At 43.3% G+C, this 57,500-nt stretch overlaps 1 protein-coding gene across 1 annotated transcript; it reads right to left on the bottom strand.

Annotated features, from left to right (window-relative positions):
* Positions 1–1,700: 1,700 nt before the first annotated feature.
* Positions 1,701–24,448, bottom strand: lrfn5a (leucine rich repeat and fibronectin type III domain containing 5a; the record flags this gene model as incomplete). Its single annotated transcript, XM_079753046.1, has 8 exons — positions 1,701–2,750; positions 4,140–4,413; positions 17,756–18,223; positions 19,148–19,407; positions 20,266–20,421; positions 21,458–21,638; positions 22,049–22,177; positions 24,252–24,448. The coding sequence occupies 8 exons, from the start codon at positions 24,446–24,448 to the stop codon at positions 1,701–1,703; spliced, it is 2,715 nt and encodes a 904-aa protein (XP_079609172.1).
* Positions 24,449–57,500: the final 33,052 nt, after the last annotated feature.

Here is a 57,500-nt window from a genome sequence, read left to right as displayed (position 1 = left end):
TATAGACAGTCGGACACAGAAGTAAACAGGAGGTTTAACACAAGGCCAACACATCTCACACTTTTCATTTTACTCCATGTTTAGTATGTTGAAGGACTATAAGTTCAGCTGACTCAGAGATAACGCGTCAAAAACATTCTGATTGAATAATCCCGGCTGCGTTGTTTTTTTATTTTTATTAAGAAATTTCAGCATTCTTGACAGATCGGGATGTGAATGATCTGCCCGTTGCACACATCATTTTTGTAATGCCACTTGATTACACTAGCAGGACAATGGGCAGTAACCAAACTGACAGAAGAAAATGACCACAAAAGGTCAACAGGAGTCAGGAGTCAGAAAGAAAAACAACTTGTAGATAACACGTGTGCTTTGCTTGCAGGTATGCTAAAGAATGTTTCAAACATGTTGGGTGTTCTAGAAGCAGGGGTACTCTCTCCTGTCTGCGCTCACCTCCACAGTCTATGAAAGATTGTCGTAAAAGACCTAGCGCAGAGTCAACACTTTCAGGAGTTGTTAATGACCAATTTGAGACATTGTACTCAAAGATTTGTGTCGTAGAGTAACATTTGTAAAAAAAATAATACACATTTTCATTTTGGACTTTTTATTTTTACACAACGAAACAACACGGTACATGTTGTCTTTTTTCTGTACACACGTTTTTCCGTGAGCTTGAGACGGACAAAGGTTTGTCACATACCAATGTCAGCAAAAAGCTCACACAGGTTAGTTTTTTTTTCTGTATATCTTCCTTTAAAAAATATTAATTTAATACGAGGTCCAGTAAAGAGTATTTTTTTCTTATGTTTCGTCATCGCTGCTTTTGTCATGGTGTGTGTCCATCTTCACGTCTGTAAAAGTCTATTTGCGTGGTGTCCTCATTAGTTCAGAAGGCGATGTGTGATATATCTCATGGACATCGTGGTGTGGAACGCAGTCGGCTCTCGTTCCATATTGTCTGGCAGACAGAGAAACTGACGGAACAACTGAGCAAAAGAAGGCACCCAACTGCTGTTCTCTTGCCATGGTTACGACCACACGCACGTCAAAACAAACGCACACCTTTGTATCTCTGATTCTGTTTTCCATTTTAAGAATAATGTGCTTTTTTCCGTTTGTAGTTTTGACGTTGTGTAGTCCATTATTTCCCTTTTGGTTGGCGGGGGGGGAAGGTCGGTGGGCGTGGCCCCTGTGTAATCCTGTTGCAGACGGCATTGTCTATTATAGATTGGTTGTTTTTTTCATTTTGTTTGTGTTATAATGTGGAAGCCACAAGACACCAAACAAGGCAAACATCCACCTGTTGGAGCCGAAACTCCCAAAACAAACAAACAAAAACAAGAATACGCTACAAGGTATTCGTTTAGGTGAAAACAATCTTTCGTAAACCTCTCAAAAAAAAAAATGAACGGGAGAGAAGTTATAATATAAATGTTTCTAACAAGATCTGGTCCACCCCCACCGCGCACACTCAGTAAACATCCTCACATCTACTGACAACTGGTCAAACAAGACACATAACGTGCGCTGTATATGCTCATCCCATTCCACACACACACACACACACACACACACACACACACACACACACACCTTGATGGCCAGAGCAGCACCCATACATAAATCCACACAAAAGCACACAGGAAACCACGCGGTCACGCCTACAAAACGTCAACACACAGCGACACCACAGACCGTCACACGGTGCTCTCCAGGATCCAATCAGAATCACAGCGCTCCTTCTCAGACTCCGCCTCCCCTTCCTTGGGGATTAGCATGCCACTCATCGATTGGCTCCTTTTGCTCCGCATCATGCGTCCTAATTTGGGAGCTCCGCCCCCCGGCTGTAGGGGGCGAGTATTGTCTGCTCCTCCTCCTCCTTCCCCGAGGGAGTACCGCCTTCGGGCCTTGCCCCGCCTCCCCACCTCCTCCGTGGGGAGAGTCTGGTACCGGGAGGGGGAGGGGGAGGGGCCCCGGAGGGCACGGCGCAGGACGGGCGTGTCCTTGAAGTGGGGGGCGGGGCTGGCGGCGGGCGGTGGGTGGTGGTGGTGGTGGTGGTGGTGGGGGCAGAAGGGGTCCGCGGGCTGTTCCAGCGAGGTGGAGTTGTTGCGGTTGGTGTTGAGGTGCTCCAGCCGGCCGGAGGAGGGGGACAGGAGAGCCGAGGAGGACGAGGTGGAGGAGGAGTTAGGGCGGGGGGCGCCCGGTGAGATCAGACCCTCTGCCGACCCCGGCCGGTCCCCGGGGGCCCTCTCCCCGGGGGCCCTCTCCCCGGGGGCCCTCTCGCCGGGCTTCCCGGGGGCCGGCTTCCTCCTGGCCTTGGGCAGGGTGCCGCCAGAGGACTGCGTGCTTGGGGGGCGCTCGCCAACGGGCTCGGCCGCCGGGCCCTGGTGGCCCCGGGCCCCCGCGGTCGGGCCCCTCTTAGGTGGGCCCATCTCCCCCGCTGCCCCACGGGAGGACCAGGGTGGGCTGGCCACCGCCGTGCCCGGGGAGGAGTTGCTCAACAAGGTCTCCGACGACTGGGTCATGGTGTCCTGCCTCCTGCCTCCTAAGCCCCCTCCCAGGCTTCCTCCTCTGCCTCCTCCCTCCTTCTCCCTGGCGCCGCTGGAGAGCTCTTCCAGGGCGAGGACGCTGTGTTTGGACGGGCTGGGCGGGACGGTGCAGCCCTGGGCCTGCTGTCCGTTGGTCTGGGAGTGGACATTTGTCATCCGCAGGGACCCGCCTTTACGGCCGTTGCCGGGGTTACAGACCTTGGAACAAACACAACGGTTGTGAGTGCGTTGTGGGTTCAGTGTAATAAAGTAATTGTGTCGTTGTATGCTAATCTTGCTCACGCCAACAGCGTAATACAACTGAGTGTACAGTGAGGGTTGAATAGCGGAGGATATGATTGGCCAATGACTGCACTGTGATTGGCTGATTTATGGCTACACACGGCCTGTCCCATGGATGAGCAAATTATGTGTTTCCTCTACCCGTGAAAATGCCCTGGAACGGGAGCAAACCCACAACTCACTACCCGTGAACACGTACCAGACCGATGTACTCCCAGTTCCAGCTCGTAACTTACGGGCTTAAAAGTGTCCCTGGAACGCAGCATGAGGTTTAGAGGAATGGTCTTTATTTGAAGCACAATTATATATACAAATATGAAAAAAATAAGTGTTTGAAGTGCTTCACTGAGCTGAAATTGAACATTTCAAACTAAAACTTTAAGCAAAAAAAACACATTTCCAAATAAAAGGGTTTGTGCGGGTAATTCACCCCTAAAACAACATTGTGCTCCAAGACTATATTTCATCATATATTTATAGGTGATTTTGCTGAAATTGAATATGCTAACTCCAAATTAAAAAGTAAATCTTTTTACCAATACACTTCCGGTGATTTGACGCATCATGAAATCACCGGAAGAAAAATGTACGACCACAGGTTCTGAAAGGGGGGCGGGTTGCAATGAATTGGGCCGAGATTATTGACAGTACAGATGATAGCGCTCTTTGGTTGACAGCGGGAGAGGGAGAGAGAGGAGAGATGGAAGACGGATACGCACTGTCCTGGACAGCCAAATCTGTCTTCCATACATGTCTTTAAAGGTTTTAAAACATAAAGGGTACAGATTATTAAGGAGTGCATGAGACTTATGTGGTCCTAGGTAGAAAAATATAAACCCGGTGTGCAATGATCATGTTTTAAATAAAGAATGTGCTTATTAGATGGAAGACGGATCCACGCTGTCCTTTAGGACAGATGGGTTGTTTAACACGCAGTGGGTTGTTTAACACGCCTGGTGTTTATTGCGTGTTTAAGTTTGTGCGTGTCGTGGGGTCCAGACTCTCAGTAGTAGGGCTCGTTGGAACAGTAGGCTTAGTTTTCCCTCGTCTTTTGTCACGTTTATTTTCTTTCTCCGTTATTTTTGCTTTCACACCAGTGGGACCTAGAACAATTATTAGTCGCACCCTTAAATATTTTGCTCGCACTCTGGAGCCCTGCATGGATCAGCGGTGTGATAGCAGAAGTCCATGCATCGCAGCTCTTAACAGCTACAGGCCATTATCTGCAGGCCAGCGGGCCTAGAAGAGACAATGTTAACACAACGCAGGAGCAGGATGGCGGGACGGAGCGATGGGCGGGCTCACCTTGTAGCGTATCATCAGGATGATGATGAAGACGAGGACCGACGCGACGATGATGCCCCCGATGATGATGATCATGGTGCCGCCCAGGAACTGGGACTGCATGAAGTGGCAGCGCATGTACTCGGTCTCGGTGGTGAACTGCACGCAGCCGACCACACGTGTGGCCGTCAGCGAGGTGATGACGTCGTCGTAGATGGCGAGAACGCACAGGTCGTACTGGCTGCCCGCCGCCAGGTTGTTCACCAGGAAGTTCTGGCTGGTCGGGGGAATCATCCTGAGGAGGGATATGACGGGGAGGGAGGGAAGAGTTCAAATCAGCTGCGACCAGAAGAAGATGATACAATCCTGGTCTCATGTCTTCTTATACTTTCTACAATGACTCCCTTATACTATCAACAATTGTCCCTTATACTATCCACAATGATCCCTTATCCCGATTTCCTTATACTTTCTACGATGTCTTCCTCCTTGTTGCAAATGTTTTCAACAATGTTCTGTTGGTGCCTTTATCACATTTACAGTCTCAAAGGGCTTTACAGGTCCTGTGTTATGACAACCCCAGCCCTAGCCCCCAAAATAGTAGGGAGGGGCAAAGAGGAAACAATGATGCCTTATTCAATTCACAAAGTATTTTCAGCCTCAACTGACATCTGTGTTAAACAGCACGGTATGGCACACAGAAGTGTACTAAGATATGCTTTATGGCTTCATGGTGTGTGATAGAAAATGGGATGGGAGAGTGAGCCTGCATTCAAAACAAAAGCTTTCCTGGCCTCGCCGCCGTGATGGTTACAGCCCAGTGAATCGACATCTGACATCTGCTTTTTTACATGATGTCATCAAAGCTAAAATGCTCCCCTAGCTTGCTATAAACATCTAAGCAATATTGTTCAGTGCTCTCCAGAGGGTTTTTTCCCCTCTCTGAATTCCACCGGTTCATTTTATTCCAAAGTAACGCTGTCGTAGAAAAAAAATAAAAAAACTTTTGTCCTTCAGTTTTCAAAAGTGTCGCGTCAGCTTTCTGCTACACGTTCTCATTAATATGCTAATTGTATTCCTCATTAAAACTGAGATGCACTTCTGGCTTAGCGCTCAGGGTTTGTATGCTATGGACCCAGCTGGGCCTATTCTGGCAAGATCCCGTATGGTTAGCAAAGATCTGGAACTAGGGAGCCAAGGGGAGGTTAAGGTTTGGAAGATGGGATCCTAAGGAAAGAAAGACCCCAGAGTGTGTGTGTGTGTGTGTGTGTGTGTGTGTGTGTGTGTGTGTGTGTGTGTGTGTGTGTGTGTGTGTGTGTGTGTGTGTGTGTGTGTGATAATTAATGAAGCAAATGTGAAAGTCCACACAGGTATACCACACACACATACACACAAAATTTATATGCCCGGAATTAATTTCAGTCTTAGACTTTTACGGCACTATCTTGCACCCTGCGCAATTTAGTTTCTACACCGACGCATGTATCGTTGCTAGTTTGCCCCCGGCGTAAAGCTGATTTTCCCCCGCAGCATACTTGAGCCACTACACTTGCGCCCTGAGAGGCGTGTCGGCGAAAAGCAGAGGCGTGTTCCGGCGCAAATGAGATACGGTGCTATTTTACTGATATAAAAGGAATTGCGCCACTGACCGGAAAATACCTGGTCTAAATGCACTAGCAGATAGCGCAGTTGGTTTTGCTATTTTGACGTGCCATGCCAGGGAGGAACTGCAACGTAAGTTTACACACATGTAGGCTATACACAGCATGAACATGCAAACGATTAGCCTAATTGAAATGTTATGATGATGATGTGGATTGTGTAAAAAATGTTTTCCCATAGGGGCTGCATGAATGAACACTGTAGTAATATGCCATGCTTTAAAATAATAATAATAATACCAATTATAAATTCGAGCAAAGTATATCCCAGCCTTCCAAAACCAAATTTCCTTTTAGGGTAAATAGTTGGTTAAATTATTTGGGAAAGAACAGCTGACACTGCGGTAAGAAGTTGTACTTTTAAAACAATGCATCTGCAATCACCATACAGCAAACACATATTTTCTTGACACAGACATCGTGTACATGCCCATAACTTTTAGGATTGATGAGTATTTGATCGAGAGAACATAGTTTTACCACGAGTGAGTGTTTAAAAGAATTAATGAATACCGGTGATGTTTGGTGCGCAGTTCAACTATACGTGCACCCATCTGTTTGAACACACGCAAACAAAACACATAACGCATAATACAGTCCATGGCAATGTATTTTAACAGGGGGACACATGCATATTATGAATACAAGTCGATAAAGATAACGTATACAATACTGGTAACAAACAATGTTTGTTAATGTATTGCCGCATATCATTATCACATCATACCCACAGCTGCGGCCACAGGACCACATATCATATATGTGTTAAGTTCTCTTTGCCGAAATTTACATGACGACTCTGCGTTTCTGAAGTTGTAGAATAAGACACTATTCCATGTTTGAATCAAGCCTATTATTTGGCCATAAACTGAGCCATTTGAATATTTAAATTCATGTGGTCATGCATCTGTCTCAATGGAGACTGCATACGAGCTGTGAAAATATCAACTCGTTAAGTTCAAATGCGCTCATGGCTCTTAAAGGGGATGGGAGATAGAACATTGGTTTATTGCATGTTACGCCCAAAACACACCTACAGGTATTCAGACCAACCCATTTTTGATTTAGGGGCGCAAGAGTCATTTATCTGCCGGTATGATAGCAACAGCCCCAGAGAATCGCCCACAAAGCTACTTGCGTTTCGCGTTTCATACTTGCGTTTCAGACCGTTAAAATAGGGCCCGTAATGTCAGATTTTGTTTGTGGGTATGAGGGTGTCACAGACACATACACACACAGACAAACTATTTGTATATTATTAATCTTAGTAATACTGTCTCAGTTCTAATGCTGTTATAAGTATTAATCTAAGGCAAAATATGTAACAATAATAATATTAATAATGAAAATATGTATGGCATTGATTGTATATCAGTTGTAGCGGTGAGGAAAATTAAATACATTTGAACGCATTTTCAAGCTTTGAGTTGAAAATAACTCTAATTTCTTGGCTGTGTGAAGCAGTTCCCTTTGTGAACCTTCTGGAGCCAACTCATTTGTTGTGAATGATTTATTTGTGTATGTGTGTTTGCGTGCTTGCATGTGTGTGTGTTTGTGTGTGTGCACTTGCATGTGTGTGAGTGAAGGATCTTCCGGATAGTGTTTGAAGCCCTACAGTGGGCAGATGATTGCCTTGGCTGAGACTATTACACTAATCTATCTACTCTGCAATGCCAGACCCTGGGCCCAGGGCGCCTGTGTGTGTGTGTGTGTGTGTGTGTGTGTGTGTGTGTGTGTGTGTGTGTGTGTGTGTGTGTGTGTGTGTGTGTGTGTGTGTGTGTGTGTGTGTGTGTGTGTGTCTGTGTCTGTGTGTGTGTCTGTGTGTGTGGTCTCTCCTTAACATTTCCTCAGCAGAAAATATGAGAAATGTTTCTGATATTGGGGTGCGAGGATGCAATAGAGGATGCATATGTGTGTGTACTCGGTTTGTTTTTGGTGTATATGTCTATGTTTGGTGTGTGTCGTCTTGAGTGTATCTGATCGATTATTTTTATCAACAAATAACACTGATGCATAATATATTTTGGGGTTAATTTATATTTGCAAATGTGTTTGTGCGAGTGTGTGTGTGTGTGTGTGTGTGACCCCCCAGTGTTCCTGGCTTTTGGCCAACACTAATCACAAAGACATCAACACACACAATGAATAAATCCACCACTAAGCCATCAATCTGTGGGGTTGTGTCTGTGCCTGTGTGTGTGTGTTTGTGAGTGTTGAGGCCTGTATGGGTGGCAGGACTTAAATGATGGTTGGATGATATATATGCAGTGTCTTCACTTGATCCGCACCGAGCAATGAACTGTGATACCAGGCAGGCCCTTTTCAGGCAATTCAATTTGATTAAATATCAAATAACGCTCGTAGGCCACTGCCATTCAACATGATTTCTAAGGTGCATACCTGCAGCCCACAGTGTTGAATCTTCAATCAATACCAGTCTCATTCATTCATAGGGATAAAAGATGCATTAGGAAAACAATTTAGAGTTGTTGCGTAAGCCCCGAGTCTGTGAGCGGAGAGCTATGATTGGACATTTGGTCACAAGAGGACAAATAAACAAGGTGCGTGAATCGTGAATCAATAACAGTTCATCGATCCTACTCTGTGTCTGTCAACAGAGTTGATCCGTGCTTATCGATTTTTGACACATTCAAGATGTGCGACCTGCGCGAAGATGAAAGAAAAAATGGATGGCCAAATGTTGGCCATTTAACACGCAGAAGAGGAGAAGAGGTTCATCAAAGTTGTGATAGTCACTAAATAGAGATGAAGCCACTTTTTGTTATTTACTGTCAGCATTTACCCACAACAGTCTGTTTCACCCCAATGAAACCGCTAGAGCCTTAATGGAGAAGCATAATGGGGTTGACCAGAGTCGCGGACGCTAAAAAACGGTAACTAACAATGCCTCAGACTACAACAACAATGTCTTGAAAAAAACACAGTGATAGCCCTCTTTAGGTATTCATAAAGTAGCATGTATATTTGTATTTTTTGATTATTATTATTCTGATACGGTAATGCTTAGTTCAGCCCTTCATTGCACAAAAGTTGTACAATTTGTCGAAAACATATGTATTACTGGTTGACAGGTCTCCAAAAAGTGTGCTACTGATTCAGCCACAGGAGCAGCTTCATTGACGGGTGACATATTCTAAAAAATAAAATGACCCACACTATCGTACACATGCTCTCTGTCTGATGAATAATATTTGATACATTTCAAAACAGTCACAATTCAGCACATTTAACAATGCATGAGGACCTGAACTTGACTAAATGCTGAGTTCAGCGTTAGTACTGACTTATCTTATTGCCCCCTGCTGATGTATCACTCCCAATTATCGAAAAAGGCTGGTTGTTAAGGTATCCTAGTTTTCTAACTTTTTCTCTCTATCTTTGTAAATAAAATAAAGCATATAACTTTGGGGAAGAGCTTTGTAAAGTAAAACAATAATGGGATGCATTAATGAAAATAAGTGGATTAACAATAGTTGAAAACCTATCATATCATCTGATATCAAGGCAGACATTATCAGGTCTTCATTTCTAATCGTCACGTAACTCTCCAACAATAGCTTAAAAAATGTGTCACATAATAAATTCAACACAAAGCCCCTGGCACCAGAACGACAGAGTAAAACGCAAAGACAGATATAAATGATTATGATGTGATGTAATCTAGTTGATACATTTACGTTCTCACAGCCTGAGGAAATATACGATTGGCCGCTGACTCAAAAGCAAACAGGCTCACATGCCCTGATGACTAAAGAGTGTGCTCATGCTTTTCCTTGTTTTTGTAATGATAATGGACAACATAATATAATATGAATGGCACTGAAGCCAGTGCAAACAGTAATGTATGCGCAAAGTAATTGGCGGAGGATATTTAAGGGACGCCATTAGCTGTCTTCCAGCCTCGGTTCGCCCAGCTCAGCACAATGCCGGCTGCTTTGCTGAATTATGTATGTTGCGCCATAACACTGTGGCTTCTCTATCCCTTTGCGTCATACTGCACCCCACTCCCTCCTTTTGTTAATATCTTTAGCTAATTCCGACGCATAGCCGAGACCAGAAAATTTGTTTCCGCACTTTTAAATGCCATAAAGAGAACTGATTAATGTTCTCCATATGGAGCTTTCACTTTCAAAGATATTTATAGTTTGGTTTTCATTATTTTTTGTCTTTAAAATTCTCGCTCTGAGACCTATCTTTGTGTTCTCTAATGACGCACCACTATGTGTGATTCCATTATTTATCTGTCTTTCCTTCCTTCCTTCCTTCACTCCTTCCATCTAAATCTCACCTTAACCCTCCTCCCCTCCAACACATGAAGCCCCGCGGACCACTTAGAGCGATCCCCCCATTGCGCTGCCCGAGGTGTGTTTATGGCGCCATAAAGGCTGAACTGGAACATTACGACGGGATACAGGCGGATGTTCACTTATGCTGTGAGCACAGCTGAGCTAGGTGTTATACCCGGGCCCCAGGGGGCCGGCAGCCTGGATGGAGCTCTCTCGCTCTCTCTACGAGCATGAGTGACTGTGAGAGAGTGTAAGCAAGATAGTTTGTGTGTATGTGTGTGTGTGTGTGTGTGTGTGTGTGTGTGTGTGTGTGTGTGTGTGTGTGTGTGTGTGTGTGTGTGTGTGTGTGTGTGTGTGTGTGTGTGTGTGTGTGTGTGTGTGTGTGTTTGTCCGGACACTTCCTTCACTGATGCAGCTCGTAAAAAAAAAACAAAGCGTGCCAGGCAATGTGCTTGATGCATACTTGTTCTGGCAAATGGAAACTGCCCCCCATAGCTTGATAGATCTAGTAGAGTGGAAAACAACCAACAACCAACACATAGATGGGAACTAAACAGAGGGAGAATCAGATGAAGAATGTGAGATAGATGAAGGTAAAGAGAGATATATGGAGATAGAGATATAGATAGAGGGCGATATGAGGCGAGGGAGATAGGTGGAGAAAGAGGGACATAACTGGTAGAAAGTGGTGCTTGTGTGTTTAAATGATAATTGGTAAGCATGTTTGGGGCTATAACCGTGGGGGGTTTACTTTGGAACACAATATATAAACAGTTATACAGATAATACATGAAGAGAGAAAGCCGGGAGTTTCTGCTGATAACTAATGAAACTGTGATGTCCGCAAGTACATATTACATTGAATTTGTGTTCTCGCCAGGTGAAAATGTCATCTCTAGTTTTGCTCTTATTCTTCATGTTCTTTCCTCAAATCCCTTAGTCTGTGGGGCCTATTCATGTCTGCACCTCCTGCTGCTTATACAGACTGGAGGAGTAAGGCACCACTTGGAACTGTTACCATGTTATTGCTTAAATTGCAGTGTGGGGCTTGTTAACATTGCAGTTGGAAATTTATTCCAAGTATTGCTTAGAGCCGCAGGCTATTTATATTTTATAAATAAATATATATGTAGATGGAGGAGAGAGAGAGAGAGAGAGAGAGAGAGAGAGAGAGAGAGAGAGAGAGAGAGAGAGAGAGAGAGAGAGAGAGAGAGAGAGAGAGAGAGGAACAAAGTTATTATTGGGATTCAAAGATTGCTTTGTGTAATTATTCAATATACTAATAGACATTCCAATAAATGGGATTTCTACAAAAGAGCATTTCTTCCATGAGCGCCAAGTACACTTTTGGCTTGAATCAATCACAATCGATAAAGCCTTAGTGTAAGATTTGTCTTAGTCAAGTAATCAGCAATAAAGCACATGAAAAAAAATATATTTTTGAAGAAAAGTGTATTGTTATTTTTGAACATTTTAAATCGGTCATACTTTCATCCATGCATCCATCTATCCATATTTCACTTTCTAGCACAACTTCCCACTTTTCCAGACATTATTTCCATCTATTCATGTGCTTGATTTATTCTTAAATGTATCACTCTCTCACAGTGAATTCTCCACTCAGCCCTTCTACGATCCGCCGTCTTTTACCACACAAACCCTTTCTGCTCTCCATCTCAGTGTTTCGATACATGGAACATGGGACTATTCCTGTAAGTCTGTGCTGGGAATGGCAATCCCAAAAAGAATGAAGACAATTGGTTGCGGGTCAAAGGAAAGGCCCCGCTGGTCGTAGTAGAGCAGCTAACTTCATTGCAGTCAATGTTCCCTGGAGCCAACCCCAAGCAATAGAGGTATAAAGCTAAATTAAACAGATGTGTGTGTGTGTGTGTGTGTGTGTGTGGGGGGGGGTAATATGTATTAGATATTAGCTTGTGTACACACAGAATGTAAAGGTTATATCGTCAGAATAATTAACTTTGAGAGTCAACCATAAAGTCTCTTCCTTTGCCTTCAAGAAAAAAAAAAGTATCTTGGTATTTTCAAATTTCCTCACACAATAAAATGACTAGCAGCAGGATAACGCTTCCCACGAGGGGAAACCTTTATTTCATGACTAGGAACTCTGCAGCCAGTATCAGACACACACACACACGCGCGCACGCAGGTGCACTTGCACACAAGCACACACTGAATTAAGGTTTATGGTCGGGCTTTACACTTCACAAGGTTAATGCAAGAGGACAACAATTACAAAAGCAATTTGCTAGCACTTGTTCAGAAGTCAGTCCTTCAAATGCAGCATAAACTAAAGGTGAGCACTAGCAACACAAGGCATCCGTCACGGTAATGCCCATAGTGCCATGACAGTGTGTTTTTCAAATGTGGGCTGCACACGTGAAGAACACACGTGCGTCTTCTTAACTCTAACAAATGCTGTTTATAGTTTGCCATCAAAACCGTGAGATAAAATTGTAAAGTAATTTCTAGTTTCTATAGTCATTGTTAGTTTAATCAGTAGAGCTATTATCAATATATATTTTATTTCACACTTTTTTACGTGAAACGTGTAGCATGACTTGGGGTCGTAGCCCCGGCAACATAGGCATGTCTGGGGTGAGCTCCTTCCACCATAGAGCCTCTTTTCGTTGACACAACCCCTGATTGTGTTTTATGTGTCCATATGTTGTTGTTTTTTATATATATATGAGAAAAAAAAATCAATTGATTATCACACACTCTGGGCCCTATTTTAACAGTCTGAAACGCAAGTGAGAAGCGCCAAATGCAAGTAGCTTTGTGGGCGGTTCTATGGCGATGTTGCTATTATACCAGCGGATAAATGAGTCTTGCACCCGACACAAATCTAAAAAGGGTTGCCCTGAAGTAACCTAATAACACGTAGGTGTGGTTTGGGCGTAACGTGCAATAAACCAATGAGAGTGCCATCTTCCATCCCCTTTAAGAGCCATGAGCGCATTTGAAATGACTAATTGATATTTTCACAGCACGTTTGCAGTCTCCGATGAGACAGACGCATGACAACATGAATTTTAAACTTCAAATGGCTCAGTTCATGGCCAAATAATATGGCCTAATTCACACATGGAATAGTGTTTTCTTCCACAACTTCAGAAATACTGAGTCCTCAAATAAATTTCGGCAAAGAAAACTTAAAACATATGATATGCGGTAACTGTGGTTCTATTTAATGATGTACGCAATACATTAACAAACGTCGTTTCTTACCAGTATTGTATGCATTATCGCTATCGACTTGTGTTCCTAATATGCATGTGTTCCCCCGTTAATATTCATTGCCATGGACTGTATTATGCGTTACGTGTTTAGTTTGCGTGTGTTTAAACAGATGGATGCACACACGCACGCCTGCATTCATTAATTATTTTACCCATACACACACGCGCGCCCGCATTCATTCATTCTTTTTAACACTCACTCGCGGTAAAACTATGTTTTCTCCAGATCAAATAATCATCAATCCTAAAAGTTATGGGCATGTACACAATGTCTGTTTTAAGAAAATATTTATTTTCTGTACGGTGTTTGCAGATGCATTGATTTAAAAGTACAAATTATTACCGCTGTACCAGCTGTTCTTTCCCAAATAATTTACCAAGAACGTGAAGCTAGGTAGATGAGAGAAAGTGTATGCGCGAGTTGCACAAGCAACATTATGCATGCCCCCTTAAAATAGCATCTGAACAACGCGCCTCTGACTTTAAACCAGGTATTTCCTGGTTTGTGGCGGAATTGTTTTCTGAAACTGCAAAATAGCACGAGGGAACATTTGTGCCAGAACACGCCTCCTCCTTTTGCTGAACCGCCCCTTTCGGTGCAAGATCATTCCCTAATTTAGAGATGCGTGCCTGTGGAGGGAAAAGAACGCTCCGCGCCAGTTGCAAACTAGCAACGACACATGCGTCGGTGGAGAAAGTCAATTGCGCTGGACGCAAGATAGTGTCTTTTCTTGTCTTGTTCTGATGTTTTGTGTTGATGAACACAATGGGAATAAGTCCTGGACCTTATTTTGTTCTTATCCCCAATTGAATTTGATGTATTTTCGTGCGTGTAAGGCATTTGTTTGATACAATTTAATAAATCTAATACTTTTGTTTTTAAATAGAAATAAAAAAATAAAATGTATTTTTTGTTGTTTTGTTTCTTTTAACAATGCTGTACCGAAAAAACATAACGAACCGTGACTTAATAACCGAGGTAGATACGGAATCGTGACTTTCATGTATCGTTACACCCCTAGTAACTAGTTACTGTGGAAAGTAATTATTGCATTACTTTGAAGTACATTTTTTAAATCCCTCCACCACTCTTTAATGGAACTTAAAATACATGTGCATGTTCAATTATTCTCTTTTGGATTATTTTGGCTCGCCATTCCTGTTTCTCGTTGACTCACTTGTGTCATTGTGTGTCCAACTATGCACGCTTTCGAATATGTATAAACAACACCCGCCCAACTCTAACTCTGACTGGCTTACCACAACATTTTACTCTACCTCAGCCAATCGTTATAATTAATGCAATTGTCTTGTGCCCACTAATCAAGGAAAAAGAGAGAGAGAGAGAGAGATCTAGATGGTCTAATGAAAAAACAGCTTCAATTATAGTACGTAGCAATTTTTTTGGAATTAACGGTATCGGCGTTATAATGATGGGAAGAGTAATCAATTAGATTACTCGTTACTGTAAAAAGTAACGCCGTTAGTAACGTCATTATTTACAACACCGTTATTTATTTTGCCGTTATTCCCATCACTGCTAATACGTTTATCCAAGATCATTTTCCCCTTTCAAAACAAAGTCAAGTTTTGCACATATGAGTAGGTCTTATATCTAATAATCAATCCATCACAGAAGAACAAGGAAACACCTCGATCCTTTCCTGAGGCCTCGTGTCAAAACAGACTGAGGCTTAAACCAGAAAGGCCAGTAAAATCAATGGGCCCTGATTAAAACTCTTAGAGCCCCTGCCGGTCACGTAAGAATTGACCCTCCCTTTCCCCCTCTTTTTTTTCTTCTTTTTTCATTTTCTCTTTCCCTCTCCCCTCCCCCCATCTGTCTCTTGGTTTTCAATGCCTCTCTCTTTTGTCTCATGCTCCCTCGTTCTCTCTCCCTCTCTCTCTGTCTCTCTCCCTTTAATTCTCCTTTTCTAAACTTGGATTCTCTCCTTTTCTCTGTTCCTCTCTTTCTAGCACTCGTTCCCGCCCGGCCGACTCTGCCTCTGTGATGGGGAAAATGACAAGCTGGGGGGATCAATGGTGTGTTGCTTTGTGGCGCCAAATCTAATCAGGGTGGAAAATTCCAGGGAATCAGCTTGGGAAGAAAATACAACAAACAGCTGTGGCTTATGTCAGAAGCAGCTAGGTGAAGTGGAGAAAGGAATGAATAAAACTGACTCTGAAACAGAGATGTGAGAGAGCGAGAGAGTGACAGAGAGAGAGAGAGAGAGAGAGAGAGAGAGAGAGAGAGAGAGAGAGAGAGAGAGAGAGAGAGAGAGAGAGAGAGAGAGAGGTATTTAGTTGTAGTTTGTGTATTTAAAAGTGTGGGTGCAGAATGTTTTCCTTATCTGGAATTCTGATAGGACAACCGGATATCAGGGATTTACTGGTGGCTGCTTCCATCAAAGGTGTGCAAAGTTGAACACTTCACTGTAATCTTTTCCAAAACCAAATTCAGAGTTCATGACAAAGTGCAACCTGAAATACACATGCACATGTGAAGTGCACTTGTCAAATGTTTTGGACAATAGAGCTCACTGCATTGCCAATATTTGCTTCTGGCGATATTAAGACACAGCGGCAACGATTGAAAAAGGTTCCGGAATGATTCTGGCGTTTTTGAAGGACAAGCGAGAGCAGTAAGTGTGAGAGGACGGGAGATGAATCATTCTTATCCGGAACAGTAAGACCCTACTTCCCCGAACATTGGGATAAACATTGGCTTCTTTTCATCACATAAAAGATACAAGGAGGCGATCCGTCTCAGAGACAGAGAGACAGAGAGAGAGAGAGAGAGAGAGAGAGAGAGAGAGAGAGAGAGAGAGAGAGAGAGAGAGAGAGAGAGAGAGGGGAGCAGAACTCTCCACATTTCATAACAATGTAACAGCCTGGCCGTATCTGGTCATGATTGACTACTGCTGCTTCTGATCAGAACGGCATCCATTGAAGATGCGGCGTTGACGAGGCGAAGTGTGGATGAATAATACAGAGATTAGTTATGATGCTATGATCAGGGGTGCACATAACTGGTATGCAGGTATGCATATGTGCCCATAATCAGGGATACGTAACATCACTTGTGTCACTACAACGCTTTTCCGTAAATAACTGGAGATTGAAAAAAAATGAAATAAACAAATACGTTGAGCAACTACTTTGGCGTTGGCCACCTGCAAAGAAAAGGCAAATGGAGCTGGACCAGAAGTCTACGCTAATGAGATCAGATGTTACGTGTGGGGTGTGTACCAAACACCATCTCCTGGTACTCACCTGAGTAACTCACTTAAAAAGTTAGAGAAAGTAAGAGAGAGAGAGAGAGAGAGAGGGAGAGGGAGAGAGAGAGAGACAGAGAGAGAGAGAGAGAGAGAGAGAGAGCGCCAAGGTTTGCCAAGGTCCCAACCAAAGCCATTAGTCATCGGTTGGATTTCTGAGGTAGATAATACCTGAAGTTGTCCCATGAATGATTTAGGTGTTTGTTCAATTCCAGTAGCCCTCTTTCATCTGGGTAAATATTTAGCTCAAATAACAATCAGGCTCAGCGAAAAAATATCTAATCTATTTAATCCTCAACAAATGTCAAAAAGTCAAGGAAGACAAGCAGAGAGCCGACATGGCGACTCAGCGAACCGAGACCAGACATGCTCTCTGTGGAACCCCTCTCCGTCTCCCTCTTTGCTCCTCTGCTATGGTTTGGCTCTCCGCTGTACACTGGGCATAAGGATAGGCGCCAGGTCTCATCCCTGAGAATACCAAAGCGTGGGAAAGGAGCAAAGCTGGCTACAGCTAGCTACACTCTTGTTGAACTCCTGAATAATACTCTTGAATAATAACCACTCTCGCCTATAGCGTTACCATGGAGAGGAGTCTCAGGCCTAGCCCCCCCCCCCCCCCTCCCCCCCACACACACACACAGCTCATGAGTTACCCTCACATATCATAAATGTGCCCTAAAAGGAGATATGCAAAACATGAAAGTAAAGTATTCTTGTAAGCTTTTTATAACGTCATTTCTTTCGATGGGATTACCGTCAGACCTTCCAAAATCAAACCTTGGATTGTTCCCCCATGCATTGATCACTCTCTAAAGGGCTGATTATGGTCCTACATTCACACAACACAAGGGGGTCCTTGTGGACCCTCCTTGTGTTCACCGCATGTGCCTGACGTGCGCCTCCCAAAAATGTTAACCGTCCGTCGAGGCGACACAGCAGCAACGGCTGTGATTGGTCCGCTCACTAAAACCTGACACAGAACCAAAACAAGTTCACGACTGCGTTGAAGTGTCTGCGTGGTCATTGCATTGAGTGACGTGGGACCATAATCAACCCTTAACAGAGTGATAAGGTCCATGGTGCAACCCTTGTAATATGGGACTCTTTCTACACCAGAGCCGCTTTGGATCTGCTTACCTGTAGACCAGTGAGTCGTCCTGGCTCCCGTTGTACTGGATCTGGAACATGCGTATTCCCGGGATGTTCCTCTGGAAGTTGAAATTGATGAGCGCAGTGGACGAAGTGGCCTCAGCGATCACCACCCGCTTGTCCCCGCCGGTCTTCCCGTCGGCCGTGGCGTTGTTACCGTTGGTGCCGGCGCGGGCGGAGGTGGAGATGTCGGAGGAGCCGGGGTCGGGCTCCTGGATGCTGTTGGTGTTGTTGGAGATGTGGGGCAGTTTGATGATCAGCAGCTCTACCGTCTGGTGCGCCTCGCCCGCCGGGTTGGACGAGATGCAGGTGAAGGAGCCCGTGTCCTTTACCGTGCTGATGAGGATGTCCAGCGTGCCGTTGGTGTACACCAGGGTCCGCGAGGTGTTGGACACCAGCTTCCCGTCCGGGGAGATCCAGTGGATGGCGGGTTCCGGGTCCCCGCGCGCCTTACACCTGTTAAACGGACGGGCGGAGATGGCAAGGTTAGAACGTTGACCTTAGCGATTGTGACCATAAGCACTGATTAGGATGAAATATAACGGGTCAGTAGTTCAAACCTTAACCTTGGTAAACAATACCATGCACTGCATTGGTATCTTTAGAATATAACCTGTATCATATGGAAGTGTAATTTTACCCTGAAGGACAATTGATTGTGTATTTTTCTACAGTATTTGCATCGGCAGTATATCCCACCAACTACATACGTTCCTCTGTGTGTTTAATGCAGTGTGTTGCCAATTTCCACAAGATCCAATAAAGATGAAGGTTACTACCTATTTGCATCATTTTACCAAAGCAGGAACCATCTTGTATTATGACTACGAAGTGTGACCAATATATATGTAAATGAATAACTGTTGTCTGCTCATCTTGTGGTCATTCTACAGTTTTTCTCTGCAAAATTAATTTTAATTCCCCTGTCTGGCATCATTAAACACGGCACACATTTGATGTATAAGCCTGCTCTTAGCAGCTTACTGAATATAATACAGAACTAGCATCATTAAAACTAATTGCACACGGTGCCCTTGCTGTTGTCGTTGATTGTTGTTGGTTGAATGGGCATGTGTGTGTGTGTGTGTGTGTGTGTGTGTGTGTGTGTGTGTGTGTGTGTGTGTGTGTGCGCGCGTGTGTTTGTGAGTGTGCATGTGTATGTGTGAATGTGTGGAAGAGGCGGGCAGGGAAAAAATAAAGAGCAGAAAGATTGATGTATACATAAAAATCAACATGTTATGTATAGTAGGTACTTCTAAAAGGCCAAAGGACTCATATTGAAGCGCAACCAAACATAAAAAAATATCATTTTTTGTGTTCTTCAGCCCAGATTGTGAGGAATCAGCGAGGGGACGCTTCTCATGGGATCGTCACGGTCACCTGAGCGACACATGCTGGCCCTCCAGCACCCGCATGTCGTGAGAGTATCTGGTGATGAGCGGCGGCTCGCACAGGAACTCCTCCTCGGGGACGGACCAGAAGTAGCGCCCGGACAGCAGCTGGGGCGAGGCGCAGGTCTCCAGGTCGTCCTCGCGGCTCAGCCTCCGAAGCCACAGCAGCTCACAGTTGCAGTGCAGCGGGTTGCCGCCAAAGGACAGGGCGAAGGACGTGGACGACAGGATGCCTGACGTCGCCAGCACCTTCGGGTGGTGGGAAGAGCAACAAAAAGTTGTTAAATAAACCATATCAGGGAAGGGAAGGTAATAAAGGGATTTATAGGAAACGTATGCGCATGCATGGTTTGGGACTGCTGACACCATTCTCCCATGAGGTCTAAAGTTATGTTTTTAATGTGAAAGGAATTCCCCATTGAGTAGGTTAAACTGCTAATGGTACTGTTGTGGTTTTAAATATCTGGAATTATAGGAGGAGACTGAGGAAGCTAGGTTGGTAGTTCAAAGGTTTTTACTGCCTCAAACCAGCAAAGTACTGTAATGGGATTTTAAGGTGCAGTTTATAGACTCCTCAATATTATTCCAAGAGCTGCTGACATTGCTTCCTTGGGAAAACCGGGGAGTTGATACTATTGTCCTAGATAAACGCTTAGGGAGAGCAACAATGCAGTGCGTATAATGGGACAAGAATTGCTGATGTCACCGGAATCTATTTTTAATGTCAATAATTGGCACGGTTGCAGATATAAAACTTTAATTATGATTAGTTCAGTCTTGTTGTGTGTTTGATTAAAAAGGTGAAGCTCTTGTATAATAATTAGCCTCTAATTTGAGCATGTAATCGCAGTGTCTGCCCATATTTATTTGTATTGGGTACATTTAGTATGATTCATTTTACATTTAAAATGCTCCTCATTAGTTATCATTTGGATACCATAGTCACACAGATGCTTTCAAATGGATGCTGAATTAGTAAATGTATATTTATTAGAGCTATGAAGGTAGCTTAAACTTCTCTATGGCCATACCTGAGGTTGAAAATATTGTTGTTCAATAAATGGACTTTCAATGAATAAGTGCAAACTTTACACCAGTATTCCTCACCTGTGCTCGTTGGAACAGAGGGTCAGGGGGCAGCTTCTGCAGCTTGTTGGATGTGACGTCCAGTCGGTTTAGTTTCTGGAGCAGAGAGAAGGTTCCCTCTGGTATATAGTCCAGCATGTTGTGGTCCAAACTCAGAGTGTGGAGACTGGTCATCCTCTGTGAACAGTGGACAAAAAACACACAGGTTCCACTGAGCCATTAAAGAAGCCAATATTCTAAAGGAACAATGTTGTGATAGAACCTTCAGCACAAAGAGAGATGATGAAATGCTCTTGGAAAGGGGTGGATGATTTTGTGTTTTGTTTTGGAAGCCCTGGTTGTGTCCTGTTGGTATTATTGTGTTGTGTTTTGGGTTGTGTTTGGTGCCCTGGTTGTGTCCTGGTGATTGTGTCCTGGTGTTGTGTTGTGTTTGGGGTTGTGTTTGGTGCCCTGGTTGCGTCCTGGTGATTGGTAGTGTTGTGTTTGGGGTTGGTTTGGTGCCCTGGTTGTGTCCTGGTGATTGGTAGTGTTGTGTTTGGGGTTGTGTTTGGTGCCCTGGTTGTGTCCTGGTGATTGGTAGTGTTGTGTTTGGGGTTGGTTTGGTGCCCTGGTTGTGTCCTGGTGATTGGTAGTGTTGTGTTTGGGGTTGGTTTGGTGCCCTGGTTGTGTCCTGGTGATTGGTAGTGTTGTGTTTGGTGCCCTGGTTTTGTCCTGGTGATTGGTAGTGTTGTGTTTGGGGTTGTGTTTGGTGCCCTGGTTGTGTCCTGGTGATTGGTAGTGTTGTGTTTGGGGTTGGTTTGGTGCCCTGGTTGTGTCCTGGTGATTGGTAGTGTTGTGTTTGGTGCCCTGGTTTTGTCCTGGTGATTGGTAGTGTTGTGTTTGGGGTTGTGTTTGGTGCCCTGGTTGTGTCCTGGTGATTGGTAGTGTTGTGTTTGGGGTTGTGTTTGGTGCCCTGGTTGTGTCCTGGTGATTGGTAGTGTTGTGTTTGGGGTTGTGTTTGGTGCCCTGGTTGTGTCCTGGTGATTGGTAGTGTTGTGTTTGGGGTTGTGTTTGGTGCCCTGGTTGCGTTCTGGTGATTGGTAGTGTTGTGTTTGGGGTTGTGTTTGGTGCCCTGGTTGCGTCCTGGTGATTGGTAGTGTTGTGGTTGGGGTTGTGTTTGGTGCCCTGGTTGTGTCCTGGTGATTGGTAGTGTTTTCTTCAGCGTGATGCTCACCTGGATGGCCTCCCAGGGGATGGAGTCCAGGTTGTTGTAGCTCAGGTCCAGCTCCTCCAGAGCCAGTAGCTCGTTGAAGGCCCCCTGGTGGATGAGCACCAGCTGGTTGTTGTTCAGGATGAGGTGGTGCAGCTTGGACATCCCGCTGAATGTGTCGTTGCCGATCCTCGTCAAGCGGTTGCTGGGGAAACACAAGATGGACGCATGGATGAGAACCGTAGTGAAAATGAAATTAAACAGAAGAGAGAAAGAATGAAAGAGAGAGGAGGAGAAGGCATTATTTACATATTTGGTATAAATTGCCTTTGGGACCAGTGAATAAAATAAGAAGGGTAGAGCAAAAGGCATCTTGGCAGTGTCTACATTGATTCAGGGTGTTACAATTGATTTTATGTTTGATTTTCAATTAGAAAATGTAATTATGGTTTTTGAGAAAAAAGTGGGCCGCAAACCCTAAAAGCCTGTTGCATTAAGTTATTCAAATATCCCCAAAATTCTGTCTTTTCAATGCTAAACACAGAGGTAGACGCACAATCTTCCTTAAGCCCCATGAATGCCTCAGTCAAGTGACAGTGGAGGTGCAGCAGGTACCTGTTGAGATGTAGGGCCCTGAGGTTCTCCAGGTCGACGAAGGCATGCGGTGTGATAAAGGAGATGGTGTTCCTGGACAGCGTCAGGTCAACCAGCCGGGTCATGTTTGCAAAGTCTTTCCTCTTCACACTACGTATACACAACATCAGGGAATAGAAAGAGATATTAATAATACTTATTTAAGTGTGTTGTTGGCAATAGTCAAGGTCATCTGTTAAGGGCGAGGTAACAATGCTGATCGGGCAGTATTCATGTTAACCGTATTTCAATATTGTATTCTATGTGTACCAACATAATCAACTAAATTACTGAGGATTATCATGTTGATATTGAATAGTGGCACCTCACTCAATTATTTGCCAAATCAAGAGAGATTTAAATTAACCCTTATTATGACATTAGTCGTTCGACCGATAAAGAGTCAACAAAACAGTTATAATGGAGTAGCTTGGTAAAGGTTGGAATGAACGAGGCGTCAGGCCCGAAGTCTTTATGAATAGTTGTGTGCTGAGCTTGAAAAAAGCCCTGGATCTATTAATCTGTCATTCTGGTCATGCATTCAAGCCCTCAAAAATAATGTGATACTGTTGATCGAAACCGGTTACAGGGTCATTGCACTACACTGCATGATGTGTATCATAATTGTTGTGTGTGTGTTTGAGTTATTGAGGTATACATTGACATTTTTAGATGATTTAGACATGTCATTTGAATGCAAATAAGGTACCAGAATGCATATCTAAGCAGGAAAATAAAGCTTGTTTATACAAAAACGAATTCCCATGCTCAATACTCCTCCCCGAATATCCTCATATCCTAGCAACGCCCCTGCCTTTTCATATAAAGTATACCAAACTTCAGACAAGAACTCAAAAACCAAGATATCATTTTAATCAAAGCGCTATTATATTAAGTTACAACCTTGAGTGGAAAATGAATAGCAGACTTACATTTAACTGGCCTCTAAGTGTGTCATGCCTTTTATTTGTGTTACTTTTTTCACAGCCAAATTAGGTTTATTTTGTGGCAGCACTTCAGAGACTGGATAATATGATGAGATATGTCTGTAAAATTCTGTCACTATTTCCAAAAACGCCTCCATAATTTTGCCTGTAGCCTCTGGCTTTAAGTCATCAAAGATGACTCTCTTTTACTTTCCTTTTTGGGCCACTAAAACATTCATTTTAAGTAGTCCAAGCAGTTATTAGTAGTCATAATGTAGTCCATATGAACACAGCTGCAACTGGATAAGGGACAACACTGTATTCATATAATTAGCTGTCACAAATATTACACTACATAACGTTGATTTAAGGTGAGCAATGAGAAGTGATCAATAACACTGGGTTGTATATTCAGTTATTCAGCGACTCAGCATGAGTGTCTCCCAGAGGGTATTTTATGAGAGCCAAATGGAGCAATTTTCATTCAAGATGTTGTTTTGGATTTTATGTTGTAGCATACCATAACCTTAGGTAAGATGATACAACCATTTATGCTGTCAAATGTGTTGTGTATGCTCTCATTGGTCACAGCAATGCTAATGTCATTTTGAGAGTGACTGAATAATACACGTGGGTTTGAACAGCTGCTGGATGTACACGGCAAAGGGATCTAGTGATTTATCATAACGTGACGTCGAAATGTACATAAACTGGAACCTCCTCAGCGAGTCTATCTTGGATTTGCGTGACGTGTGTTTCATCGTCAGTATAATTGAACATGAAAAATGTAATGGAAAGACAAAGCCTGACCCCAATGTGTAGATGACGGACGTAAGCCCCGCCGTCGGCCTCTGTGGGCGACACCCGCAACATAAAGGGCCGTCGCGTACTTCTGACGGCTGTTCCTTGTCAAAGTTAAATCATTGTTCCGTCATTTATCAGATCGCCGTCACTTGAGTTGAAGACGACTTCGGTTCTTGTGTTCCTGTGTTCTAGTTATTGAAGTGAAGCCCATTCTTTCCCTTGTGTTTAATTCCTTGTGTTTGTGTCATATATATATTTATCCTCGCTATGTCCATCCAGGTTACTTTGTGTTTCTGTTAAACTGCTTTGAGTCACGAGAATTATCCCTTGATCCAATGTACCCCTTGCCTCACTGTGGCGTACCATTTCTAGCTGTAGCAACAGCACTACTGCTACAATCACAACTCCTACTACTAGGAGTTACATCAGCGTTGGCTGCCGATATATTTCCTCACCTTGTGACAAAGTTGTCCGCCAGCCGGAGCTCCACCGTGTGTCTGTCGATGTTGGGCGGCACAAAAAGCAGACCCTTTTTGGCGCAGAGGGTTGCCAGGTTGGGTGACAGGATCTGGCAAACGCAGCGCTTGGGGCAGATCTGCGCCCGCACAGCCATGGCAACGACCAGCATCAAGCACAGCAACAGCCGCTCCATGGTTAGCGCCCTCCGCACCGGGACGCCTGGAGGGCAAGAGGACTGGTGTTACTTCATTAGTAGATATTGTCATAATCATGTCATAGTTCACACTGGAACCAGGTAAGTCTCAAGAGACGATAATTAAAAAGCATATAAAAAGAGAGGGATATTTGGTTTGACTCCCTGGTATGATCCCCCCTACTAATATGCTTAATATTTAATGCACCACAGCTTTTTGAACAGAAAGGAATTTTCGTTGTCCATAAAAATCAACAGACAAACATTGAATAGTGTTGAATGTAACCACAAACCTTTCAAGATGTAAAAATGTGTTAATAATAATATGCAAAGCTAATTAAGCAGGTAAATGCAGCAAATTATCAGCTAAAGACAAATCTAAATGACTTGTGATTTTGGCTGAGACAAACATTAGTAGAGGTTTCTCCTTTTCGTCCAAAATATCCAAAATATAAGCTGTATTACGACCTGCACCAATGACCAGACATGACAACAGGACAGAAACCTTGAACCCAAATCACAATCCCACTTGTGCCATGATCTTCGAGACCCATTTATTTAGAGCTCATTTTTGCCGTACATGTTTTTGCCTGCAGACACGCATAGGGAGTGTTCATTAGTAAGCAGCAGATCCTTCCTTTAATTAGGTACAGATAGAGAAAGGGAGATGAGAGAGAGAGAGAGAGAGAGAGAAAGAGAGACTGTCAAGAGTGTTGAGAGAGAAAAAGGGAGACAGAGAGACAGAGAGAGTCAGTAAAGAATGTTGAGAGGGGGACACACAGAGAGTGAGAGTGAGACAGCAAGCGAGAGAGTGGGGAAGAGACAAACAGACAGACAGACAGGCTCTATTTAAATCGAGTGTGACGGAGTAAAAAAAAAAAGATGTGAGTGACAGGAATAAAGAGAGAACAAGGGACATGTTAGTGATGAGAAGACTACTCATTTATGACAACCTTGATGGAGGTCTAGAGGATATGGGAGAGTTATACGATAACACAAATCATCGCCACAGACCTCTGCTCTCTTTGCATGCACGCCACGTGCAGTAGCACACATGCACCCTACTTAAGTCTACCAAACTCAGCCTCTGCGAATGCTTCCCACACACACACCAGCTTTGCAATTATAATTTGACAAACTCAAGAGTCCTGAGTCACAGAGTGTAGTAGTAATACTGGATTTACCGACCTCCTTTTCTGCTGTGGTTTCACAGCAGTTATTGTGTTTTTTCTTTGAAGTGTGTATGATGTGATTGTAGGCTAGATCACGTTCTTCATGGGAGGAGGATTCCTATCATGTAGTGTGAATCCATTGAGGTCAACACCAGATGTGGCTGATGGGAACATTGGCTGCGTTTGTTTCCCATCAAAGCTCATAACTGTTTCCTGATTGGTAGACTCCGCATTGGCCAGTGGGGTGGAAGCTGTCCTACATAGACCTTGCAGGTTATAGGATGTTGTGCTTCAACAGTCTATAGGATAATATAGAGGTAATTACACTATACAATAATATGGTAAGAGGATTGTTTCTATACATTAAAAAAACAATGGATTTAGGAATTTAAATTAGAGACCTTCTGGCAGAAGGTTAGGAAGGTATTAATGGTTGTATTCCCAAATCGCAGATTTGCTATACAATTTAGAGTCAAAAATAAATGTTTGCCCTTTCTTCATTCAAATATTACAAATTAAGGTTTTGGGTAATTTGGGTAGTTATTGGGTAATATTTTTTACCTTCTTTCAAAATGGAATTCCAATCTTCAGTTACAGAGTTAATGGAATGTTATAACAGTTACTATATCTACTTTAGGACTCTGTTCACCCCTCTGTCTCCCGCTCTCTCTCTGTCTCCTGCTCTCTCTCTGTCTCCTGCTCTCTCTCTCTCTCCCGCTCTCTCTCTGTCTCCCGCTCTCTCTCTGTCTCCCGCTCTCTCTCTTTCGCAAGCTCTCATTTCATCTTGTCCCAATCTCCTAATTAACCCCCTTCTGCAAAGTGATATTATACACCCTGTGAGTTCTGTTTCCCAGTTTGTTACGCATTCTCTCCCAGAGTGTCGCCAGGCGACAAAAGAAGACGTAGAGCGACCCAGATTCACATATACAGAGAGAGAGAGAGAGAGAGAGAGAGAGAGAGAGAGAGAGAGAGCAAGAGAGAGAGATATCTGCTCTGTGAAATCAGGGCAGATATATGTTTATTAATGACAGATGAATGACTGGAATAAGACAGAAAGCGAGAAAGAATCAGAGGGACAGAAAGAGAGAGAGAGGGAGAGGGAGAGAGAGAGAGAGAGAGGAGAGAGAGAGAGAGAGAGAGAGAGAGAGAGAGAGAGAGAGAGAGAGAATTAGACAGTCGGGACAAGATAAGCTGGGGGTGGGGGCTAATTAAGAGTGGCGAGGCATGAAAGGGAGGGGGCAGAGTCGGAAGAATTTAGTTTAGGAAGAGGAGAGGAGAGATAAGTTGAGGAGAGGAGGAGGAGAGGAGGAGAAGAGAAGAGGAGACAGATGGATTAACCGCAGGCAGATGTGTGGAGGTGTCACATTCAAACCTTCAGAGGACCCCCGCCGTGCCCAAGGGCACACATGTTGGGGATGAGGGCGTGTCAAAGGTCACGTGCGCATGCATACTGATTGAGATTAGTCTGGATCTTTTCTTTCTCTAAAGAGAAATAAATAAAATCAAAGGTGTGGGAAATCGCCCAAAGACATGTGTGACACACAAACACGCATACACACGCATGCAGGCAGGCACACAAACACACACACACACACACACACACACACACACACACACACACACACAATTAAGCGTTATTGTCCAATTGTCGACCGTAGATATGTTTTAATGAGTTTCAGTTTCGAAAAACTGCGCTGAGACAGGATGCTCCGCCTCCGATGCGAGAGCTTTGAAGGCTGTACCATTTCAGGAAAGCGGAGGGGGGACTCTTTTTATATATTAGGTAAAAACCTGTAATTTTCTCCGAATTGAGTGATAGTGTACACATTTAAGAAAAACAATGGTTGGCCTGTTCATATCTATTTTATTCATTTTTTGTAATGTAATAATGTTATAATTATCATGAATTCTTTTTAGCAACCTTAATTTTGGGGGCCCCCGCCAGGTACTTGGGGCCCTACGCGCTCTGCGTACTCTGCGAGGAGAGGCAGCCCTGGTGGTTAGCAACAAGGTGGAAACCACTGTGACATGTACAGCAACCGGGATCCAATAGAAGAGCAAATTCCTTGAAGGATTATGGGTAAGGGAGGGTGGAAGGGAGGAAAAAAGCTTGTATTGTGGCATGTAAAATAGGCTTCCCTTAGCTTCTAAATGTGATTAGTATTGGCCTGGCCAGTTATACAGCTCAGACAGTCAGGGCTGAACGACTAGACTCAACGAGTTGCTTGTGCCAAGTAGGGGTGAGACTTCTCAGGAGTCCTGCATCACGGAGGGGGAGATTCTTGGTTTTTTATTGTTCTGTCGAAACAGGCTCATTTTATGTTAAAGATAATCTACTTTATATTTGGACATATTCATACCCTCAAATCCTCCAAAACACAGATCCATGGATTAGCGACGCCTAGTCTTCCCCTATCTTATCTTATTAGCTTTGAAGGTACTATATGTAACATTCAAAAAAACCAACAGATTAAAATGGGTGCTGCAGTCTAAATTCACAATATGGAAGTGAGTCTCCGCCAGCCAGTCTTCAAACTCACGCGGGTTGCCAGGTTGAGGACACTGAAAGCATGCAAGTGCAAGACGAGCCGAATGCGACATTATATTTTGAGACAAGCGCAATTATTTTATAAAGACAATTAACAAGCAACAAAGTGTTCTACACTATAAGTTGATTCGCTAATGTATAGGTTTGCAAAATATTTATTGTTTGAAAATGATATGCCAGCTCACATGACATGGCTCTTGAGATTCTTCTGGGATCTATGCTTTCTCAATCTTTTAAATGTAACTCCACGATTGACCCGTGTTTTCCACAGCTCGGTTCATGGAGCTTTGCAATAAGAGGACAAGGCTTTTATGTTGGGTAGAATCTGGTACAATCTTTGTTGATCCAGTTTGTTTGCACGCTTTCATAGCTGAAGCATGCTGTGTTAGCGTGCCAATTTATTTTATTTCTAGCGACCTGCCGTACTTGGAGAATAGTGAATCATAACACAAATGCCAAAACAAAAACAAACATGCTGACCCAGAACGGAAATTACAAAGGGAACTGCCTGGCTGGAGCATTGTTGTCTTACATGTGTTGGTTAGTGAGGTCCCCCCTTCACTGTAGAGCGTCTTTCAGTGTCTAGAAAAGCACTATATAAATTCAATCCATTATTATTATTATTATTATTATTATTATTATTATTATTATTATTATTATTATTACAAGCCAGTATGTCCTTACTTTCTGATAAAAGATCATGATCATTTTATGTTTTTGTACAGTACATGTCTTACCGATAGCTCGTTTAAGTCCCATACAACAACAACAACAACAACAACAACAACAACAACAACAACAACAACAAGCATAACAAGGAATATTGTGAAATAACGGCTTGATCTTTAGTTCTAATATGAATCCCACTAACATTTATTCCCCATTATTTCTCTTGGAACACAAAGCAGTGTCTCAGGGAGCCCGCTGAATATGAAGTAGGATGGATCACTGATCCCTGCTTCTGGAGGTCTAATGGGATGCAGAGTGGTGGCATTGGGATTAAGAAGACAGATTCAATCATACTGCCCATTCTTCTCTTTTTTCTCTTTTATATATCGGGGATTATCATCCAAAATATATGCAGACATGTATAACCCCACATATAATAATTCACAATCGCCTACACACAAACATACATACACATACAATCCTTGCCATCACAAATCTGTAGTTCAATATGACAGCGATGATATGATGAATAAATGCAGTGCCATGTTTTGTTGTACATAAGCGTAATGTAGTGGAAAGCAATACCTTCATTGCTCAATGTCCCTGTGTCTCTTGGATGAGGAGGTAATAGAGCTCTGTGTGTGCAAAGACCAATGTGTCTGTGTAAGTGTACATTGTAAGTTAAACTGATTATCTTCTTGGTTACACTGGTAAGATGTTGTTGGTTAGATTGTTTACTTGTTTTTTGTTACACTGATTACATCTTGTTGGAGACAGTGTTTACATCTTGTTGGAGACACTGTTTAAATCTTGTTGGATACACTGTTTACATCTTGTTGGTAACACTTTTTACGTATTGTTGGTTACACTGTTTACGTATTGTAGGTTTGACTATATACATCTTGTTGGTTACACTGGTAAGATGTTGTTGGTTAGACTATTTACTTGTTGATTACATCGTTTACATCTTGTTGGTTACACTGTTTACATCTTGTTGGAGACAGTGTTTACATCTTGTTGGTTACACTGTTTACATCTTGTTGGTTACACTGTTTACATCTTGTTGGTTACACTGTTTACATCTTGTTGGTTACACTGTTTACATCTTGTTGGAGACAGTGTTTACATCTTGCGCGTGGCCAAGCAGCAGTAATGGCTACACCACTTAAGTAACATTTCTCTCTCCATCGCCTTTTATTTCAATTGATGTTTTTTTTTTTCTAGCTATCTCTAAGTGTCAAGCTTAGGATGCCTCTGGCTCAGCTAATGGTTTGACAACGAGGCGTCAGCCAGCTACTAAACAACGTGATGCTATGACGCTCTGACACTATGGTGCTATGAGGCTATGATGCTATTGTAACCTATTGTAATTATAAACTGGAGCCAAAGTTTAATTATAAATGGAATGTATTAAACTTTGTAGAGTTTTTTTAAACGGATTTGAGTTCAGTGCACTCAAGAATATTCAGCAATTTCACAGTTTAAACCACATCATTAGGTCAGAAACAACTCTATTTAAATACCATTAAATGGCTCACCCGAAAATAAAAATAATAATAAGATCGGATTTTGTTTATTTAGTTTCCTTGGTACAGCCAGTTCTGCAAGCATTAATAAAATGGGAATGTCAAGTCAGAGTCAGAAGAAGAAGAGGTCAAGGGGGTCCTGTATGGCTCTTCAGAGCGCTTTCACCAGATATTCTCAACTGATGGTACAGGAATAATGATCTACTCCTCGGCACAGGTGATCTCGGTCCACTACTTTTGATAAGGTGGTATGTTCCCTAGCTCGCCACCCCTTCGTTAAGGGGAATTCTCTCCAGATTCTCAAGAGGGTTTCCAAAGACTCCATCTCTACATGGGTCTCGAAATAACTCTTTATGTTTACACAATAGTAATTTAATTAATGAATTATCTTTGCAACTGTAAATTTTTCCCACATATGAAATGTGTCATACTGTTACCTAAATATGAATCATTTTTAGCTATGTACCATGAATTACAATCACTTCACTTCAAATCACTTCAAATCTTTTAACTGTGAAGTTTGATTAAATTAAAACTTTTTTAACCATGTGTTGTAGCTTTGCGCACTCTCGGTACAACATACCAGTAGTCAGGCTCAGAGACAGCATTAGCAGTACAATTCCGAGCTTCCTATTGAGCCTTGTGATAACAGAGCATGGCTAGTAATGGTGTGTTCCAGATGCCTCTTACACCACCCGCACGAGTTGCAAATGGGGAAGTCTCCCAGCCTTCTTGCGCCATTTCATGGAGGAACGCCCCCTTTTGGTCGGTCCCACTCGGGATACTTAGAATATACCGAGTTTAGTGAGACTGGCCGTACAACTCAACAAAAATGGCTGTGCCCGTAAAGAGATTTATTTTCTTTGCATTTGTACCACTTTGGTCATTTGTATGATCTAACACTATTGATTACATTGCTACTTTATTCCGGTCACCAATTAATGTCTTGCTGTGCGTGCAATACAATATAAAGTTGTATTGCTTGTTTTCGAGCTGGTTTGCTGAAGAGGCTAATGTTTTCAACAATAACAATGACTAGCCAATGACATGACACAATCACAAAGACAAACAGGAACGCTATAAGTGCTACAAGCCAGGAAATGATGTCACAATAGCAACTCGTGCGGGTGGTGTATGAGGCATCAGGAACACACCATCATGCTCTAACATGGTTACTAATGAGCATTAGCTTTAGATTCTAGCTTCTTGAACTCACCCATACTCTGCCAAAAGTAATAAACTAATAAGAAATAAACACTCTTTTCATTCTGCTTGTTATCGTTCTGGCTGCGCATTGACGGACAGCTACGTGAAGGGGCGGGTAACCTTCCCTCTACCAAATAGAAGGTACGTATTCTTGTGGTGTGTACCAGGCAACCCATAACCTTTCACAACCTTCTACCCGTGAAATTGCCCTGGAACGGGGGTCAAACCCACAACTCACTACCTGTGAACTCGTACCAGATTGATGCACCCCCAGTTCCAGCTCGTAATGTACGGGCTAAAAGGTGTCCCTGGAACGCAGCATTAGATACAGCAAATAAGACTTCAGTATGAGCGAAATCACTGAGTGTCAGCTTAATGACCCAACAGGTAAACAATATGAGAATTAAGGGGATATTACAGAAATGGGAAACTTTATATAAGGAAATTATATGGGAAATCTTCTACTGGGTTACACCATGTAGCTATGACGCTATGACGTTATGATGCTATGAAGCTATGATGCTATGACGCTATAATGCTATGATGCTATGGTGCTATGATACTATGACGTTATGATGCTATGAAGCTATGAGGCTATGGCGCTCTGACACTGATGCTATGGTGCTATGATACTATAATGCTATGAAGCTATGATGCTATGGCGCCTTGATGGCTGCCAAGGTCAACATGGATAGGGGCTGAAGGGTGGGGCCGGGGAAAGTTGGGGGGCCGGGAGGGATTGGGTGAGCCGAGTCTGGCATCCTGATAGTGTGTGTGTGGGGGGAGGGGAGATGAGACGGACTCAGAGGTCGAAATGAGGAGACTTCTGAAATATGAGAACGTGGGAGGAAATGCATTGAGTGAGAGAGAGAGAGAAAAAGAGAGAGAGCGTGAGAGAGGCAAAGAGTGTGAGAGACAATGATAGTGATAGAGAGAGAGAGAGAGAGAAGGACAGTGTGAGAGTCAGAGAGAGTGAGAGAGCGAGATTGACTGAGCGAGTGAGAGAGAGACCGACAGAGAGAGTGAGAGAGAGAGCGAGAGGGACAGGGAGAGGGATAGAGATAGAGAGATACAGGAGTGAACGTATGCAATTGGAGAACGTGGCTGTGAGAGCTTTTCAACGGCACATTAAGTGTGTGATTCATCGCGGCGCTGTGTGCTATCTCATTCTGCGGCGCTATTTCCGTGCCATTACATCACATTAACTGGTCTTCAAAAACACACTTCCAGATAGTATCTAAAGTGCCAGACAATCTGCACCCATAACTGCAATACTCACCACCCCACTCCCTTCCAAACGCACAGGGGCTGCCATCCATCAGCATGCGCAGAAGACTACTTCACGATAAGACATGTGAACGCAACGCCCTTGTGTTTAACCTTTCCATTTGTTCCTACGCAAGACATGCCGTATGCTGATGGCCATTCCCTACATAAGCCATTTTTGCTTGCCATAAACAGTTGTTGAAATGTGCCATTCATTCAGGTTAAAACCATCAGCAGAAAAACAAATTGAATGTTAAGATGCTAGAATGAACGTGCTGCGCTTCAGCAAACACAAGTGTATTTTTTTACAGCAATGACATATTCTATAACCAATAGACAAGGACACAGATGGCTTGTTTAATAGATTAATGCCACGGCTCAATATAATCAGTCGTAAAACCTGTTCGTATAAGTGTCAGTATTTTTTATTACTGTTGCTATCCCCCTATGCACGCTGTCACTTCTGGTGTTTATCTTTTCAATTACCAGTTGGCGTGGCTAATTCTTATTCTTCAAGCCCAATGCCTGACTTGATTTCACCACTTGGGTCAAGACAGAACACAACAGACCGAAATATCGAAAACAGTGGTTCCATGCTAAATTACCTGTGGCACAACATGCTTCAAAAGAGCAATATGAGAGTTTAAGGCCTCACAAATCCATTCAGCCATCCGTTTGTCCCATCCATCCACACAGTGAACCAGCCTGACTCTTAAGCTTCAGCTGAATGATTGAAACACAGGGGACACCATGAATGGGAGGCCAGCACATTTTAATTAAGACAGCTACAGGCCAATTAGTTTTGATTCACTGGCTCAATCAGTTATAGCACCCATCATCATCATCATCATCATCATCATCATCATCATCATCATCATCATCATCATCATCATCATCATCATCATGTATGGCATGGGAGGTGGTAAGCAGGAGCCACCCATCTGTATGGACTTATATTTTACTGGCTGATAAGGTGATTGCTTTAGTAATATCGCTGCAACATTTTATAGACCATTAGATGATACATTCATTAATCTAAAATCTTGTTTGCAGCCTGAGATTTCAGGTTATATGTACAAATATGTACAAGTAAACTGCGCTTAACAGATTCTGTCAGATCCATTCACATTGCAGCTAACATCAAATAAAGCTGCTTAAAATGTTGTATATTTGGATTTTAACGACTTGTTTAGCGTGCCGGGGCATTTTTTGCTCTCAATACTGTAGTAGAGAACGGATTGAAAATCTATTGAAAGGATTGATTTTGAAGTCCTAAATGAGTCGCCCAGCCACTCAATGGCAGTGGAGTGCCTCAGTGAACAGCGCAATTGTGTGTACAGTACAGGAAATTGGAAATAGTGCCTCTTTCTTTTTGTATAAATATTATTATTCGTCAAAACCAAAGTGAAAAAATCCACCTGTTCTTTGCCTTCTGGCGATCCATGAAAAATAGGAGCATCTCTGATAGCACTCTTAGGCCGCTAAGTGGCCCTTTCCTCCGGCCGTATCATATTCCATCTCCACGGAGGCATAGGTTTTACTTTGGTAAAATGAAACCATTTGTTTCACTTGTCTTATCCAAACTCCACCCATGCGCGACAACTGGCTTCCCTGCCAGAAGCGCTAGAGAGGTGTAGAGGGAGAGAATGATGCATTTGGTTGGAGCTCTCATGCTAACGATATTAATCTGTTCCACCATTAGCTTGACAGGCCGTCCTGGGAGACGCTTGCACTCCCGCCCGATGAACAAACACACGAATAAGCATACACACACAGACACAACCACGCAAACACACACATTTTTATAACTTGGTCCCTAAATGTATCATCGCCAAACAGAATACCACCACAATGTCTATTGAAAAATGTTTTTACAATGGGTAGCTGTGTGTGTTCGCGTGTGTGTGCGTGTGCATGTGTGTGAGTGTGTCTGTGTGTGTGCGTGCGTATGTGTGTGTGTAGATACACCAACTGTTGATGTGCTGGTTTGAAGCTCATTTAACTGCATCAACCTAAAGTAACATTACCTGAGACAAAAGCTGTACCCAACAACAGCCCTTTTCCACACTCTCTCTCCCTTCCCCTGAGGTGTTGATATGTTTCCTGCTGCTTAGACCAGAGGACAGATGTGACTCTGTAGCCCTAGTGGGGGCTCTGAGGAGGCGTTTTGGAACGTTTTTTGAGCTGGGTGCCCTGAAATAGGCGTAGAAAGCCGGGGGAAACGCTGTGGGCCCTGGCCAACGATCTCCGGAGCCTATCTCTGCTGGCATACGCCCAAAAGCCACCATCCATTGAGACCCCACTCGCATGGGATCAGTTTCTCCAGGCCCTTTTCCCTACAGGGCTATGCATGCCGACCCAGCTGGCCCACCATGAGTTTGAAACAGTCCCTTTAGATGGAGGGAGCTGGTGGGGCAGGAGCCATGGGCCGCCTCCCTACTCATCAACCGATCTATGAGGGGGAGAAGTGGCCAGGCTGGGTGGAAGAGCTCGATGAACTCGTCAGTGCTGAGAGCTCTGCACCCAAGCTGACCTGCATTGTGCCGGCCATCTGATTCTCACCCTGTTCCCCCTGGCCAAGAGTATGCTAGAAGCCTCCAAGACCAACTGGAGATTGCTCACTCCTTTGCCAGGGGGCATCAGCTGATTGCAAGGGGGTGGCAGAAAAGGAACTATGATATGGTGCTGGTGAGCTGGTCTGGACTTACAGGCCCCAATGAAGAGGGGAAGGTGCTCAAGACATGATAGTGAGTGGGTTTGGACCTGCAGGGTTCTAGTGAGGATGGCTAGCTACCACCCCGGGAAAAGAGGGTGGCTCTCCACAGAGACATATTTGCCCCTTATAGAGGCAAAGCCACCCCTCAATCTGCCCCGGAGAGGTGTATATCTATGGTTGTTCACACAGAGCTTCTTTTCCATGTACATTTTTATTGTGATTTTTCAGAAAAAACCTTTTTTGGTATAGGTTACGGCCAAACAGTAACCTTTGTTTGCACCAAATAAAACTACTTGTTGTATCCTCCTAACTGGACAGTCACTGGGGAGGTCGCTACAATACATTAAAGGTAATCCAATTGCCAAGATGCCAACAGAGATACTGCGACTGACTGCATACCCCTGCTAAGCATTGGGACTCCTATATTCAGTGAATGAAATCGCTGCATGCAATATAATAAACTGAGCGAGACATAGGCCTGCGACTTGTTACCCCTCAATACATCGATATTGAACCAAACTCAACTGCTATCTATAGTTGTATACGCGTGTTATCCTGTAACCTCCTTTAACATCTCTTTCTTTATGTTTGGAGAAAATCATATTAGTCTTGCGAAGGCAGATTGTGTTATGCCAAAAACACATATTTAATTATAATGGAATCCACATAGGAGGAGAGACAGAGCAGCGCGGTGGGGCAGAGTGTGGGCAGATGACAAAGTGATTCCACACTGCTTGATGCAAGAGGAGGCCGCTTGCTTACATAACACACACACACACACAGGGTTTGATTATATTCAGTGAGTGACGTTGGCCTCCAGAGTAAAGTGTGGGAGGGCACAGTAAACCAATTATTGCAATTGCTTGTAATGACACATGGTTGATTCATGCATATGCATCAGATATTGATGTTTGATGATGTTTACAAACGGGAATAGCTTGCGTTAGACAGCTAAGAGATTTTTTAATTGCTTCCTCGTCATACATCCCTGTGGCTATCCATCCATTTGCGCTGTTTATGCCAGCTTTCACAATAGAGATTGAGATTAAGAAAGAAGAGAGAGCGAGAGAGAGAGAGAGAGAGAGAGAGAGAGAGAGAGAAAGTTAAACTGACTTGTTTAATTGTGTTCATATTACTGTCTTATATACACTGAGAACATCAATTAAAGGTGAATTAGTGGAATTGTATTTTATAGAATTTCTCGTCTGAAGGGAAACTCAAATATAGGATGAACTTTCAATTCTTCCCGCCTTTAGAGGCATCGGTAAATGTGTTTACCTCTTAGGTAAGCGAGTCAATAGCATCCAATCACAATGTCTTAATGGATTGGTATGAGCTAATCAGCTCTCAGGATTACTTTCTCTAAGTCCTTCCTATATCGAAAGCTCGATCAATAGCCTCTCTTGGATCAGCCCTTCGTGACAAAAGCCACAGCTCAGAATACCTGAACAACACATCCAAAAACACAAAGCAGAGCTTGGGACTTGAGTGTGAGATTCAGTGCTTCAGTGCATAGAAACACAAGGTTCCTCTTAACGACAGCCCTCATTTAAGCGCAGGTACCAAAACAAGCCTCTTAAGGAATGTATTTTCAGCATGTCTTCTGGTGGAGGGGTTAAGAGAGAGGCGGAGCCTGGATACGGCTGCGTCTCACGACAGGCTGGCCAGTTGTTTACATCTGGAGAAGCCTTGACCTTCACATCCTGACTGGGGAGAAGGGAGATGGAGGAACTGGTAGAATGGGCGGGGGGGGGGGGGGGAGGCTTTGGGGACAGTGTCAGATGAAAGCTTTTTTGCTTCTGCTCCTGTTTGAGTGTGTGTTTGTGTGTATGTGTGTCTGTGTATGTGTGTGGTAGTTTTTAGGCCTCTCCTCCCGTCACTGGGACAGACTGAATAATTTATGATGATTCAAACAAGAGCATACTCTATTATTGACACAGAGAAGTCACACACACATGCACACACAAACACTAACACATGTGCACATGCATACACCATCACAAGCGCATGTACACACACATGGACAAGCAGACAGACAGACACAAACACACATACACACACACACACACACACACACACACACACACACACACACACACAACAGTCAATGTGAAACTCTTTGTCAAAAAAAACCTGCAAAACCCTACATTTCTAAACACATAATAATCACATGCATGCATGACAATTAAATGCAATGACACTTGGAAAAAATAGGTGTTAAGGCCAACAACCAACAAAAGTCTATGATGAAACAAGAAAAGGCAAGGCAGGTGGCAGGAAGTGCTGGGACTCTTTCCACTATTCCTTAAAGAACACAAGGAGGACAAAGGAAGAGGAGGCCATTTTGAATGAGAGAGAGTGAGAGCGAGAACAGTTTATAGAGAGAGGGACATATATATATATATATATATATATATATATATATACAGAGAGAGAGAGAGAGAGAGAGAGAGAGAAACACACACAGAGGCAAAGAGAGGGACAGAAAAACAACAGCTTCATAGCGGCAGAATGAATCGTGCATGAATCTGGCTTATTTAATGTTGACCACGCTCCACAGTCACACCGCTTTGTCTACACCAACAAAAATTGTCTGAGTACCGAGAACCAGGAAACCAGGAATGGTATATGGTTGTGGAGAGGGGGGGGGGGGGGGGGGGGGGGGGAGTTGAGTCAAGCGACAGTTAATTGGCCATTTCCTAAGATCCCCACAGAGGCTGTGTCTGTTGATCCCCCATTTTAAAATATGAATATCTGATTTGTGTACGTGGTTTAATTATTTACTTGTTCGGTTGAAATGGGATGATAAACAAACACTAGGCCAGAATCCACTTCACGTCACGCTGTTACTCTGAAAAATGCCCTGTGGCAACGCACCAAAAATGACACAGCAGCATTCACAATGGACTCACCATCGCCACGGCCATGCCTAGCCAACTGAAGACAGCATAGCGGCTCTACATCCACCTGTCTTTCCATCTGTCTGTCCTGAAGGTTTGCAAGTGTTTCACAACAATGCATGAAGTGATGATTTGAGTTTATAATGCAAGCAGTACACATACGAGCCTTTGTACTGCTTGTGTCATTAATCAATAAATCACTCTGGCCAATAATGCCTTTTCACAGAATTTGACTTTGTATTTGGGACGTGAGAAATCTAAGATAACCACACACAAAAAAGTAATATCTGATAATTGCAGGCATGCATAATGGAAAGGAAAAACCCTGATTGATCTCCAGCTTGGTGATGCGTTCATCAGAAGATGAGATTTAGTCTGAACATTTACTACTGAGAACATGGGTCTTGGCCTAGCCAAGCCTGGCGCGTCTGTCTAGAATTCATGGAGCTCTGAACCAGCTGGACAGTAAGATCACTCTTTATAACCATAGCTTGATAAGTCATTCATATATTTTATTTTATTTTGTATTCATATACGTCAATATGCGTCAAAGCTTTTGGTCTCAACTGTATCTGACAGGTTTGTATGTTATTTAGATCAAACAATCACACATAATGGGAACATAAAAGCAACTTGTGAAAATGTTTTGTGAGTTTAACTGAATGTAAACACCTAAGGATAAATGGCATTACAATCACAGTGAAACTTCTTAGTAAAGCTTCAAATGTTCTTTGTAAGACTGAACCACCACAGAGTCGTCAACTGATACAAGCACTCCAGACAACAGAAGTAATTGATATGGCTTGTTTCCAAAAAAAGAAAACCCTTTTTAGTTGTCATGGAATAGAATGCAAATGTCTCTGTTTTCTACAGAACAGAATCAAACAACATTTCTGAGCATTCTTAATGCCCAATGATTTGAATTTATATTGAATAGACCCTTTTCACAGTGTTGTCATTTTAGGATTAACCCAGATATCCCTTATAATCCCCTTAAATGTAGCAGGTGGTAGACCAGTTTAGTCTAAACTACCTGGGGAGTGGGGAGTTATTGGAGCTGTCCCTGGTCCTGACCTGATCTCCAGACCAGTGGGGAGATATAGGAGCTGTCCCTGGTCCTGACCTGATCACCAGACCAGTGGGGAGATATAGGTGCTGTCCCTGGTCCTGACCTGATCACCAGACCAGTGGGGAGATATAGGAGCTGTCCCTGGTCCTGACCTGATCACCAGACCAGTGGGGAGATATAGGAGCTGTCCCTGGACCTGACCTGATCACCAGACCACTGGGGAGATATTGGAGCTGTCCCTGGTTCTGACCTGATCACCAGACCGCTGGGGAGATATAGAAGCTGTCCCTGGTCCTGACCTGTTTACCAGACCAGTATAGACAGAAGGGTGCTGTTTGTGGTTCTGAAAACGATAGCGTAAGTAACTTCAGATTGCAGTCATTATCATAACACACGTATACTTTGCTAACAACTCTCTGCAATAAAAAAAACCAACAGAACAATAAAATACAAACAAGCATGCACGCACACACACACACACACACACACACACACACACACACACACACACACACACACACACACACACACACACCCTGATGAATGTATCTGTTGAAGTACACAAGGTTTATGAAAATAATTAATAGAGCAACCCAATGAATGGCACATAAATACTTTCTTATTGTGATTACTTCCCTTTGTGAGTGTAAAAGCCATTGGTTTCCCCTCTATCACTTTGTGCAGCAGTGATGGTTGTACTGACACAGGCCTTAGGTGGTGTCTTCCTGAGATGCAGGGTTTCTTTCATCACATATAGGAACTCTAATTAGGATTTTGGCAGTAAGAGAAGTGGACAACTGGCAAACACAAGCTTGTCTATCCACAGTAATCTGCAACTGAATGCATGCACCATGAACACACACACACACACACACACACACACACACACACACACACACACACACCCTCCCCCCCCCCCCCCCCCACACACACACACACACACACACACATCAATCGTCTTATAGCGACAGTCTTCAGGGAAGGGGTAGACAGAGTGTTTCCTGCTGAGAAGAGACATCGACGTGTTTCTCCCATTAGCAGCTTATTACCCTAGTCATCCATATTTGGATTGTAAAAGGTGCTTCCTGTCAGCGAATTGCACAAACATCAGCATTTAGTCAATGGGATTAAGAGATGCAAGGGGCGGGGCAGAGAGTGAGAGAGAGTGAGAGAGAGAGCGCGAGAGCGAGGGTGAGGGCAAGAGACAGAGAGAGACATAAAGAGAGGTAGATAAAGAGGGAAATATATATATATATATATATGTGTGTATAAAGAGAGAGAGAGAGAGAGAGAGAGAGAGGAAGACATGTAAGTCTTCAAAGTAGTGGGAGATGGGGAAAGAGTAGTAGAACATCTACAGCAGGAAGCCAAAGTGCACTCGTTAAATGGGCCATTGAGCGGCCATCGGGAAAGGAGACTCAATGTGAGCAGAAAGGAAATCAGGTTACAGGAGAGGAGGAGACACGTGAGGACAGAGGAGAGAGATGAGATGGTGTAGGAGGTGAGAGGAAAGGAGATAAGAGAAGGGAGGACAGGAGAATAGAAGGGGAGAGGAGAAGAGTGCAGAAAAGAGGAAAGATGGGGAGAGTGAGAGAGAGCGATGGATAAACGTAAAGGGATAGAGAGAGAGAGCCGCGGACATGTTGGATATGGCAGATTTAGCTTTAGGGAGTGAAGGCTAGCATATGCTAGCCTAGCATATGCTAGCCTTCACTCTCACTCAGGCCGTTGGCAAGAAAGGGTAGAAGGGGACAGCCTCACAGAAACAGAAATGAAGAGCTTCAAGGAGGAAAGCAATGGAAAGATGAAATATTAGATTAAAATAACAACTTTATTGTCATTTAAAAAAAGTATATTATTGCAATTATTAAAAAAAGTCTAAATGGTTTGCAGCAGCAGGTATTTAAGGACAGTCACTGCAAAGCAGCAGCCTATCGAGAGCGATAGACTACGCCTGCGTGCGTTTGTGTGTGAATGTGTGTTTCTGTGTTTGGGTTTGTGTTTATGTGTGTGTATGTGTGGGGAAGTGTGTCGTAATTAGTTGCCGCAATCAATAACATCAAAGTCAGAACGTCCCTTTTGACTGTGAGAAACGCTTCAATCCATTGTGACAAAAGGGCTCCTTCAGTCACACTAAAGCATCGCAGCTGCAGCACACCATTGCTGCATGTCTGCCATCATTCACAAGTATTTGTTGAGAATATGTTCCAAAACCCAAGACAATTAACTCTCAGGGTGTTTCTTCCTTTTAGCTTCAATCCTTTGTGTATGTTTTGTATTGGTTGGCCGGGGGGGCAGCCGCACATGAAGAAGATACGGAAGACCTCCCATCCTGTTTCTGCACACATCATTTCCTGTTCCTGCCCATGATGGCAGGACAACCGAAGACGAAGCCAAAGAGACAGTGAAAGAAAATGCAAGATAAAGAAGAACGGATATAAAGGAGGATTGAATGAGATTAGGATGGGCACATCCATTGTGTGTGTGTGTGTGTGTGTTTGTGTGTGTGTGTGTGATTTGGATCAGGGTGAGTGACAGGATGGGTGCAGCCCTGCAGACACAACTTGACTTTCCCCAAACTGAGGAGCTAACAGATAACAAGCTCCTTAGAGACAAGCTGCTCACACTGCTACCCCCCCCCCCCCCCATACCCACCCACACACACCCACACACACACACACCCACACACACACACACACACACACACACATATAAAGACAGCCTGACTCACAATTATGCTCCCGAGGGTTTGAATTTCCATGTGTTTGTATTCCCTTTCATGTGTACTTTTCCATCATTCCTTTCCTTCCATCTCAACCCTAATTTCCCCAACTCCACAAAAAAGAAAGAAGGCAGAAAGAAAGAAGGAAAAAGAAAGACCAAAAGGAAAGACTGTTCTATCCTCCACAGCCCCCTGGTAGAACAGGGTTAGCGGGTGGCCCTGTGGCCCAGACCTGGCCAGTCTCTTGTTGCTGCGACTTTCTTGCCAACCCCCTCCTTGAGGAAGAGTGCAGGCTAGGAAGAGGGCAGGCCAGGATTGCCCAAACGAACAGACAAACAAAAGACACATGCACACACACATACACACACATACACACAGAGCACACACACATAAACACAGAAAAACACAAATACACACAAACACACACACACAGAGCAGACAAACATTGAGTGTGCATAAGCACAAAAATGCAACCACAAGCAAGCGAGGTTAGAGAGAGGTTAATGGCATGCAGAAGGACGGAGGGAGGTCAGAAGCCAGAAGGAGGAAGGAACGAACAAAAGAAAAGAAAAAAAACCAGGGGAAGACAACAAAGCTTGAGACTAGTTGTGTTCCTTTTGTTCTCCTCTCTCCCTCGAGGAGATGGATCCAGACAGCGATACAAAGACAGCGGGATGGAGGGCAAGGGATGGAGAGTGGGGAAATGGCCATGGGGGAAAAGAAAAGAAAAAGAATATGCAGAAGTGATATGTCTTCGTCTCTTACTCAGGGGCATGACTCGGTGCATTACAAACAGGCTAATGGAAAGGTTAAATGCATCCAGCCATCTATGTGCACAGAGAGCTGTTACACCTCCATGTCTCCCCCTCATCCTTCCAGCCACCCTCCTTTCTCTCCCATCCATCCATCCAGCTCTCTCTCTCCCACTGTAGACTCGTCAAAATGACAAGCTCACTTTATCCTTCATCTAAATTGGTAGGCAGAGCAGCACGGCGTGGAACCCACAGGGGAATGCAAATCCGAAGACACACATACACACAAAGACACAAAGACCGGGGCATTGCAACCAAAAGGGCAGGGTTTCAAGTCCCCTCACAGCACACACAGATAGCGAGGGGATGCAGTCCCTAATGCCAGGGCCCTCCGTGTGAACTCCCCGGGATTAAAATGTCCAGCACTTTGTTGTTTGTTAAAGGATTAGCTGAACAGAGGCAGGCTGTGTGATCTCTCTCTCTCTCTCTCTCTCTCTCTCTCTCTCTCTCTCCCCCCCCCTGTTATATTAATATGATATTCACAACCAGGTGATTAACAAAGGAAAAATAAATTAATGACAGCTTAAGAGATGAAAGTTGACCCCCGATGAATCGATCGAGAACACAAACACACACACAAACACACGCACACACACGCACACACACACGCACACACACACACACACACACACACACACACACACACACACACACACAAACACACCACGTATATCCTGTTAACAAGCATTATTGGGGATAGAAAATGCAAGCTGTAAGCACGATTAATGTTAGATGGTATGCCTGTTAGTGGAAACACACATACCCTGACATAGCAATGACACATCAGAACATCAGCCTCTGACCGAGATGCAACAGCTTCACAGACAATATAAACATTTTCTTTGTTTGGTCACACACACTTACAATATAGCTGTGCTGCTTGCTGGGCTTCTTGATTGATATGAATACCTTCAGCAAGCCGTTCTCATTCATTCAAACCAACCACTGAGCAGACTACTGCTTGCAATTGACGGAAGGCAAAGCCACTAATCAACAAGACTCAGAGCTCCAACCCAGAAACATCAATACATCAGTCAGAGAGGGAGGGAACAACAGCTGTTAGACAGGCTGTGTCACTCCGCAATTCTCCATCTCTGACTATTTCTTTTTTAAGGTTGTAGATAGACATCAGATGCCATTGTGTAGTGGGCAGAGAACAGTTGTGTTTCCCAACACATTCATATCATTATCATTATCTCCTCCTTCAATATGTGTTGCAGAAACCGTCCCCCTGACCCTGCACATCATCGGACCCAATACAGCCCTCTCGATGGAGTTTAAGGGTGAAATCAACTCTCCCACTTCCTGTTCACTTCAGTTGAACACTATGGGGGGATAGTATTTTTAGAACGGCGGATCGCTTCAGAACATCTTGTCTCTGGCTTCTCCTGCCAGAGAGAGGACTCTCTGCGACAGCCAGTGGGCTAAGCTCCGCAGCCAGACCGACCACGAGAGGCTGCTGTTGAATATCCCCCCCCAGGCTGGTTGAAATGTGGTGTGGAAAGGGGGCACGGTTTACATCCATCTCTCTCACTCTCTCTCTCTCTCTCTCTCTCTCTCTCTCTCTCTCTCTCTCTCTCTCTCTCTCTCTCTCTCTCTCTCTCTCTCTCTCTCTATCCCTCTCTCTCTTTCGCTCTCTCTCTCTCTAGTTCTCTCACTCCTTTGCTAGCTCTCAGCAGTAAGCCAACTCTCTGGAGTATGTTTTTTGAGAAATCGAATGGCTAGAGTGAGGAATAGAGAGAGCAAGTGAGACAGCGGGAGAGAGAGGATGGGATTGAGAGTGATAGAGACCGAGAAGGAGAGAGATGGCAGGGAGAGAGAGAGCGATAGTGGGGAAGAAAGAGAGGGACTAGGAGAGAGAGAGAGAGAGAGAGACACACACACACACACACAGCGACCCAAATGCATAATGATTTATTACAGACCATTTCCTCTATTTAAAAAGCAGGTTGTCCAAACATAGACTTACAGGTCTCGCTTCGCTCAACTAGCAACAGAGGATATTCTTTGCCTTACGGAACCAATCTATAGGAAGTTCGGCGGTCCTTCATATTGGAGCGGTGAAATAATGTAACGTTGCCGGCGACAATCATTTCCAATGTTTTAAAAACCTCTCTCCCTGTACAAAGTGGCTTGCTCTGTCTACGATATGATTTTGGAGGAGAATGAGGAGAGAGCATCCTTTTCAGTAAGTCATCATTACATGTCAAATTGAATGGCCTTAGGTATGCTAGAGGTTGCGAGATCTCTAATCATCTGGTATCATGAGACTAGTCTAAACAGGACATGACAGCCTTCCAGCTTGACATGTGAGTCAAGATAAGACATGAGAACCACCACAGCCTTGGTAAAACTTAGATCAACATAGTATTATAAACATGTGCTCATTTAATTGCTACTACTACTTAAACATCCGACAAATAGATCAACTAATAAACAAAGGCTCTAGCACCGTTAACTTTAACTAAACTGTTGTGGCACTATAAGAGCTACAAGAATATATTTTTGGTTGCCACACAATTGAGAGTCATAGTTCTTTTGCATTTGTTTGACCACTGGTTATTGTTGTAGATCCAAAGTCATGGTAACCATTAGATTAAATCCAAACACAATGCAAACAAAGAAAAACAAAGTGGGGCTGTTAAAATCACTGGTAGCATCTAAGGGCCACCTGAATAGGCATTTGATGTAATGCTAAATGTAAACATGTTGTTGGCCTACCTTCAGTGATTTAAAAAGGAGACACCAATGTTCAGAAATCACATGTTAGTTGAGCTTTGGACTGGAGCTGACATGTGGGCGTGCTGGATGGAGGCTGTCTTCTCTACCTGAAGGAAACACAAGTAGAACAAATAATGTAATGCAGCTTAATCCATAAAAAAAGGGCGCGCACAAACACCCATTAATATTCTAGTTGGCGTATGACGTGTATCCCACTACCTTGAGGCCTTGAGGCCGCCAATATAATCCTGTGACCAGGTGAAAAGATGAGGATGCCTTCTTCGCTAGTGTGAGTATCATGAAATGGCGTGGTCAGCCTTGGAGTGTTTGCGCACTAAATCATTTAAACGCTGCGCTCTCCTGAAACCAGAGTTCAGAGAACATGTTCTCTGGTCATCCAGTCCCACGCAGCCCCCCGCCTCCCGCCCTGACAGGATAATCAATGCTAAACAAACAAGCGCAGCCATTGATCCAAACACAGCTTTTTCCCGCCCTTCTCCTCCTTTTTCACCTTCTCAAGCTCCCTCCATTCCCTCCCCCACCCCACCCCCTCTCCCTTATCGTTTCATCTCTTCCCTTCAAAGGGGAAGAGGGATGGGGCAGGGACAAAGAAGGCCTGTTCCCCCCCACCCAGCGGGACGGGAGGAGGCGGAGAGAACGCCAGGAGGAAAGGGGGGAGGGAGAAGAGGAGTCGAGTGAGGAGAAGGAAGAGGAGGAGGGAGGAGGGAGGAAAGAAGGGGGGAGAAGGAGGAGGGACAGGAGGAGTGGAGCATGGAGAAAGAGGAAAGGGAGCAAGAGAGAGAGAGAGAGAGAGAGAGAGAGAGAGGGAGAGGGAGATCAAGAGAGCTAGGTCCGATAAGGGGAGAAAGAGAGGGAGAGAGAGAGAGAAAGAGAGAGAGAGAGAGCGAGGGAGAGGGAGATCAAGAGAGCTAGGTCCGAAAAGGGGAGAAAGAGAGGGAGAGAGAGAGAGAGAGCAAAACACAGGATAAGATGGATGCACTGCCACAGCAAAGGACGAAGGGGGGGGCAGGGAACATTCTGGAAAATGAACTGTAGAGTTGAGGACAAGCTGGGACAAAATATCTCTGTATACACACACACTCACACACAAGGTAGAGAAATAGACAGAACAGCGCGTGGGGGACACAGAATCTAGATACAGGAAGAGGGCTTTTTTATGAATACTGCGTCATTATGTGTTTGATATCAGCTGGAAGATCAGGTAGAAGAGTGAAGTAGCAAGGAAACACAAGGGGGGAGGGGGAGATGAGATAAATCTGCCTACAGCAGCATTAAACTGTGAAGCCAATAAAAGCCTTCCTCCCCCTCTTCCACCTCCTCCTCTTCCTCACACACACCAGACAGGGAGTCACTTCCTCCTCCTAAGGCCCTCCCTTTGAAGCCCCATCAGCCTCCTCTCATCATACCGGTATAATGGCAGCCGGCCCAGGCTGCCATATTTCTCAGATGAATCTCCCCATGTGGTTATTAGGTTGGAGTGTTAGAGAGGGTGACATAAATAGGAAGGCGCTTCCGAGAGTAGTGCATGGTAGAAAGCGTTTGAGTGGATGAAAATAGATCTGTGAAAAAAATGGCGGCCGACGCGAAGTACGAGCACATGTTCATCTCGGGCCTGTTTGATGCGGCGCGTTTAATAAGCTGTTCAATAAATTCATAAAGAAACGTGTTGTGCCAAATTTGAACCAAAAAGCACATTTTGACAGAGCACTGATTCTAATCATATTGGCCGATGTATAGGAGAACGTGGCTCAGGGTTAGGGTGTAGGTTTACAGCATATCCCTGTATCGATTGGGTACTGGGGTCTCACTCTAGAGGTGAGTCTATTGGCTCAGAGGGTTTGGTTTGGATTAGGAGAGAGATTGATATTATCATGAACTGAAGTTACAACTGTTTGAACCAAGAGGCATTGAATTAAGTGTGCAGTCAGACTTTAGTACCTTGTGGTGTTCCCTTAACCATCACCAGATGGACATCGGGGGATGCCTGAGGAAACCACTAGATCACAATACTTTTAGCTTTGAAGGAGAAACTTGTCCTTAATTGAGTAGAATAGAATGCCATGATATCTACTTAATGGTCACTTGAAACACTCTCAAATGACAATTGCAACCTCCTCATGGCAATAGTACATTTAGTAATCACAGCTACAGAACTAAAACAATGAAAACATGCTAAAAAACCAATGAAAGTGAATGAGGTCAGCTCTGTTTCAATGTCCAGTGCTGTTTACTTTTATTATTATCAACAATTATTCTTATGCGAGAGCAAAGGGTGAGCCAAGCTAGCTTAGGGGCGCTGCACTGTTTCAAATGACACGCAGTGAGGGGCCACATGTTATGGGTTGTTCCATTAATCAACCATCTTCTGGATAGTGACTCCAGGTGCGTTAAAGAACATGATGACTCCAACTCCCACTGGCTGTGGCCCAGGGTACAAACCGTGCTGTGTATTCAAAGTTGGCTGCTTGTTCCTTTTTCTTTAACGGATGGTGTACTAAGGTGGCGCTGAGAGGTACCATGAGAGATGAAGACATGTACAATGTTCACTAAATCCAATACAACAGAGTCCCATCCCGCAGCCCACTTTGTTTGGGGCAATTAAGTCTGACAAAAATGCGATATGTTCCGTGATGCTATACAGGGAACATGTACCTCAGTATGAAGGCTATTGATTTGAGTTTCCATTCAGGTCAGTACAGAAACACACACACACACACACACAAACACACGCACAGTCAGGCTTTTGACATTTCATCTTTGGATGTGTGCTTGAGGGATATGTGTGATGCATGTTGTGAATCACCCTAATTTGAATAAATCACATGTAAAAAAAGTAGTTCAAACATTCACTTGAATAGAGGACAGCTGCTTCGCCTACGCAATCAAAGCTGGTAAACCGTGTGGGAAACCATGAGCGAGTGGCATAGCGATGCACATGCGAGCGTCTGTCTCGTGTGAAATAATAGGAGGGGTCAGTGGACAACAGAGGGCTGCTCGTCTGAATATTGAAAGAGGCCAGTAAGCAGCGATGTGTGTGTGTGTGTGTGTATGTGTGTGTGTGTGTGTGTGTGTGTGTGTGTGTGTGTGTGTGTGTGTGTGTGTGTGTGTGTGTGTGTGTGTGTGTGTGTGGAAGGTGTTAACGTGTGTAATAAGCTACATGTATGCTAGTGATCAATGGAAGGACAGAGATATAACAGAGAGAGAGCGACAGTCTATGTTAAACTCAAAATGCAAGCTCAGGTGCATCACTTTATTTTTGCCAGTTTTGCATGTTAGATTTGGTCAATATCACAGATTAATATTAAAAATAAATAGTTTCCACCACTTTGTGCACCGTTTCTTGGGCTTAAAACAATAACTACTTCTCAATGAAGCCTTTCTGTTATCGCTGGAGAAAAAAGTGTTGGACTGAAGGAGACTTAGGCCAATTAGGAGCAAGAGAAGGGACAAAAGTCCAAAAACCAAACCTTCACGGTTGCGTAGGGCCGCCCTGAGTTAAGGCATAGATCACAACCTCAACCAATCACAGCAAAGCATTGACAATCCAATCTGCTCTTGGGCTGTGCAATGCTTTGCTACCTCATCCATCAGCTACAATACATACCAGGGGAAACAAATGCTGCTGCTGAGAAGAAATAAATACATAGAAAAGGCCAACGCTGCTGATGGCAGTTATAATGGGTCTCCTGCCGACCCAACAGATGCTTAAACATGTTGTTTGACGCTGGGTGAATAAAACTGCTATCCATTTTTGTTGTTTTACTATCAGATTTATTTTTCTGCTGGTGTATTGTTTAGAACGACAAAGATAGACAAAATAATGAAGTCAGGATGTGAAAATAAAGTACACGTATAATGATATAGAATATGCATATATTAGTAATCAACCCATATTTAGACTCTGCCTAAAGGTATTTGTTTGTTTGGCTGTGAGTGATTATTTATTAAAGCATTTCAATCAAAACACCAATGGACATGAATCCATTATACACACCCAATGCTCACACAATGGGACTCTGATGTTCAGACCTCTGGTAAAAGACCCATTGATGCTGCTAAGATGTGCTTGCATGTGGGTTATTATCATGAAGACGTTATATCAGCACTAAAACTTCATATCTACAATGCCAAGACGTCTTCTTTTTTTCCAGTTCTGTAGTTTTAATATTCCTTGGATAACGTGCTACTTTTTATTTCACCTTCATGGTCCTGCCAATACCACATTGATCTTCATTTGATCTCCTTCACATATCTGCTTCTTCTTCTGCCTCATACAAACTGATCTGTTCTTATTTTCTATGATCTTTCTTGCCACTGTACTGTTGATGCCGTCACTCCGGTGATGCTGCTCGGATATGTAGTCCTTGTGTAATCTCTACCATGAACATTTGCTGTCGGTTTAGTAGCTGTTCAGTAGATGGAGAGATACATGTGGAGTAGGCCTATGGTAGGCATGTATGAGAATCGAAGGATAGTCAGTTTGTATGACAGTAGGACTATGGTAGGTATAAATGCTATAGTAGGACTATGGTAGGTATGAATGATATAGTAGGACTATGGTAGGTATGAATGATATAGTAGGACTATGGTAGGTATGAATGATATAGTAGGACTATGGTAGGTATGAATGATATTGTAGGACTATGGCAGGTACGAACGATATAGTAGGACTATGGTAGGTACGAACGATATAGTAGGACTATGGTAGGTACGAACGATATAGTAGGACTATGGTAGGTACGAACGCTATAGTAGGACTATGGTAGGTACGAACGATATAGTAGGACTATGGCAGGTATGAATGCTATAGTAGGACTATGGTAGGTACGAACGCTATAGTAGGACTATGGTAGGTGTGAACGATATAGTAGGACTATGGTAGGTGTGAACGCTATAGTAGGACTATGGTAGGTATGAACGATATAGTAGGACTATGGTAGGTATGAACGCTATAGTAGGACTATGGTAGGTATGAATGCTATAGTAGGACTATGGTAGGTATGAATGATATAGTATGAATGCTATAGTAGGACTATGGTAGGTATGAATGATATAGTAGGACTATGGTAGGTATGAATGTTATAGTAGGACTATGGTAGGTATGAATGATATAGTAGGACTATGGTAGGTATGAATGCTATAGTAGGACCATGGTAGGTATGAATGATAAAGTATGAATGATATAGTAGGACTATGGTAGGTATGAATGTTACAGTAGGACTATGGTAGGTATGAATGATATAGTAGGACTATGGTAGGTATGAATGCTATAGTAGGACTATGGTAGGTATGAATGTTATAGTAGGACTATGGTAGGTATTAATGATAGAGTAGAACTATGGTAGGTATGAATGTTATAGTAGGACTATGGTAGGTTTGTAAGAGAGTAAGACTATGGGAGGTTTGTAAGAGGGTAGGACTATTGTAGGTATGTAAGAGAGTAACACTATGGGGTAACCCTTCCTTTTACAGTCCCCTAATTACTAGGAATTTACCCAGTAAATATATGGTAAATCATAGTGTATTACTAGGTAATTACCACAGGTAATAAGAAGGTAAATACAGAGGAATTACCCGATAAATACATGTTAAATCATAGTGTATTACTGGGTAATTGCCACTGGTAATAAGAAGGCATTACAGCTGAAATACTAAGTAAAACCTCCACTATTACCCATCATCTCAACTAAATACCGTATAGTTGTAACTGTTTAAGGTTGGTAATAACTCAGATATTATTGTGTACTTCCTAGGAAATTAGGCAACCAATTATTAGGAACACCTATTAATTGAAGTTACAATTGTAGTTATCCAAGGTTTATGTCGGTAACAGCCCAAGTTTAATGATGTACTATCTAGAAATTTGCATAGTACTTTCCAATAAATTACTTTTTCTTACATAGCTACACCCATTTAGAAAGGGTTTATTCGACTTACCTTAGAAACTATGGAATTACTTACCTGGTAACAACCTCCGCAGGAACCGTTTTCCTCTAGTGTCATGGTACATCTTCTTTAATACTGGGTACGATGCCGTTTGTTTCCATGGTGTTACCACGTTATTACCATATAATTTGTAATAGATACATTCCATTGTCCATGCAGTAAACGGGATCTTGTACCATGTAGGTGCTGCAACGTCACTAAACAAAACATGAACATTTCCCAGTAAGTAAGCTGAAACTGTACTGCAAAAGGAAGCCTTGTTTCTTTCCGTGATATTAGCCTACTGGTTATTCCCTTTTCCATGCAATCAACACAAACTTGTACCATATGTGTTTTGCAACGTCGTTCAAAAGTAGTTAAGCACTTTCATTTTAGTTATGAAACCCCAAACCACCTGTTGATGAAAGGCATATTAAAATTAAACAAAATCAAAGGCTTATCTTTCAAACAATGCATATCTCACAAACAGGCACTGAACACTGAAAGAATTGGACAATAAAAAGAGCCGTCCACATCAACTCAATTTAAATGCTACTGATGGTGTTTTGATAAAACACATTACAGTGTACTGGCAAGTGACCAAAGTGCAGATTGCTTCAACCTCTACAATTTGAATAAGTGGCGAATGCCATGCCATGGAAATAAATCAGATAATGCAAAATAAAAAACAATAGAAATACATTTTGTCATTCTGATTGTTGTAGTAGTTGCCAATGGTGGGCTGCTACTTACTACAGGTAACACTTTGATAATATATTGCATTATTGTTAAACAGGATGCAATTAATCGTTTCAAATATAGTTTAGTAGATTTTTGTCGAATATTAAACTATTAACTGCATTCTGATTAGCTATAATGCAATATATTTGTGTGATTTATTTCCTGAAACAATTCCATGTTAACGTCATTGCCACCAGTCTGTGAGCGTAATTTGTAGACGGTCCCTAAACAGGTAGCAGCCAGAACGTAGATGACGTTGTTGCACAGACATCGATACCAACAACATGTCTTTGTGATTTTATCGCGATAAGGTGTGCTAAACTGTCCTCAACATACTACACCCGTAATGTAGTGCAATTGTGTTGATGAATCCGATTGCGTGGTAAACCAAAACCGAATATCCGGCAAATATGAAACCGGATGCTCTGGTAGAGCTGCTCTTTAGCATCGCGCTAACCGGGGCTAACAGAGCCTGTCCCTTCCCGTCATATTAACTGTATTTATGGGACAGAGACCGATTAAATCCGGATATTTTAATAAGTTGGGTGCTATAGGTTTTAAACATGTCCGAGTTGTTTGAATGACAGAAGCTCCGCTAGCTCGATGCTAAAGCGCTAACCGGAGCTAACAGTCTGTCCCCTCCAGTCCTATTAACTGTATTTATGGCAAAGCCTTTTTTTTTTTTGAATATGACCAAACACAATGGCCAGAGGACCAGCATCCTTTCTTAACTGGAAAACAAAATAATCTTTGAGTTTTACATGTTCTAGAAATGTTCATTAATTGACAGTCCTAATGTTTATTTTCTTGTGTCCTGATACTTCCATACAGTATGGAAGGGGAGATTTGGAGGTACCTGGTCAGGGCTTGGTCAGCCTACAAATCGCACAGAGAGGACACTAAAGAGCCATCTCTCATTCATCGAGTGGACTCATTGGTTTGCGAATGACGACAAAGATGCTCCCATAGGCAGATTGCTGGATGGCATTTGCCACTTATTCAAATTGTAGAGGTTGAAGCAGCCTGCATTTTGGTCACTTGCCAGTACACTGTAATGTGTTTTATCAAAACACCATCAGTAGTATTTAAATTGAGTTGATGTGGATGGCTCTTTTTTTGTCCGATTTTTTTCAGTGTTCAGTGCCTGTTTGTGAGATATGCATTGTTTGAAAGATAAGCCTTTGATTTAGTTTAATTTTAATATGCCTTTCAACATTGGTTCTTAACTATGTTGCAGAACATATACATGTTTGTGGTGATTGCATGGAATACAATTTATATGGTAAGTGCCTTGTAATACCATGGAAACAAACAAGGCTTCCTTTTACAGTACAGTTTCAACTTACTTACTGGGTAAATTGTCATGTTTTACTTGGTAACGTTGCAGAACATACATGGTACAGGTTTGTGTTGATTGCATGGAAAAGGGAATAATCTATTACAAATTATGTGGTAAGAACCTGGTAATACCATGGAAACAAATGGCTTCGTACCCAGTATTTAAGAAGATGTACCATGACACTAGAGGAAAACGGTTCCTGCGGAGGTTGATACCAGGTAAGTAATTCCATAGTTTCTAAGGTAAATCGAATAAACCCTTTCTAAATGGGTGTAGCTATGAATAATAACTATGTAAGAAAAAGTAATTTATTGGAAATTACTATGCTAATTACTAGATAGTACATCATAAAACTTGGGCTGTTAACGACATAAACCTTGGATAACTACAATTGTAACTTGAATTAATAGGTGTTTCAAAGAATTAGTTGCCTAATTTCCCAGGAAGTACACAATAATATCTGAGCTATTACCAACCTAAAACAGTTACAACTACATGGTATTTAGTTGAGTTGATGGGTAATAGTGGAGGTTTTACTTAGTACTTCAGCTCTAATACCTTCTTATTACCAGTGGTAATTACCCAGTAATACACTATGATTTACCATGTATTTCCGGGTAATTCCTCTGTATTTACCTTCTTATTACCAGTGGCAATTACCGAGTAATACACTATGATTTACCATGTATTTCCGGGTAATTCCTCTGTATTTACCTTCTTATTTCCTGTGGTAATTACCCAGTAATACACTATGATTTACCATATATTTACTGGGTAAATACCTAGTAATTAGGGGACTGTAAAAGGAAGGGTTATCCACTAGGGTAGGTATGTAAGAGAGTAGGACACACACACACAACGCACACACTCACCCCCCCTGCCCCCCCCTCCCCCCCCCACACACACACACACACACACACAGACACACACACATTGTTAAGAATAAACAATTTAGATTGCCCAGATTACTGTAATGAATTAATGCCCTTAAATATGACTACTTTAATGCCTTTGTATATGTAATGTTTGTTTCCCTACGTGAAGGGACATTAGCCCCCCTATTCAAAATGATTGCTTGTTTCTCCCTCAGCCTCCACTGACCACCAATAATTTCCCCGGCAGTGTTGGCGAAGGTGATTAACATGGGGTTCAATGGGAGGGAGGAGGAAAGTGCTCCTCTGAGTGGGTGTGACTAGCTCAGGGGTCTGAATCGCGTCAAAATCTATTCATCAATAGGCTGGAGCCCTGGCTGAGCTATGAACCAAACAGCAGGAGCCCTGGCTGTGGAGCAGCCCGGAGGGAGGGGTTATCCCCTCAAGTCCAGGCTACGAGAACCAACGAACCCGGCGCTCAGTCTTACGCCTCGTTTCCACCAAGAGTAGGCCTGATTTGACTGATTTGCTTTGCATCCTTTCCTTCTTCCCTTGTAGTCCATTTTAAAGACATGCTGCCCACCAGCTTTCAAAGTACAATCCTGCCACTGGTGGATTTGTATACATTTTATTCACAAATTGTCCTTTCCTGCTATTTTGTAGTTTACCAAAACACCTTGAGAAAACTTCAGTCTCACATACTTATGCCACCATACACCACTTACAGTGCAAGCAGGCCAATGGCAACCGAGCGCGCAGTCCCTCCTCCCTCACTTTAAAAAACCACCAGCCGCCATTGACACACACACACACACGCACACACACACACACACACACACACACACACACACACACACACACACACACACAAACACACAAACAGACACACACACACACACAAACGGGCATACATGCAGGCACATGCAAGCAAGCACGAATGCACGCATACATGCACACACACACACACACACACAGAGCTAAGGCAGAGACAATCAACCACTAAAGCAAAACTTTGGTGCAATATTTTAAAGATAAAAAAATCTTTGTGGAACGGGCAATTCTGATGAACTGATGGCAGAGGTTGAGGAAGGGCTGGAGTTCTGACAGCAACCGTGACGACAGCTGAAGCCTAAGGGAGCCAAGAGTCAGGTCACACCCTACCTATCTGTCAGAAGGGCTGAATCCTTTCACGTTGTGGGTAAACTACGACCCATATGCAGAAGCAGACACGCAGATTCAGGCTTACCGCTGAGAAAGTTGATTTGCATAAAATCTTTTTGCATAAATCTTTCCTCCAAACGTTTGTATAAGTGAACTGTGCGGCTGATTAGCAGAACTGACGCTGACTCTAGCTGACCGCTGCGTAGTGCCAAGCTTCTCAACAGTTAGAATACAAAGACTGTTTCCTCTCTCTCTTCCACCTTCGTCACACCCTCTCAGCTACCCCCCCCCCCCCCCGTTGCCTTACTCTCGGTTGATAAGAAATCCACACGACCAAATGCGCTACGTTTAATACGGCGGGATTAGACATGTGTGTGTGTGTGTGTGTGGGTTGGAGGGGAGGGGAGAGGAGGGGGGGGGAATCCAGCTGGTCTCTTTTTCATCTCTCCATCTGTTCCCCCATCTCCACCCTCCCGCCCTCCTCCACAGCTCTGTCCTCTCTCTCCTTCTCTCTCACTACTTGCTTTAGGTCCAAACAATCCGTGCCCCACCCTCCTCCCCCTCTATCAAATCCAACACAATTCATGCTTCCCATTCCCAACTCCCCCCTCCCGCTTTTCATTTCATTTGTCGAGCTCCAAAATCCCTCGATCCATCCTTTCATCCACTCCCCCCTTTCTCATATTGCACTGTGCTGCAGGTCACAGGTTATTCAGACAGACCACAAGCCGGTTAGACGGTTCCAGTCAGTCACTTATTGAAATAGGATGAAACGTCCACATGGCAGCATGCAGCCCATACACCATGTCATCCAGCCTGTGTTTCTGTTCAGCTTCATGTGTAAACAAGCACTTTAGTCTTGACACGGTGGTTGCTCTGTTTTATTTGTTCATTTTTAAGTGGATCACGATTCATTAAACAATGCACACTTTAGAATAATGTCCATCCAATTACAGTGAAACTATTCACATTTTTTCCTTCGTAAAAGTTGTCACATTAGGGAAATATTTGTGTCTCAATGGGACATCATTAGTGAACACATTAAGAGAGCATTTTAATGTTTTTGTTAATGGTTTTGTTAAAGCATTACAGTGTATTGTTTAAACAAAATATCTTAACCACTTAAAAAGTAATTCAAGAATGAAGGACATAAAACCGTCAACATAAAAAAGACAACCACAACCCAAGTAAAATTATATTTACTTTTCATTTTCTTTATGTTTTACGGAACAGCTATGATAAGAATGTGTTTCTTTTCAGTTTAATTATATCACTAATAGCAAACTGGTTCACAACTGTTTGAAATGTATTTCAGAATTAGTCATTGTTATGTCCGTGTAAGCCCTGCTAATCCTTTTCTCTTTTTGGAGAGAGCATAACAATGACTTACCATTTGGCTCGTAATTGGTGGACAGATGGGAGGACAACGAGGGAAGAGGGGGAAGAGGTTTCAGGAACGAGGTGATTGAAAAAGGTATAGAGAGGGTCGAAGAGGGCAGACAGATGTGTTAATCTCTATGTGGCAAAAGAAAAAGTACTGTATGTTCTGTATCTGTTATCGCCGTCTGTCACACACACACACACACAAAAATGTGGCAAAAGAAAAAGTACTGTATGTTCTGTATCTGTTATCGCCGTCTGTCACACACACACACACAAACAGACA

Source organism: Pollachius pollachius (genome assembly GCF_949987615.1).
Source record: "Pollachius pollachius genome assembly, chromosome: 15".
Lineage (NCBI taxonomy): Eukaryota > Metazoa > Chordata > Actinopteri > Gadiformes > Gadidae > Pollachius > Pollachius pollachius.
Note: the sequence above shows the minus strand (reverse complement) of the source record. Positions and strands in the feature narration are given on the sequence as shown.